The 72,089-nt window shown below is 35.5% G+C and overlaps 3 protein-coding genes and 1 long non-coding RNA gene across 4 annotated transcripts; 2 read left to right on the top strand and 2 right to left on the bottom strand.

The window, feature by feature from the left end:
* Window positions 1-31,772: 31,772 nt before the first annotated feature.
* LOC113329549 lies at window positions 31,773-36,636 on the top strand. The gene is made up of 7 exons (XM_026576413.1): window positions 31,773-32,113; window positions 34,351-34,422; window positions 34,518-34,585; window positions 35,179-35,323; window positions 35,418-35,501; window positions 36,134-36,223; window positions 36,331-36,636. Exons 1-7 carry the CDS (start codon window positions 31,850-31,852, stop codon window positions 36,334-36,336), a joined length of 729 nt encoding a protein of 242 aa, XP_026432198.1. The 5' UTR covers window positions 31,773-31,849; the 3' UTR covers window positions 36,337-36,636.
* Window positions 36,637-45,444: 8,808 nt separating this feature from the next.
* Window positions 45,445-48,040, top strand: LOC113329397 (transcription factor bHLH153-like). Its single transcript, XM_026576278.1, has 6 exons — window positions 45,445-45,776; window positions 46,468-46,630; window positions 46,723-46,788; window positions 46,936-47,001; window positions 47,296-47,343; window positions 47,449-48,040. The coding sequence occupies exons 2-6, from the start codon at window positions 46,514-46,516 to the stop codon at window positions 47,575-47,577; spliced, it is 426 nt and encodes a 141-aa protein (XP_026432063.1). The 5' UTR covers window positions 45,445-45,776; window positions 46,468-46,513; the 3' UTR covers window positions 47,578-48,040.
* Window positions 48,041-54,837: 6,797 nt separating this feature from the next.
* LOC113329875 lies at window positions 54,838-55,677 on the bottom strand. The gene has a single exon (XM_026576697.1). The coding sequence runs from the start codon at window positions 55,675-55,677 to the stop codon at window positions 54,838-54,840; it is 840 nt and encodes a 279-aa protein (XP_026432482.1).
* Window positions 55,678-58,943: 3,266 nt separating this feature from the next.
* Window positions 58,944-60,490, bottom strand: LOC113329935. Its single transcript, XR_003350004.1, has 3 exons — window positions 60,372-60,490; window positions 59,411-59,451; window positions 58,944-59,093 (listed from the first exon to the last, which is right to left on the bottom strand). It is a non-coding gene; the product is annotated as an uncharacterized LOC113329935 (long non-coding RNA).
* Between the last annotated feature and the right edge of the window lie 11,599 nt (window positions 60,491-72,089).

The following is a 72,089-nucleotide window of genomic DNA, read 5'->3' as shown; positions in this document are numbered from 1 at the left end:
TGTGAATACAGGATTAGATGGAACTTTGCTTTTTGCAGGGCTTTGAAGGATGAAGAGTTGGAAAATATAGATCATACTTTGAAACATGATTTCTACCTTCCACGTAGGGATTAGTGGTGATCAAAGAGTTCGGCAGAATGATACTAAGGCTTTTTCTGCTGCAGAATATTATAAGAATCTGGAAGATGATGGTTTGCTCTTGTTTCCTCATAAATGTGTCTGCAATCCAAAAATTCCACAGAAGGTGGTTTTCTTTATCTGGTCGTTATATTATAATGCTGCTCATACTATGTACTTTTATAGAAACACCACGATGGTAAATGGTTGTTTGTCATGCAATAAGGTTGTAAAGTCAAAGAGTCACATTTTTTTGCACTCTGAGGTAACAATAGAAGTTTGGATTTACTTTTTGAGTAGCCACAACTTGAAATGGATGTTTCAGGAGTTTGTTAGAGACAATATTTGGGAATATTTGAGGAGAAAAAAGAGCTTAACTTTTAGTATCAGAAGAACAATTTGGTTTGTAATCCCCTTTGATATTTGGTGGGTAAAGTGGATAGAGAGAAATGCTAGGATTTTTAATGGCAGGTACCAAACTATGAAGAATTTGTAAGAAGAGTGTCGAGATTTTAATGATTGGTGTATAAGAACTAGTATCCTTAAGGGGATTTATTTGAATTCTGTTTTGCACAATTGAGAAGTTATTATGCATTAGCTTCTAGTTTTTTTTTTTTTATGTTGCATTTCTACTACAACTGAGTTGCTTTTCTTTCTTTTTTGATCCTACTATGTTACTTTCTTGGTAATGGACTTGTTTTTTTATAAACTTTCCTTCTAGAATAAAAAAAAAAAAAAAACTTGAAAGTTTTGTCTCAAAATTAGATTTCAACCATATTCAATAACATTCAGACTCAATAGATTTTAACTATGTACCAAATTAACTGACTCAAAAAATTAAAATAAAATAAATCGGCTTGCAAGCATAATTTGAATGATTAAATATCAACTTTATCATCTTCTTCCTCATCAACCCCTCTGTTTCCATTAGCACTATTAGTCTTATTATCTTTCATACGCTTATCCTAATCCATTTGAAGTTGAAAACTTCAAAAAATGATAAGAACAAAAATATTTGACCTTTGATTTTGCGCCTCCACTTATTAAGTTTCTCATCCTTTATGCTTTTAGGGTGTTTTTCACATCCCCACCCCAAAATCGGATTTCACATTCCGACATTTACTATTTGCCAATTTATTTCAACTGGTTTCTGGTTTTGTCTTATCTTTTTTCATTATTTTATTTTTAAATTAAATTTAAAATATGAATAACTAAAGTTGCAGAATATACATTTTAGATCTCGATTATCGCTTTTATTTTTCCTTTTTCTTTCTCTTATCTTCCAAACTAATGTAGAAGTCTTAGGGATAAACCTAAAAGCTTTTCATCATAGCATCATATCAACCATGAGTTAACCATAGATATCATAGCTTAAGTCGGCATATAGTGTAAACCTATTACTCAAATTAAAAACTTGTTCTTCTGACGATTTTTTTTTTTTCAAAACAATCCCATTTTAGATAATGAAACATTGAAGATTTAAACTCATGTATCACCAGAGTATTTACTCTTGTTATAATCGCCAACTACCCTGTTGTATTTATTAGTGGCCAACCTTCCATTTTCTATCCATACACTAATTGTTCTACGTATACCTCTAATGCATGGATCCACTCCGCGCTCCATCATCGTGGTTATGGGACACATGAATACAATAATCATGGGGTATGTGAAAATTCTACCACGTTACCTTATTTCGAAAAAGCTTTATCTTCCCACACCGGAACAATTCTTCCTCTCGACTTGGGAAACCACGTCAGAAACATTTACCATAATCTACAAACACAAACTATGGATGAAAGAGCCATGTACCAACACTTATTCTTGCGCATCGGAGTTCGTTTTTCCATGATGTGCGAGCAAGACCAATTAACGGGAGATGATACAAAACAACACCAATATGCATGTGACAAGTGGGAACCTTAGATGAATCGGAAGACTGAGAAAGATCCAAGTTTCTATTGCAGAGAGGGGTGGGGAGATCTTCTCGGATGGTTAATATTAGTAGAAAAGAATAACAAGAAACCAATCTAACACAACCAATAAATAAATTTATACATTCAAAATACTTGATTAATTTTTATCAAGTAGAAAATCTCTAATAAATTTAAATAGATTAATATTTTTTTCATCGTACTTGCTTCAACGGTTTACTTCTACACAAGAATGATATGATTTAGTTATATTATACAATGATTATAACGTGACTTTTGGTTAATTAATTTTTTTCTTCTAGACATACGATTAAGATAATCAACACTAAACATTTTAATTAGTCTCCAACTTCAGATTTAAATTTAATTAATTAAAATCCGTGAAATATTCTTTTTTTTCCACATTACCAGATACCTCGGTGTTTGCTTGATAAAACTACAAACTGCAAAATCATTCAATACTAAAACAATAATTTGTTCATTTTTCACGAATGAAAAAAAACTCAAAACACAATTTGGATTTTAAAAATTTATAGAGTAAGGTAAAAAAAATATGAAAATATATATTGTCTACATCATCAAGATGAAATGAAGATCAACTTGATTTGAGTTCGTGAGAGATTAATAGAAGAGAGAGTAAAAATATTTTTATTATGAAGTAAAACATCAAAAACTGGTTATATGATAAGAGTAGTAAATATTACCCTCCAATAAATAGGGTCAGAGTGTGCACCCCGGTTTTGGAGGGATGAACAAATTTAAACTTAATAACATATTATGTAGATGTACCTTTTTTTAATAAATTACTCTGCATGCATATAGTAAATACAATTAATATTTATGCATATTGCATAGGTTGAAAGATTAAATTTTTTTTTGCAACGCACAAGACATGTTAATATTTATAATTCTATATTAATATTTATGCATGTTTAAAAATACATTATGATAATACACTGTCAAGTTTTCCTTCATATTTTTTGAACTTTTTTCTTGCAAGGTACTTATGTAGTTAGGTGTGTTGAATTAAATTATTTTTATTACCTAAAACTCAAGGGAAAATATTATACATATATATTATATTAAAATGTTTCATTAATTTTAACAACTTTCGGTATATCCGGGAACTGGGATAAATTTGAGGAAAAGATAAAGATTAATCAACAACTCATCGACTCAGATATTTTCAACAATGATCTTTAATTTCTGGATTCTGTATTTTATACGAAGATAACAAAAAAAGTTTAAGAACATATGAGGTTAAGGTTGGTGATAATGTTCGATGATAACTTGAAAAAAGTTCAACAACGACTCGGCAGAGTTAAGATCTGTGATCCGGCGATTGAATCGGCGAATTTATTTTTTCGAAACTGGTGTTGTGTTCATCATTTTCATTGAATTTCAGGTGGAAAATTATAGTTGTTTTGCATTTATTCTTTCAGGTGATTATATATTTTATCAATGATTGAGTTTGGTAGTTGAATCTGAAGTAATTATGTCGGATAATTCTAATTTTCAATCGGATTTTGAGATTTTACGCGCAATCTCAGATCAAAAATTTTTCTGGTAATAATAACGCTAGTACTTCAGTTTTTATTCCTGATGTTGTGATTGATTCAAGTCTATATGAATGGAGATATAGTTTAATTGGTAGATTGGATCTAGTGAAGCTTAAATTTCCTGTATTTGAGTCAAATTTGAGGAAACAATGGAAGTTAAAGGGTAATTGGAAATTCATTCCGATCGGTAAGGGTTACTTTATCATCAATCTTGAAAACGGAGAAGATATGAAGATGATCTATGAAGGTTACTGGGAGGTTGAATCACAGACTCTAAGACTTCGATTCTAGGAAAGGGATTTTAAACCAGAGTTACAAAAAACTTCTAGTGCTTTTGTTTGGGGTGGTATCTCCAGGTTTATGTATTGACTATTGAAAGGAAAATATCCTTATGGAAATGGGAAGTAAAATTGGAAGACCTATTCGTGTGGATGAAACAAAACTGAAGAAGGAAGTAGGGTTTTATGTTAGTATACTGGTTGAAATAGATTTAGTGACTGCAAGAGGGGAACATGATTTAGCTTCTCAAAAATATAATGAATTAATTAGGGAAAAATCAAGAACTCAATAGGTTAAGGAAGGTGGAGCTAACACTGCATTTTTTCATACAACCATGAGGATCAAGAAGGCTTACAATAATATTTCTGAACTGGAAGACACATAAGGTAATCTTATAATTGATCAGGACCAAATTTCTAATATTTTAGTATCTCATTTCATTATAAAAAGAAGTTTGAAAAGAAGAATGCGGCATTTGATGAAGAATTATTTGAAGTCATCCCTAGAGTATTAACTGATGAGAATAATGTATTTATTGATGTTATCCCTTCTCAAGATGAAATTAAAAGTGCAGTTTTTGGAATGAAAGAAAATAGTGCACCTAGACCAGATGGATTTCCTGAAAGTTTTTATAAATTTTCTTGGGAGGTGATTGGAATGGAATTGGTGGAGGCTATACAGTATTGCTGGAGTAACAAGTTTATACCCAGAGGTTTTAATTCTAATTTTTTGTTTCTACTTCCTAATGTTCAAGGGGCCAAGAAAGCTGAGCATTTTAGACCCATAGGTCTGGCAAACTTTAACTTTAAAATCATTACTAGAATTATAACAGATAGAATTGTGTTGTAATTGAGAGAATGGTTTCAGAGCAAAAATGGGCATTCATTAAAGGTAGAAATATACATGAGAAGATTGTATTAGCATCTGAATTAGTGAATGAACTAGATTTTAAAAGAAGGGGTTGGACTCAAAATAGATACTACTCAAGCATATGACTCTTTGAACTGGAATTTTCTGTTTGAACTGTTGAGAAGATTTGGTTTTTCTGATCTTTGAATTCAATGGTTAAAGAAGATATTTGAATCATCTAGGATATCAGTTCTTGTAAATGGAGGTCCTTGTGGTTTTTTTGATATGGGGAGAGGATTGAAACAAGGTGATCCTATCTCATCAATTCTTTTTGTGTTAGCAGAGGAGTTTTTGAGCATAAACATAACAAAATTAGTGCAGCAAGCAAAAATTCAAGCAATAGTTGCAGAGGAGGATGTCAGCCGACATATCTAATGTTTGCTGATCATATTTTCATATTTTGTAATGGCAATAAAAAGACTCTGGAGAATTTGATGATTGTACTACTTAAATATTAAAATAATTCTGGTCAAGAAGTAAATAAAGCAAAAATGGAACTATCTTTTTTCCCTGACAAGTATTTGGGAGTTATACTTATTTCAGGAAGAGTAAAAACACAACAAGTATGACGGATGATGGAAATGATGCAAAAGATGCTAGCTGGATGGATGGGTAAACTGTTAGCTTTCTCAGCAAGATTGACTCTTGTTAAGTTTGTTTTATGTAGCATGCCTATATAGACTATGGTTGTTTACAATTGTCCAAAGTTAGTTATCCAAACTTGTGAAAGAATTATCAGAAATTTCTCGTGGTCAGGAGATCCTGCAGTGAAGAAATTAATTACAGTGAAATGGGATGAAGTAAATGCTATGTATGAAGACAGTAGATGGATTGTGGGGGATGGACACAGAATATCAGTATGGAAGGATAAATGGATTAAATAATATGCTTTAATTGACAGGCATGCTGAGGATGATTATGTAATGCAACATGGTGACCTTAAGGTGAAGAATCTAATTCAAAATGGTGGCAAATTCCATCTCACATATTAAAATACTTTGGTGCCAGTGAGTTGCCAATTTTGATGAATGGGCAGGATAAAAAAGTTTGGACAAATGATATGACTGGGAAATTTACAGTGACTGGTGCAGCTCAAATGATAAGGAAAAAATATACAGTTTTGGCTTGTGCTAATCAGGTATGGAAACCTTGTGTTCATCCTTATACTTCTTGTAACTTATGGATAATCTTAAGAGGAGCTTGTGAAACTGAAGAAACAGTTAGGAAAAAAGGATTCTCCACTGTATCTAAGTGCTATCTCTGTGGAAATAGTCAAGACACAATGGGACATATTCTCTGGTCTTGTAGTTTAGTGAAAAAATATGATATTGGTTGAGTGGAATTTTTCATTGCTCAAGTACAAAATGTTTTGATGAAGTTGTGGTTGTGGCCAAAAGTAAAAGCTCTGCAATCAAGGAAGTATCATACAACAGTGCATTTAATACTATGGTGGAACTTTTGCTTACAAGAAACTCAGTAATTTATGAAGCTGTGACACCAAATGTGGAAAAATTCAAACAAAGAATAATAAGAGTTACAAGTGAATGCAGTGCAAGAATGAGAGGAGATGTGGGGGACTATGTTGATTTACATATACTCTTATTTTTTGGCATCTCAGAGGTTAAAGCTAAAACTGCAAGAGTGAAACAATGTTTTTTTAAGTTGCCTGTGCTAAACCAAATACTAATAAGTTGTGATGGAGCCTCTAAGGGTAATCCAGGGATGGCAGGATTACGATTTATTGCAAGAAACAGTTCAGGTGACTGTATTGGATCTGCTTCAGGTAGCTTTGGAATAGCAATTAATTACTTAGCAGAAGTAATGGCTCTGACTGTGGCAGGAGAATGGGTTGTTAGCAAACACTTTCTTGAGGTATGCTTTAATCTGGATTCAAAGGCAGAATTAGTTTCTTTTTCAAATAAAAGGGTTCCATGGATTGTAATGAATAGATGAGAAAGGATAAAAAAGAAAATCCCACCAATCAGTTTGAGACATTCATACAGAGAAACAAATTTCTCTGCTGACAAGATGGCAAAGCAGGGAGTCTTACTAAACATAGGTGTTGTTCAATACTATGATGAAAAACCACAATTCCTTGGAAGATTGGAGAATGAAGAAGATATGCATTTCAGATTTTCCTAAGTAATACTTAGTGTTTTTTGTAATTTTTACTTTTAAGTTTAATTGGTCTTAGAAATAACTTGGCTAATGTTGTATTTTGAATTTTTTTGAGTAACAAAATTCATTATTTAGAAAAAGAAAGAAAAAGCTTGGTGATAATGTTTCCATCAAAGTTATACTTATACTAAGGATTTAAGAGTCTTAGAGAACTGGTTGAAAATGGAAAAGATTTGAAAGAAAACGATATAAAAGTAAACTAGGAGGAACAAAAATATGAGAAAGAATTTACATTAACGAGGGACGAATCAAACATGAGGGACCAAGAGAGAGGTGGTTATTGGACAAGGGCACCCAAAATCCATTATACACAAGGTATTTGATTAGATTAGATTTTATTAATTTTTAACATGTTTAAAACTTTAAATATTCTATCTAGGTTAATATTTGACGAGCATTAAATAAGAAACCAGGATTGTTAACATTTGTTTTTGCTAATCTCAAGGATCCAAACCAAAAGATTACTTTAATTTAATATATCCATCTCCACCATGGATCATCTTTTATAATTTTCAAAGGTTTAGAACTTCTACCTTCTCTTCGAGAAGTCCTTGAAAATCTATTTGAAACCCTAGACATTTACTGCGGTTGTAATATGGTTAAGAAACGAATCGATCAAGTACAAGTTTGCACATCAATTTAGGGTTCAACTAAGATATGGTTTTAGCTTTTTGACTAAAAATGATTACAAGATCGACCAAAAATGCCTTAAAATTTAAACATTCACCGAGTTGGCCAACCACAAAAAAAAAAGAAAAAAAAATGTTGAAAAGGAGATCAAGGTACCAAGTACACCACCAACCTTTTCGTTCGGCAACATGTATGGACAAATCCTAATACAATTTAAGTTGATCTAACAAAAGATTGTTGAACAATATGTATGCAAAAGTTTTCAGTTTCTCTTCCATAATCAATATGTATAGACTGAAATGTCCTTGAACCTGATTGTGTAGAAGAGTTCTTGGATGATCTCACCAATCAATATCCAAGATAAATCTAGTCGTACCGAAATCAAGAGGATCTGAATTCTAACAAGTATCAAACTTGCAATCTATCTTTCAAGATGTGAATTCAACATGAACATGTCTTTTTTTTTATCTCAATTAATAAGGATTTAAACTATGTAGATTGATTATGTACTACTTATGCTATTCTTATTAGAAAGATGAAACAATATAATGAGGAAAAAGAAAAACACAAGACATCATAATTTATTGTTAACGAGAAAAACTGCACCTGCAGAAAACCCCGGGACCTCGACCAAATTTGAACACCAAACAATATTAAGCACCTATAGATACTAGCCTACTATCATACTTCGGACTAGAATGTAGCTGAGATTGAACTAACCCTCCAACCTATTCAGTTGTAGTCATTCTCATTACGTCTCTTGAACCTCGCAAGGTTCTATACAATTGATTCCTTAGCTGATATCCTTTACATCCCAAGAGTTTCTTTGAACCTAAGTGGAGACTTTTGATACCAATATCCCTCTAACATATAAGCCTATTTCATTTTTCTTTTGATTTTCAATCTAGGAAGGAAGTCTGTTTGCAATAGACAAAGTCTAGCAACTTCACGAATTCAGAACACTTAAACTGATCACTTAGCTGAGAAGCCTGGATTACTAACCATCTCTCAAGTTCAATCCAAACAAATCAGAGAAGAGTTTAGATATCTATCTTGAGGAGTCACAAATTCTGAGACGAATTTTTTTTTTGTGAGATTTATTTATCTCGTTCCTAATCTGAAATAATTAGAACCTCAAAGATCAATAAGAACAAAATTTGGATACAATAACTATTAGATAAAAGATAGTTTGACCGGGCTTCACAAATCTCTAACTGAAGTTCTGAAGTCGTAACATAAAATACAGTTCATGGAGAACCTAGGTTATAGAGGACGACTCCATCTTAACAACTAGGACATATAAGTGTCAGGGATTAAGAAATCATGTTGCAGGAGTCTCTTTGTTTATAGATTTTTAAGGTTCTACGTAGCTTTGAATTCAAGCTAAGATAACTTAATATTAAAGCAAACACTTTCTCAATTTAAATGAAATCCCCATTAGGAATTCATGTAAGCATGTAAGAAGTTCGCCTTAAAATTACACATAAGAATATACACTATGGTCCAGGATTTTGGAACCGTGTACAATGATAGTCCATGTTGACAATGTTGGGTGCAATAATCAAAAACAAAGAAAAATCAAATAAGCAAAAGTTATTGATACTTAGATCCTTTATAATGGAAGTGATTGCTTTGACGAAACGAACAAGCTCCCCGTATCTCCGCAACAGCAACAAGGCAAAACTTTGGAAAATAGAGTGAGTCACGTATTCAACACGCTGTCCTTAAGACATTAGCGCCCGGCTACACTCAAGAGTGATGCTATAGCCCTCACAGGACGGATATCTCCAGGATAAAACACCCTAATACACCTACTACTAGCATATGTAGTAGATGCTCAACTTGAGCTTGGCAACTCCGAAAAAACCGTTAAGGAAAATCACGAATGCTTAAAAACCGCTATAAAATATTTTCCCTTAGGGGTCCCTCTAAAATGTAGAGCAACCCCTTTCCCATAGATTTTACAAAAGTAGTGAATTTCTTTATATAATTGACAAATACAACTTAAGAAGAAAAACTCCCCGATATGGGACTAAAAGCTTTATATAGTTTCTTAAAACTACTAAAAATTGGAAACTCCACGATGTGGGACTAAAAAGTTTCATTCACAAAATAAAACAATAAATTATAATTTTTTATTAAAACTTTCAAAAATTATTTTTTTATTAATCGTTTTCCAATAATCCCCCACATGAATGAAAACTCAATAAAACATGAAAACACAGATATATCTTGGTAAATAAACATCCCAACCTCACGATCCAAACAGACTGATCGTGCAAGTGTTGAAATCATACTAGTCATTTCTACGTCCTCTCCCTCACACAAAAGTGTGTTGACCCCAGGGTCATACTATGGATTGCATAAATCATAATAGTATTGAGAGCTTTCATCTTTAATTCTCACATGGTGAGACTATAGGTATGTTTCACCAAAGTGAAAAAGCATGAACTAGTGAACCCTTAGTGACCTTTAGGTCCTAAGTTCCAGTAATACCAAAACCATCAAAATGAAAATCACATAAAAAACGCAGGAAATACCATTTTAGGCAGAGGTGTCCATGAGGTCTTGAACCTTTGCTTAGTGAGATATTACCGGAATTACTTGCTAGAGACAGTGAACTATGTCTTGAACTGCTAGCATTTGATGTAATTCGTGATAACAACCACGGGTGATATCTCCAAGATTGCTGCCAAGCTCGTGCCGTTTTGTCCGTTTTGGCCCTGGACGTATCCTGTTTCTCAGAATGCTCTAGAGAATCAGCTCATATTCTCACAGGAAGCGACCCACTTCCTCATTCAGATAGGTGAGTTTCCATAAAGAGTGTTACTGCTACACCCCACTTCAATCTTAAATTGAAACTATAAACTCATTAAGACTTATTAAAAAGTCATCCTCCACATGCAGTCACACTATCACGTCTACACCATAGGGAAGGGACAGAGAATGAAAATCTCTGATAGTGTTTACCTTTACCCACCCAAATTAGTTGTCTCATTCGAAACCTTGATCATGGGATCTCCAGTCAGCAAGGTTGAGTATCCTTCATGGCAAGTTTAATATATGAGCTTAAGCCCCAACCCCCTCGATGCATTTTTAACTATCTCTTTGTACAAACCTTTCGTCAAAGATTGCGCGATATTCTCCTTGGACTTTATCCAATCAATGGAAATAACGCCGATTGAGATTAGTTATTTCTTAGCTTTAACTATTATAGCTTGGCTAACACAATGTATAGATATAGCTGGCACAGGCCTATGCCAAAGAGGAATGTCTTCTAAAAATCATCTTAGGCACTCGGCCCCCTCTCATGCTTTATCTAACGCAATACTCTCAGATTCCATAATGAATTGAGCGATATGTTTGTTTGGAAATCTTCCAACAACAAACCCACATGTTAGAGTGAAACCATATCCACTCGTAGACTTAGACTCCTCTGAGTCAACTATCCAGTTTGCATCATAAAGTCCCAAGGACAACAAGATACCTTTCATAATCAAAAGAGTATTTTAGGTACATAATCCTACTCCGTGCATGCATCAATTCTCTTGCTCTGGACTACAATTATATCCACTTAACTTACTCATAATATAGGCAATGTCTGGACTCTTACAGTTCATTAAATTCATCAGACATCCTATAACTTTTGAGTATTCAAGTTAAGATACTCCACTACCCTTATTTTTCTTGAGACTACAAGAATAATCGTACGAAGTACAAGCAGGTTTACATCATGATTGTATCTCTTCTAAGCACAATAACATAATGAGAACGACTAAGACTTATAAATGTTTGATTATCTTCTAATCCTCATCCCTAAGATTACATCAAAAGGGCCCAAGTCTTTCAAGTCAATGTTCTCATTCAGTGCATGTTTTTAGTGGAATTGATCACATCTATGTTTGTATCAAGCATATCATCAACATACAAGCATACAATTACACAGACATCCTTAACAAGTTACTTGTAGACATACTTGTCAGATTCATTAATTTAAATCCACTATCCATTATCACATGATTAAATTTTCCATGTCACTGTTTACGTGCTTATTTGAAAACCATACAAAGATTTTTCAAATTACAAACTTTGTATTCACAACCTTTCACTACAAAGTCTTCAGGTTGATCTATGTAAATTTCTTTACCTAATTCACGGTTTTAGAAAAAGCTGTCTTAACATCCATCTGATGTATCTCTACGTTCTTTATGGCAGCAATAACAATTAGTATCTCAACGGAAGTAATTTCCGTCACAATTGAATTAGAATCAAGGAAATCTACACCTTCTTTTAGTTTATAGCCTTTAGCTACCAACTTAGCTTAATATTTTTCCACAGTTTCATCTACCTATCGTTTCCTCTTAAAGACTCATTTACATCCCATGGTCTTACAACCTGGAGGTAAACTAGCAAGCTCCCAAGTCTGGTTCCAACGGACTGAGTCCATTTCACTAAATGAAGCTTCTTACCAGAATGGGGTTTCAGTAGATATCAAGGCTTCTTTACAAGTCTGTGGCTCGACTAAGCTAGGCATGTTATGAAGTCGGTTTCATAAGAAGTCTCAAGTCTAATTATTTTACTTCTCTTAGGCTCAACATCAACTTCATCTTCCTTTAAAATAAGTTCTGACTATTTGAAATAAATCTAGGGGATCAACAACACATCTCTAATGAGGTACAGGTTTAGAATAACATTTCAAAGAACTCAGCATCCCTAGATTCCGTAATAATATTCACACCAATGTCAGAAAAAATCAGAACACACAACCAAAAATCTATTTGTAGAAGTATACTCAATATACCCTATACGAAAACACAATCAACATTTTTGGTTTCAATCTAGTTCTTTTAGGAAGAGGAATTACAATCTTAGTCAAACGCCCCCACACTTTGACACATTCATAAGAAGGTCATCTACCGTTCCATAAACCATATGGAGTTTCATCTGATTCTTAAAAGGGTACTTTATTCAGGATATACTAGTTAAGAGGACTGCCTCCCCCCACAAGGCCGCAGGTAATCCTGAACTAATCAACATGGAAATTATCATCTCCTTAAGGATACGGTTGTTATGTTCAAGGCTTCTAATTGGTTTCCAACTTCAAGTTTATACATCTTAAGGCTTCTAAGGCGTCATCCTTATCCTAAGCAAGTATACAAGATAGTACCTCGTACAATCATCTACGGAAGTTATAACCATCTTTTACCACAGTGGTTTTGGGTTGAACTCATGTCAACTAGGCCTAACTGAATTAATTTAAAGGCTTAGAATTACTCTGAACATTTGTGCTAAAAGATTTTATAGCATATTTTGATTCTTCACAGATTTCACTTTTGTGTTCAAAATCCAAACTAAATTTGGGTACGAAGCCTATGCTAGCCAGTTAAGCATTGACTTATAAGTTTACGGTTCCAAGTCTACCACGTAAAACAATCAATCACACAAAGATATCACAAGAATCAATACGTTCACATCATCAGTTTTTCCGTTAAGCTTATATAGACCCAAAGTCCTATAACTCTTGCTTAAAAAATCACTGCCTTAGTTACAACAAGTTTTCCAGATTCAATTAAGATCTTAAATATTTTTCCATCTACAACAGAACAAGATACAAGATTTTCGCATATGCTCGGAACATGAAAACTTCATTCAATGTGAGAATATTACAGATATGAGCTTCTGCTCGACCTTTTCCTTTTATGCAACCTCTATTGCATATGAGTTACTCAATAAGAGTTTCTCGACATCCCCTATCCTATGATAGGAGGTGAACAGGTCTCTGTTTCAACAAACATTCTTGGTGGCTCCAGAGTCCACCTACTGGTCTCTCACATTGGTTATTAAAATAACTTCCGACATCATGCCACCAAACTCGTTCTAGTTTGTTTCAACTAAATTAGCATTAACTTTCTACTTATTAAGGTTTTTATGTTGTCTACAATTTACTGCCGCGTGGCCAGGAATTTTACAAACATAACTCACCCTTAACTAAAGTAATTCCGGATTCAGGTTTACGAAATATACCTTTATCATGAAGACCATGCTTAGAGTTGCGTTCGATGTTCTCACCTTTGCCATCTTTGGAAGATTTGTTTCCAACCACATGCGGCTATTAGCCATGTCCCTCGGAGATGACACCTTTATTACAAATCACAATTCCAAATCAGAAAGTAAAATATGAGTTTTGAAGATAACATCTATATATACAAACTTCGTTTGAATCAGCGTTTCAAAAAACTCATGGTTACCCCACAAAAATTAATTTAGTTAACAACAATTTTCTGCTCGTCAGAATTTTTCAGAAACGTTTTTCTGTTTTGTAAAATATCAAACAAATACTTGTACAACTCCAAAAATTCTGAAATTTTACGCGGGTAACTATCAGGATGTCTACTACGTTGTGTCAAAAGGGTTCATCGAAATGCCTTCTATATTAAAAGATAAAATTGAAACTCTACAGCTGACCAGAAATTCGTTTTTGTTTTTCACTCCACAATTAACATCCATGATTCACAAACCAATCAATCGTTTTCGATTATTACAAATACTAATGTCTTAAGATTGTTGGGTGCAATAATCAAAAACAAAGAAAAATCAAATAAGCAAAAGTTATTGATACTTAGCTCCTTTATAATGGAAGTGATTGCTTTGACGAAACGAACAAGCTCCCCGTATCTCCGCAACAGCAACAAGGCAAAACTTTGGAAAATAGAGTGAGTCACGTGTTCAACACGCTGTCCTTAAGACATTAGCGCCCGGCTACACTCAAGAGTGATGCTATAGCCCTCACAGGACGGATATCTTCAGGATAAAACACCCTAATACACCTACTACTAGCATATGTAGTAGATGCTCAACTTGAGCTTGGCAACTCCGAAAAAACCGTTAAGGAAAATCGCGAATGCTTAAAAACCGGTATAAAATATTTTCCCTTAGGGGTCTCTCTAAAATGTAGAGCAACCCCTTTCCCATAGATTTTACAAAAGTAGTGAATTTCTTTATATAATTGACAAATACAACTTAAGAAGAAAAACTCCCCGATGTGGGACTAAAAGCTTTATATAGTTTCTTAAAACTACTAAAAATTGGAAACTCCACGATGTGGGACTAAAAAGGTTCATTCACAAAATAAAACAATAAATTATAATTTTTTATTAAAACTTTAAAAAATTATTTTTTTATTAATCGTTTTCCAATAGACAAGTATGCCTTTTGAACTTTGAAGCATATAAGTGGTGTTCAATAACACTTAATACTTCAACCATGATTCACAAACACATAGCGATTAAGTGAATAAAGTTGTCTTAAAAATGTTTATGAGAGTTATATCAATGCCAAAACATTTAGAAAAATATTTTATGAACATTTGCTTAATTCACAACTTCAATGTTGGCTTTAGCCAACGATTTCTTCACTTAAATCTGGAAGTTGAGCACCAAAAAAATTTAGCCTCACTGTTAGGTTCTATTGTTTCAATTTGGGAAGTGAGTGCATCCGACTCATTTTGTCAACTAGATTTTAAAGGTTAATTTTATATGTAAACATAGTATATGTATCTAAGCAAAACTCCCTAAATTAGGTCTTTTATTAGCCCTTTTTCTTTTTTAAAAATCCTAGTTATTGTTATTCTATTATTTATGTCAATCAGTATCATGGACACAACTTGGGGTTTCACTAGTAGAGGTTTTATTATTTTTTCTCATAAGGTGAAAGTAATTAACTATCTCATTACCTCATGTTGGTAATAAGCCATTGGGTGTCTTGTGAAAACCCCTCCAAACAAGCAGAATCCCACCTAATTCCGTTTTTAAATAATGAGTTATCATTTCCATACTCTGCAACCAACAACAGGCCAATTAAACACCTTATAACGTTTGTTTTTAGTCTAACCGAATGGAACTATTTAGGTCGACCTAATTTACTGATGTTTACCTAACTAGAACAAATACAAAACATTCATGCAGATGATCAAGAGTACCAACACCTGTCCTAAGAAACTTCTGCTGATTACTAAGCGTTACAGAATGAATAACTAAATCATTATCTTATTGCAAGATTTAGTGGCTTCATTATTCAGGAAAACTACACCACTGATGGACAAAGAAAATCCTAAAAAATGGAGAAAAACAAGGGAAATAATTGAACACAGCGGACGGAAAATTAGTTAGCCCAATCAAGAACCTGTAGATTTATTATGTCATGAACTAATTAAGATAATCGGAATTTCATGTATAATGGAAGATCGGCCGCACCTGGCCTTTCCCCAGGTAAACACAAAAGAATGAGAACGCAGGAAAAAACAATATATTCTGCACAAGTACGATATACAATATCCCATGCTCCTTTTGATGCGCATCACCATCATGATTAGGTAATATTGAGTGCGCCACCACTAGCTAGATGCTGCTCACCACCATAAACAAATAGGATGTCTTCAACATGGAAACATCATCAAACAACTATGTGCCTCTAGGCAGGCACGTAACTAGAAAAAGAGGAGAATCGAATATCACGTAAGGAAGCTGCATAATCTTCCCCCACCAATATTGACCACCTTAAATCTCTTTTCGACAATTTTTTTTTTTCAAATAAATTGACATCTAAAAATTATTATTCACTCGTGAAGTTCGAGCAATAATTATTTAAATTAGTGGATGGTTGGTTTCCCATATCTTACGTGTTCTCGGTTTTTTCCATTAGTTTTTGTCTGTTGTTCACGAATTCGATTTTATTTCGATGTTCTCGGATAGTATTCCCGTGGTCTCTGCCGGACCAGATATAACTTTCCTGTAAAATAAGTAGAAAACTGAGGTGACATGACAATTATTTAAGACTTGGGTTTGGACGTTCAGAGATTAATGACACTCACAGTTTATATATGTCGTCACAAATGATTTAGGATGTAAATAACAGATCAAATTGATATGAGGTTGCGTGTTTGTGCACTCTGATCCCTTTTATTTGCGGTAGATATTTATCTGCACGAATTGTGATCTCTTAGAGCAACTGCAGTGGTGCGATCAAAACCAAAGATCAAAGATCAAAAAAAAGACCAAATTTTGGGTTTAGTCCGTGTTGTGACGCAACAGTACATGATTAAAATTTCGTCAGGCGGACTTTAAAAGTCCGCCCCATTTTTTTTTTTCATCAGGCGGACCTTAAAAGTCCGCCCCATTTATATTCCATCAGGCGGACTTTAAAAGTCCGCCCGTTTTTTGCAAAATTCCATCAGGCGGACTTTAAAAGTCCGCCCATTTTTTGTAAAATCCCATCGGGCGTAATTTAAAAGTCCGTTCATTCTTTTTCTTTTTTATTTAATTTCAATTTTCATCGGGCGTAATTTAAATCTCCGCCCGTTAACAAGCGTACTTTAAATTTACGCCCAGCATCAAACGTACTTTAAATTTACGCCCGACTATATTAGAATTTGGGATTTGGTCGCGACCATATTTGGTCTGGAATTTGATCTTTGGTCCAAATTTGATCTTTACTCCGTCCCACTGTGTTAGGATCTCATCCCATAAATTTGGTTATACTCGCCCACTGTAGATGCTCTTAGGAAAGAAAATCAAAATCTGGAAAATTTGACATTCGTGAAAATCCGAATCATATACGTTCATGGAATAAAATAAAAATCATTCTCTCATTAATAATTAGGTTTAAACATAATAATAAATTTCCTGCATTAATTATGTCTTGTCTTCCGTCCGCGCCAGTTTTCATGTTTTCCTCTTCGTTATGCCAATTAGGTTATCCAGTGCAGCAGCCATTACTTAATTAAACTAATAGTACCAAATTACAGATATACATTGAAAAAGATGCAACTATCGAAATGATAATCCATTCGAATCTTTCTTCCAATAAATAAGCAAAATAAATAAATCAAAAATATGATATGAAAACAAACTTTGATCCAACAAAGTTTATGGTTGATCTACAAACAAAACAAAATGCAAAAACACCCTATAAAATCGTGGCTTATTGGGGTATATCGATTTTGTTCCCAACCATAATAGAGGATTAACGGGGTGTCTAATATGTATAAAGTTACATAATTACCCTTCTCCTAATAATAACCAAAACCACCTCGTTTGGATTTTAGATCAAAATCTTATTAATTTTTTTCCTTCTCCTTCATTATCAACCTAATGATCAATTTCTTTCTCCTACTCTATATTTCATCATTTTCTAATGAAAAAAATATTGTCGATTATGATTTTTTTATTGTCGATTAATCCTTTCAAATTCATTCTAGTACTTTATTTTGTTATTTGAATGACAAATTAGATCAGAAAATTTGAAATTGTTGAATTGTAGTTACACGGTCGCATGGTATTTGTTTGTCGAGCATGCCGATTTTTCATATTTATTTTTAGTCGGCAAGGTTATAGGATGAACAACATGCCGACTTTTCATATATTATTTTTAGTCGGCAAGGTTATAAGATGAATAGCATGCCGACTTTTCAAAGAGTTTTGTTTCTGAAAGTAATATTTACAGGGTCGGCACGGTATTCATCCTTATACCTTGACGACTATAGTTTAGTCGGCAAGGTTATGAAATTAAAACCTTGCCGATTAATTATGCATTTGTAACACCTTTCTTTGTATGTCAAAAATCCTATAGTCGGCAAGGTATTTTTTGTCGACCTTGCTGACTATAAGGTAGTCGGCAAGGTAACAAATCAATAAGATGCCGACTAGTGAAACATTCACAACAGTCTCTTGTGTGTCAAAAATAATAAAGTCGGCATATTCTTCATTCACCGACCTTGCCGGCCGGATATAGTCGGCATGTTACTCATCTGTAGACCTCGCCGGCCAGATATAGTCGGCATGTTCTTCATTCGTCGACCCTGCCAACTTTTCATAGTTTCAGAACTGAAAGTGTTGATTTCTTCTTTAATTTTGAGTATAATTTCACACATCAGCTTCGCAAACCCCTTTTTAGAATTGCTTGGGTAGTATGTTTTCATTTTCGTTGCAAAAAAAAATCTCAAAACAATTTTTTTTCATCAAAATTCTTCCCGCATGAGTTCAATCAAAAACAAAATTTGATAACTTAAATTTATAAGTTTTAATCTACTTAATTAATTCATCTAAACTCAATTAAATAACCTAATTAGAATTTTTAGTGTTAGTTAAACAAGGATATATTAGCCATTTAGAAAATATAAGGTTAAGGGATAGCCTGTTTTATTTCAAAATGACCTGAATTTTATCTCATTAGGGATACCCCAATTAATTTGGGTATACCCAACCAAGCTAGGTATAAAATGACACATCTAGAAACGATATCTTATCTTCAAGATTCAATGATGAAGTGAAACTATAACCGTTGACAAAATAATAAGCTAAGTATTAAATTCAAAACAGACACCCAACTCAACTTTTCTTTTTCTTTCCCAAGTCTCTATACTTCTTCTCACCTGCCCCAAGTCATTTGCCACTTTCTCATTCATTCACTGTCATTTCCATCGAATATTCAATTCGAACACATCATTTTCGAACCCTATCTATAGAATGTTATATTGTCCAATATGCTACCCTCAATAATGCTCTGAATTTACTAATTAGTCAATCCTCTTTAATTTGAATTGTTGAGGAGCGCTCATTGCTCAACAATCTTTTCTACTTTTTACTGCCAACAGTAGGCAAAAAACAAAACGGTTCTTTGAGTCTATGTTATCAGAAACGTTTGCTTGAGAAAACTGTTATGCTCGGGAGGCAGCTCAACAACGACCTGCTATTTAACCCCACCATCTTCCCCGCAGATTTTCCTTCATGATGTGTCTTAAATCTAAACCTTGTATCCGGGAATTTTGAACCTTTTAGGGCCCGCGGTGGGTCCTTGATTGAATAGGAAAGACCAATGGAGACGCGACACATCACAGTGGAAAATTTTTGGGAAGAAGTGGTGGGTATAAAACATTTTTGGCTTTACAAGGTAGGCAACTGTCTCCTTGTCATGGGATGGCTCTAGTTTTATCTTTGACAGTTTTGTTAGACTTCGAATTCATATCAAATTTGACTCAGGAATTAATCAAAGAATCTTAGGAACTTTGAAACATAAATAATAAAAATGCTTTTAACTGAAATCGCAAATTCTTTATTTATTCTGCTACTAAACAACTTGTATGTTTTTTCCTTCCGCAACTGCTTGAGATAATATAAGAAGATCGTACCATTCTGCCATATATTACTAAAGTAGTGTTTGATATCATGTAACTTGATAGGAAGTATGAGCATCCGAGGATGCAACTACCTTCTCTTATCTCGCACTCCGATCCTAGATGGTTAACATAGCGTTGGAATCACCTCACAGTTAAATGATATAATCGACAAGGTGTTGGACCACAAATATGGTGCATTGTGGTTGTCTACGTACCCGGCCCGTACCTTGAAGGGATAAAACACAAACAATATATAATTTATCAATGTCAGGTCTAGCATCCAAGACCAACTCGTATTCCAAGGCGAAAGCCCAAACAAAGTTTGGTATGTATATGCCAAGGGACTGTCGTAAGTGATGAACCAGAGTGTCCAACATTAAGGCCACTTAATTCGCAAGTGTGCGTTTTCAGCCCGTGTCATGCAAATTATTACGAAGTCCCCGTTTTCCTTGGTTTTGCGCATTCTCAGTTTAGAAACACAACAATAATGATGGCTATGCATCTTGAAGCTCTCTCGATAAGAAACAACCAATGATAATGCTTTTGCATCAATTATGCTTTACCGGCTAAGCTTTATAGCTTAAAGATATATGTCCCCTTGGTGCACCTTCAACCATCTATCATTTCTTATATATGTCATATTGACATTTCTACAAATAAGTTTTGGAGAGTAAAGGGTCGTATACTAAGTCCACCTATGTCCACCATAACTAGTTACGAAAAGGTGCATTATATTGATGCATTTCCAGTTCTCGACCAATACTCAACTTGCGAAATGCATCACGATAATATATTTAGCTCTATGCCAGCGTCCAATTTGCGTGATGTAGCATGATAGTGCAATTTTAGTCTTTGGCCAACATACCCTGAATATGCAAAACAAGCTTGAGATGAACCTTCATATCTTTTGGTGACGCATATTTAAGCATGTGTCATACGAAAAATGGAATGTTATAATATAACTGTTATATAACTTGTTTGATATATATTCAGAAGTTACTTTCAATTTCTGATAGTCGAAAAGCTAGAAGTTAGCATGGGGATACAATTTCATCATGATTTCTCGAAACCAAAAAAGTTAAATTTTGTAAGAAGAACTTCTGAGATTGACTAATTCTTCTGGTATCCAAGTCCTATAAAGCAAAAGTAGTTTTCAAGAATATATAAAAAAAAAAATTACATTGAGAAGACAAATTTAAATTTTATTCCGAAACCATAATTTGAATTTTCGAAAAACAACTACTTTTTGTTTGGTATCCAGGCATCCACTAGTGGAAAACGGACATTCTGCGACCTCTAGGACACGTCATATATACGAGTTAAACTACGTGTTCCAGAGTTCTTTGAATGGGTCGAGTATAAAGCGTTTTTTAATTGCACGACCTTATTGGGTGGGTCTCTAAATAGAGACCGTTCTTACAGTAACTAGATGCTGACCCGCGATACTGGTCGTAGATTTGAATTATAATATAAAAAAAATTCAGATTCAGATCAGCTGAAATGTCTGAATCTCAATTAATCTTACTGGTGTTTAAGTTAAACAGTCAAGTCAAGTCTAGTTAAGTCAAACTACAGTCAAGTCAAAATACAGTCAAGTCAAACTGAAATTCAAATGCAACCTCAAATTTAACTGGAATTCAAATGCAACCTCAAATTTAACTGAAATTCAAGTGCAACTTCAAATTTAACTGAAAACTGAGAATTTTAACATTCATTCATTTTATCCATTGGGTATAAAACTACACAAAAAGATGAAATATTGAGACAGTATTCAGGTGGAAACTAAAAACCAGCAAGTCATTTCGATCGACTAGCTTCTTGAACTCTAAGAATCCAAAAACCTGAAAAATATAAATCAAACATTTTGTATAATGAAATATTTTAAGTATAGGAAACAATCATGAGTAATACAAGTTGCAATAATTAACTTACTCTCAAAGAAGCACATGAAAGCTTACTCTGCAGTTAAGGAACAACCTCACAGCCCTTGGCACCACTTTCATTGCAGGCCCTAAGAATATAAACTTTAAGGATCCACAAATAAGACCTCTTCAATAATGATATAAATATAAAAGAATTATCATAGTCTTCGCATTGTTTGTCATATTATAAATTATCCCTCACATAACAGTTTTAGTGATCTAATCTGCCTATACCTAGGTTGAAGATCTTCTTCATATTGAATTGTAGATTCTATTAAACGCTCTAAGGGGAAATGGAATACAAGCCATACAGAACAGGGTTGAATCAAACAGACTTGATAGACTGCCATGGAGTTTTCCCTTACATACAAAGTGAAAAACATAATCTCCATGTGTGTTACAACTAAGTGAGGAAGAAAATGCATTAATTATTGCAGCAAGCAGTAAACCATAAGAATTGAATACTACCTAACGATTATCATTCATAGAATGGACAGTTCGTACTGCGAAGTTCTGAGTTGTTGGATACCTCATATCCTCAAGAGCACAAATACGAGTTTTCCAAGCTCTGTTCTTCAGCCTTTCTAATCGTAATTGCTCCCTAATTTTTTTTATCAAACTTCACCCACCAAAAGATAAAACAAAAGTCATTAGCTAGAAACAATGTGAGATCCACGACGATACCCCCACAGATGAGATTAATTTTGATAACCAAATGTTATCTTAACATTATTAATATCATACTTATTAGTTGTTACTCATGCAGTCCAGCATAAATCAACAAATCTAAACTATTACAGTTAAAACTAAGCAAGAAAATAAAAGAGAAGCTACCTGAAGTTGATAACTTTTGTTAAAGTAACCAGACCTTTCTCCTGGTACTCCACCTCTTAGACCTTTCTAAGAAGACAATATCATTTTCTTACCTTAGGTGCTCTACCAGTTGGAGCAGCTTTCTTCAAACTTAAATATCATCCATTATGTGGTTAAGGCTAACGCTAAACCTCATTATTCAATAGAGCATAAAAGAAACAATCTTCCACTTAAGGAAGACCCGCTCCTGCCGCGCCAACGCCAAATCCAGCGCCACCACCACCACCTGAGCCTGCAGCGCCATCTCCTGAAACACAAAATGAACTAAATAAACAATCATGGTTGACTAAAAAAATAGTAACGAATTCAGAATCACTCATGTTATGTCCAATTATTGTTAACATATAAAACTTACAGTACTGACTAATAGAATTCATGCAATATAATTATAATGAATAACATAATCATCCAAAATTCTGAAATTATGTAGCTCATAAAAATTACCATCAAATAAACTTGATTACCCAAGAACTATCTTTCAGAAACAATCAGAATATCACTTAACAAGAACGGGACCATGAGCCGAAAAGATAAAAAATGACTTTGTACGCGATCAGTGATTTGAAAGCAAAGTCAATAAAATAACAAAAACGGGAGGTCTCATCCAAACTCTCATGTAAATCAATGAGATTACCAGTTCACTAAAATGGGCAGCAAAGCTAACTCGACACATGCTTCTGTAGTTAGATCTCTTACAAATAATGAATTCGAAATTACAAAAAATATTGAAAGTCTCAACCAGTTAGCATCGCAGATAATGAACTAACTTCGCAACAGAGAAATCTAACAAAGTAATAAGGCATTTTTTCCTAAATTCTGTAAGCTACTGAATACAATGTGCAAATAAATGACATGATCCAACTCACAACATTACTAGATATATCACAGTTTTCTGCTCAACAAACATGTCTAACACATGAACTCGTAACACATACCAAAATCATATCAGGAATTACATATCAGTAACCAACAAGACAAGATGCATAAACAATTCAGGCATTACAAATCAGTAACAAACAAGAGAATATGATCAACAAAATTCATCTCTTCTCTTATTCTGCTAAAATAAAGCAATGAAGCCATTAACAATTCATTTATAACTAAGGGACTAGATTTGAACCTTAAATTATGGTTGATGCTCAGCTGGAGCACCAGCCTTATCTACTCCAAACTCCCCTGGTGCTCCCCCTCTTTGTCCACCACAACATCCATCTCAGTTGTCACTAAATCTTGGTCTGTCACCACCTTCGTAATTGCGCCTAATTACACCACAACAACAACAACAACAACAACAACAAATCGAACCCTAAAAACACAAACTACAATCAAAAATCAAATTCTACGACACATCAAATCCAAAACAAGAGGAGAAAAACATCATGATCACCCTATGCTGCTCTACCAGTTTGAGCATATTTCTTCAAAGTATTAGGCACAATCTCAGATGGTAAATTCCAATAAGTCCTCAAAAACTCAATTGACGGTAATCAAAAACCAATAATACTCCCTCTGCAAATCAAGAAAAAAATCAATCTGACAACAAAATCCTTATCCACAAAATCAAACCCTGTCTTAAATTGCAAAGCCAAATATTACCTGATACAGTTCCAAAAAAAAAAATTAAACCCTAATTAAACAAACGGTATACCCAACCAAGCTAGGTATAAAATGACACATCTAGAAACGATATCTTATCTTCAAGATTCAATGATGAAGTGAAACTATAACCGTTGACAAAATAATAAGCTAAGTATTAAATTCAAAACAGACACCCAACTCAACTTTTCTTTTTCTTTCCCAAGTCTCTATACTTCTTCTCACCTGCCCCAAGTCATTTGCCACTTTCTCATTCATTCACTGTCATTTCCATCGAATATTCAATTCGAACACATCATTTTCGAACCCTATCTATAGAATGTTATATTGTCCAATATGCTACCCTCAATAATGCTCTGAATTTACTAATTAGTCAATCCTCTTTAATTTGAATTGTTGAGGAGCGCTCATTGCTCAACAATCTTTTCTACTTTTTACTGCCAACAGTAGGCAAAAAACAAAACGGTTCTTTGAGTCTATGTTATCAGAAACGTTATGCTTGAGAAAACTGTTATGCTCGGGAGGCAGCTCAACAACGACCTGCTATTTAACCCCACCATCTTCCCCGCAGATTTTCCTTCATGATGTGTCTTAAATCTAAACCTTGTATCCGGGAATTTTGAACCTTTTAGGGCCCGCGGTGGGTCCTTGATTGAATAGGAAAGACCAATGGAGACGCGACACATCACAGTGGAAAATTTTTGGGAAGAAGTGGTGGGTATAAAACATTTTTGGCTTTACAAGGTAGGCAACTGTCTCCTTGTCATGGGATGGCTCTAGTTTTATCTTTGACAGTTTTGTTAGACTTCGAATTCATATCAAATTTGACTCAGGAATTAATCAAAGAATCTTAGGAACTTTGAAACATAAATAATAAAAATGCTTTTAACTGAAATCGCAAATTCTTTATTTATTCTGCTACTAAACAACTTGTATGTTTTTTCCTTCCGCAACTGCTTGAGATAATATAAGAAGATCGTACCATTCTGCCATATATTACTAAAGTAGTGTTTGATATCATGTAACTTGATAGGAAGTATGAGCATCCGAGGATGCAACTACCTTCTCTTATCTCGCACTCCGATCCTAGATGGTTAACATAGCGTTGGAATCACCTCACAGTTAAATGATATAATCGACAAGGTGTTGGACCACAAATATGGTGCATTGTGGTTGTCTACGTACCCGGCCCGTACCTTGAAGGGATAAAACACAAACAATATATAATTTATCAATGTCAGGTCTAGCATCCAAGACCAACTCGTATTCCAAGGCGAAAGCCCAAACAAAGTTTGGTATGTATATGCCAAGGGACTGTCGTAAGTGATGAACCAGAGTGTCCAACATTAAGGCCACTTAATTCGCAAGTGTGCGTTTTTCAGCCCGTGTCATGCAAATTATTACGAAGTCCCCGTTTTCCTTGGTTTTGCGCATTCTCAGTTTAGAAACACAACAATAATGATGGCTATGCATCTTGAAGCTCTCTCGATAAGAAACAACCAATGATAATGCTTTTGCATCAATTATGCTTTACCGGCTAAGCTTTATAGCTTAAAGATATATGTCCCCTTGGTGCACCTTCAACCATCTATCATTTCTTATATATGTCATATTGACATTTCTACAAATAAGTTTTGGAGAGTAAAGGGTCGTATACTAAGTCCACCTATGTCCACCATAACTAGTTACGAAAAGGTGCATTATATTGATGCATTTCCAGTTCTCGACCAATACTCAACTTGCGAAATGCATCACGATAATATATTTAGCTCTATGCCAGCGTCCAATTTGCGTGATGTAGCATGATAGTGCAATTTTAGTCTTTGGCCAACATACCCTGAATATGCAAAACAAGCTTGAGATGAACCTTCATATCTTTTGGTGACGCATATTTAAGCATGTGTCATACGAAAAATGGAATGTTATAATATAACTGTTATATAACTTGTTTGGATATATATTCAGAAGTTACTTTCAATTTCTGATAGTCGAAAAGCTAGAAGTTAGCATGGGGATACAATTTCATCATGATTTCTCGAAACCAAAAAAGTTAAATTTTGTAAGAAGAACTTCTGAGATTGACTAATTCTTCTGGTATCCAAAGTCCTATAAAGCAAAAGTAGTTTTCAAGAATCATAAAAAAAAAAATTACATTGAGAAGACAAATTTAAATTTTATTCCGAAACCATAATTTGAATTTTCGAAAAACAACTACTTTTTGTTTGGTATCCAGGCATCCACTAGTGGAAAACGGACATTCTGCGACCTCTAGGACACGTCATATATACGAGTTAAACTACGTGTTCCAGAGTTCTTTGAATGGGTCGAGTATAAAGCGTTTTTTAATTGCACGACCCTTATTGGGTGGGTCTCTAAATAGAGACCGTTTCTTACAGTAACTAGATGCTGACCCGCGATACTGGTCGTAGATTTGAATTATAATATAAAAAAAATTCAGATTCAGATCAGCTGAAATGTCTGAATCTCAATTAATCTTACTGGTGTTTAAGTTAAACAGTCAAGTCAAGTCTAGTTAAGTCAAACTACAGTCAAGTCAAAATACAGTCAAGTCAAACTGAAATTCAAATGCAACCTCAAATTTAACTGGAATTCAAATGCAACCTCAAATTTAACTGAAATTCAAGTGCAACTTCAAATTTAACTGAAAACTGAGAATTTTAACATTCATTCATTTTATCCATTGGGTATAAAACTACACAAAAAGATGAAATATTGAGACAGTATTCAGGTGGAAACTAAAAACCAGCAAGTCATTTCCGATCGACTAGCTTCTTGAACTCTAAGAATCCAAAAACCTGAAAAATATAAATCAAACATTTTGTATAATGAAATATTTTAAGTATAGGAAACAATCATGAGTAATACAAGTTGCAATAATTAACTTACTCTCAAAGAAGCACATGAAAGCTTACTCTGCAGTTAAGGAAACAACCTCACAGCCCTTGGCACCACTTTCATTGCAGGCCCTAAGAATATAAACTTTAAGGATCCACAAATAAGACCTCTTCAATAATGATATAAATATAAAAAGAATTATCATAGTCTTCGCATTGTTTGTCATATTATAAATTATCCCTCACATAACAGTTTTAGTGATCTAATCTGCCTATACCTAGGTTGAAGATCTTCTTCATATTGAATTGTAGATTCTATTAAACGCTCTAAGGGGAAATGGAATACAAGCCATACAGAACAGGTTGAATCAAAACAGACTTGATAGACTGCCATGGAGTTTTCCCTTACATACAAAGTGAAAAACATAATCTCCATGGTGTGTTACAACTAAGTGAGGAAGAAAATGCATTAATTATTGCAGCAAGCAGTAAACCATAAGAATTGAATACTACCTAACGATTATCATTCATAGAATGGACAGTTCGTACTGCGAGAGTTCTGAGTTGTTGGATACCTCATATCCTCAAGAGCACAAATACGAGTTTTCCAAGCTCTGTTCTTCAGCCTTTCTAATCGTAATTGCTCCCTAATTTTTTTTATCAAACTTCACCCAAAAGATAAAACAAAAGTCATTAGCTAGAAACAATGTGAGATCCACGACGATACCCCACAGATGAGATTAATTTTGATAACCAAATGTTATCTTAACATTATTAATATCATACTTATTAGTTGTTACTCATGCAGTCCAGCATAAATCAACAAATCTAAACTATTACAGTTAAAACTAAGCAAGAAAATAAAAGAGAAGCTACCTGAAGTTGATAACTTTTGTTAAAGTAACCAGACCTTTCTCCTGGTACTCCACCTCTTAGACCTTTCTAAGAAGACAATATCATTTTCTTACCTTAGGTGCTCTACCAGTTGGAGCAGCTTTCTTCAAACTTAAATATCATCCATTATGTGGTTAAGGCTAACGCTAAACCTCATTATTCAATAGAGCATAAAAGAAACAATCTTCCACTTAAGGAAGACCCGCTCCTGCCGCGCCAACGCCAAATCCAGCGCCACCACCACCACCTGAGCCTGCAGCGCCATCTCCTGAAACACAAAATGAACTAAATAAACAATCATGGTTGACTAAAAAAATAGTAACGAATTCAGAATCACTCATGTTATGTCCAATTATTGTTAACATATAAAACTTACAGTACTGACTAATAGAATTCATGCAATATAATTATAATGAATAACATAATCATCCAAAATTCTGAAATTATGTAGCTCAATAAAAATTACCATCAAATAAACTTGATTACCCAAGAACTATCTTTCAGAAACAATCAGAATATCACTTAACAAGAACGGGACCATGAGCCGAAAAGATAAAAAATGACTTTGTACGCGATCAGTGATTTGAAAGCAAAGTCAATAAAATAACAAAAAACGGGAGGTCTCATCCAAACTCTCATGTAAATCAATGAGATTACCAGTTCACTAAAATGGGCAGCAAAGCTAACTCGACACATGCTTCTGTAGTTAGATCTCTTACAAATAATGAATTCGAAATTACAAAAAATATTGAAAGTCTCAACCAGTTAGCATCGCAGATAATGAACTAACTTCGCAACAGAGAAATCTAACAAAGTAATAAGGCATTTTTTTCCTAAATTCTGTAAGCTACTGAATACAATGTGCAAATAAATGACATGATCCAACTCACAACATTACTAGATATATCACAGTTTTCTGCTCAACAAACATGTCTAACACATGAACTCGTAACACATACCAAAATCATATCAGGAATTACATATCAGTAACCAACAAGACAAGATGCATAAACAATTCAGGCATTACAAATCAGTAACAAACAAGAGAATATGATCAACAAAATTCATCTCTTCTCTTATTCTGCTAAAATAAAGCAATGAAGCCATTAACAATTCATTTATAACTAAGGGACTAGATTTGAACCTTAAATTATGGTTGATGCTCAGCTGGAGCACCAGCCTTATCTACTCCAAACTCCCCTGGTGCTCCCCCTCTTTGTCCACCACAACATCCATCTCAGTTGTCACTAAATCTTGGTCTGTCACCACCTTCGTAATTGCGCCTAATTACACCACAACAACAACAACAACAACAAATCGAACCCTAAAAACACAAACTACAATCAAAAATCAAATTCTACGACACATCAAATCCAAAACAAGAGGAGAAAAACATCATGATCACCCTATGCTGCTCTACCAGTTTGAGCATATTTCTTCAAAGTATTAGGCACAATCTCAGATGGTAAATTCAAATAAGTCCTCAAAAACTCAATTGACGGTAATCAAAAACCAATAATACTCCCTCTGCAAATCAAGAAAAAAATCAATCTGACAACAAAATCCTTATCCACAAAATCAAACCCTGTCTTAAATTGCAAAGCCAAATATTACCTGATACAGTTCCAAAAAAAAAAATTAAACCCTAATTAAACAAACGGTTTTGTCTGCAGAAACTCAAACCCAATCCAAGAATTTCTACCAATTCGGAAAAAAAATTATAAAAATTCTACAACCACAATTTAATGAAACCCTAACAAACCCCCCAAATCGAATCCCTAATTTTATTCCAAATATAAACATAATTTGAAATCTACAGGTTTCCTTTATGAAATTAGGGTTTGATTTATGAAAGAAGAACAAGATTGACACTACCCTGATGATTTCAAGAGCAATTGATATTAGCCTGATGATTTCAAGAACAAAACAACTATAAATTTAGGGTTAGAAAGCTTCCTCTTGATTTCTTATGATACATGGGTTTTAGTTCAGATACGGGTTCAGATAAAGCTTTGATTTCTAACAGTGAGTTTCAATTTGTGAAGTGAGAATCTATACGGATTTGTTTTTAAGGGTTTTTGTGTGTTTCGTTGATTTTGAGCATACAAAAATCAATCGAGAAGATGAATCAGTAGGTATGGTTGTGGTGGTGATGGAAGTGGAGGATGCTGATCTATTGCCTGTGGTGGTGATGGAAGCGGTGAGCTGAAGGCGAAGAAACTAGAGAAAAATAGTGAAGGGATGCGAGGAGAGAAGAGAAAGTAATGGATAACCTTTTTATGGTTTTAATAAAGAGATATGTATCTTAATCCCAGACGTTAGATCAATTAGTTTCGATCCCAGATTATGATCAAAGGTCGCGGAATCAGTAGTTCCCTGAGGGATAAGATGGTAAATAATTTTTTTTATCCAGAGACTTTTTATTAAGCTCCCGGATTTTTTGCATTTTTTAATTATACCAGAGACAATTATGTTTGGTCAACGGGATGACTACGGTCAATGAGGGTCTCTGAAGTGGGTTGCTAAATACCCATTTTCCACTAGTGATCCTTCAATCAATTTTCATTTAAATACATCTAATTTCATGATATTTCGAGGATCGTTGTGCATGGCCAGGAACAGAAGTGAACCGAGATTACAAGTTATGGGAGATTGCAATAAATCACAAGAACAATTCACAACAAGAATGACACGAGTCCGAGTTATGCATTCTTGACACGAGCAAGATCTATGTATCTATCAAGCTAATTAACGAATCAAAGAAGTAAGGATGCTAAAATATGATTGCAATGGCCTATGCGCAAGTCCAACGCATTGTATGCCTGGACAACACTTGCGAGATTTTGTTACATGCAAAATACATCACCATTGGCGTTTATAGCCTTACATCCTTAACATAACAAGGTTAAGTTGGAACGATGTGAAATTACATATAGAAATTACGTTTCGAATATTATGCGGTTCCAAAGCATGCTTAAAATGGCAAATCGATGTGTATTTTCCTAGAAAGTTTTGAAGTTTTATGGGCCTGACCACTTCGAGTATCGACCATTCCGACATGATACCGGAAGCAAAATTTTCCCGGTTTGTTACATTACCATAGCCTCTAAAATAATTTCTCAAAAATAATTCTAGCATAAACATTTTTACTTCTGAATTTCGAATAACCTATATTAATCTTGTATAGTTGAACTACACCGGCCTACCAGGCGACCAATACCTCATGATAGCAATAAACCAAGTATTGATACAGTGGTAAACACCAAGACGCTTTCCAATTCCCAGATTCGAAGATACCATAAATTGTTTTCTAGCTGCTATACTAAACCGTTAAAAGAGCATCAAATTGTTGGCCAACCCAACCACCCCCTAGAAAACAAATTCGAGTCCCATTAACATAACAGACTTAAAAGTAAATTTTTTGAAAACTGATCAAGGGGCATTTCAGGTAAATAGGCAGTTAGTGTAGGATAATCAAAAACCTTATTTTGGAATTTGAAGCAAAACTACGATTAATCCAAAAAAAAGGCCAACTCCTCTCCACCCCTTTCACTATAATTTGACCAAAATACCCTCAATCACTTCATTCAACTCTACATAATCCACGTTATTCAATGCAAAACTTAAGGGTAATTTGATAAACTGTTCTGATTTTCCCGGGGTAGTTATTAAATATCTCTGGAATTTGGTATTTCTGTCGTTACCCAGGTTTATCCAGAAAGTAAATTAAGTAACCAGTTAAGGGCAATTTCGTCCGGATTGCACAAATAAGGGTAATTTGGGAATTTCGACCGTAAACATGGAGAGGTGTAGTTGTTGGTCTCCACTTCTTTTAAGCATTTCTCCATGTCTTTTCTTCTCTGCAGAAAAACAGAGAAAACAGTTTCTTGAACAGAGAGAGAGAGAGAGTCTGTGAGAGAGAGAAAGAAAAATGGTGGATGATTTCATGGTGGTTTGTGTTGATAGAATCATAGCTTCAGCTTGTTTTCAGTCTGTAAATGATGGTGCTGGTGTAGTTGTAGAAAGAATTAGTAAAGATGATCAAGTTGTAAAAATTGATAATAAAAATTATGGGGAGGGTTGTTCAAAGAGTAATAAAAGTGGAGAAATGATGATGATTGAGTGTAGAATATGTCAAGAAGAAGATGAGGAACATCAAATGGAAGCTCCCTGTGCTTGTAATGGAACTCTAAAGGTACTGTCTTTACCTTCTTCTTCTTCTTCTTCTTCATTTTCAATTTTTTGTCAAAATTTCTACTTTTTTGGGTGATTTTCTTTGATTTTTTTGAATTGTTTAGTAAAAACCCTTTTTTTCCTTTTGATTTTTAATTGAAAAATAACTTAATTTGATGGATATTTTGAGAAATTGTTCTTCCCCCAAACCTTTTCCTCGTAATTATAGGTTTTGGGGGTTTATTGTAATCCAACATTGATCAATTTGTGAGGTCTTTTCATTCAATTTCCAATCTGGGTTTATTGTAATTTCAACAAAGGTGTTGCCTTTTCCATTGAAATTTAATTTAATTTTCCCTTATCCTGTTTTTTAAGTCTGCATTTTGGGTTTTATTTGTTTTTGATTATAATGAAATTGATGGGTCATTGTTGCATGTGTGTTGAGTTTTGTGGGGTTTGATAACAATAATGGCAGAGAGTGATTCATCCATTAGATATTTTAATTGCATTTGTTCTGTTGCTTCAAGTCTAGAATCATTCATGAAAATGACTTTTTTTTTTTTTTTAGAACTTATCCTGAAAATATCCATTTAAAGGATAATGTTTCAGCATTGGATTTTAGTGACTGATATGTTTCTGATTTAACACTTCACTGATGGATTGATTTATCATCCACTTTTTTTTTACTTTTTAGTTATTGTACTCAATTGATTGACAACCCAACTTTAACATTCTTTCAAGTTTTCAATCATTTGTTTATACTTTTTCCTGTTTCAGTTGCATTAATTTTTACCGGCATTGATCTATAAATTAGTGTGTATGGTTATTAGGCATTTATGGTAATGCATAATTAGGTTACAGAATGGTTACGGTCATAATTTCATCTGTTTCATTGGTTATTTGGACAGAATTTTGGTAATGGAGATGAGAGCTAATAGCCTCTTTCACCCTCTTTCTTTTTCAGTGAATGGATAAAGAGAGTGAGACCAGATATTAACCCTCATCTCCATTAACACATTCTGTAAATCACCACTGTCAATCACCCAAATAACCGACATGTTCTTACTGCCTTTTCGCTGCATTGCCTTTACAAGTGTGCTAGGATAAGTCAGCTAGTTATTAGTGACTTGTTTGCTGCATGGATGTTTTAATACCGAAATGATAGAAAAGTAGTAGCGAAATGCTTGCTATATCTGACATCGCATCAGCAGGACCCTCGGATCATGGCATTTACCCCAACGGGTTAACCATTGTTAGGATCTAAGGATTATGGATGGTGGGCACATCACCACCCACCTAAGCTTGGGAGTAAGTAGCTAGCAAACACCCTAATAAGGTTGATGGTGATATGGCATCCATCTGTAAGCCATAGTCCTCCACGTGGTGAATCTTTTGAGGTGAATGTCATGATTCGAGGGTGCTACATTGCCATTTGTGGATAACTAGCAAGCAAAGCCTTACTTTCTATCATCTTTGTTGGATTTAGTCAGTGTTAATGTACTTAATTGATTGACAACCCATCTCTGCCATATTACCAAGTTTCCAAGCATTTGTTTATGATTTTTTCCTTTTGGGTTGAGTTACTTTGTAGCTACATTGTTGTATAGTCCAGTGATTCATTATATATGATAAGTAGGAAGTTTATGAATTTTTATGGCTATGAGTCTTTGCTATTTTAGGTTCTAGAATGGCTACATTCTGCATTTCGTATGTCCTTTCTCTCCTTTGCGCTGAATTGCTTACAACTGTGCTAGGCAAAGTCAGCTAGTTATTAGTAGCTTGCTCGCTGTCTGGCATGGATGGTGATGCAAAATATGATAGAGATGAGTTACGTTATAACTATGTTGTAGACTTGTAGTGCCATAATAACCTTTGGATCATGGCATTCACTCCAACGGATTATCCATCATGAGGATTTGGAGCCTATGGAATATCGATGGTGGGTGTGTCACCATTCACTTAAGCTCGGGATGAAGTAGTTAGTAACTATCAAGCACCCTAGCAATGTTTATGGTGATATGACACCCACCCGTAAGCCCTAATCCGCGAGATGGTGAATCCTTTGGGGTGAATGTTATGATCCGAAGGTTATTAGGGCGTTACATCACCATTTGCGTGTAACTAGCAATCAAAGAGTTGGTTTTCTATAGTTTCGTTGAATTTGCTTGTTCTTAAGTTTTCTTTACTGTGTGACAATGTTCTTTTATGGATTTAATTTTCTGCATTTGATGTTTCGACTGACAACAATTTTATTTGCAGTTTGCACATAGGAAGTGCATTCAGAGATGGTGCAACAAAAAAGGCGATATCACTTGTGAAATTTGCAATCAGGTTGGTTTTGACTTCTAAGGCTACATTCTGTTTTCCTTTAAGTCGTACAGTACTCGAGGAGTCATGTTTGTCTTTTTTTGTTGTTGTTGTGCTAGGTATACTCTCCTAATTACACTCTTCCGCCACCCATAACAAATCCTGATGGTTTGGCAATTGATATAAGGTAACGACTAAAGTCCTCATTATTTGCTTATTTCTGTACTTTTCTTGTTGCAGTAAAATGTCCCCAAATCCTATAATTTCAACCAGTTGCCAAAGATTCCTGTATTACTTGAGTAGCCAGGTTTAAGCACTAGATTTGGTCTACATGCTTTACTCATTTAAGATTGTTTTGTATGCCAAATCGTTGTTTGGTATTGTCACGCAATCCAACCCAAGAGCATTGACTGTTCTGTGTATGACCAAGAGCAAGATATTGGTTCATTACACAATTACGTTTTAGCTTTATTAGAAGGTTATCACAAACATACCTTAGGAGTTAAGAGGATTTTAATTCCTTGGTTACTGATGGGCCCCGCTTGCATTTTGATGGTAGACCTGCATAGTTAAGACAGATACGCTGTATAAGCCCAATATATTCTTCAGGGAAACTTTAGTTGTAAACGGATAGAACTTCGAATTGGTTTATTTTGCATTGGGTTATTGCTGTTGTGTTTATCCCGTAAAAGCAAGTTCCTTTTTTTTTTGTTTTTTTTTTTTGTAAGTGGAATTGAGTGCATATCATGCGTGCTCATTCACTCTCTTCTTTATTGCCAGGCAAGCATGGGGACAACGAATAGATCTCCGTGATCCTCATTTTTTGGCTCTAGCAGCAGAGCATCAGCTATTGCATCCAGATTATGATGATTATGGCATGGCAAACACCAGTGGGGTGACATGTTTCCGTTCAATTGCATTCTTTGTAAGCACTGGTTCCTACAACTATTTTTCTTAGAAAAAGAAGTGTTTTAATGTTAAAGGAGATCTAAATTTATTGGTTTTTTGAAAATGTGCAGTTAATGCTAGTTCTACTCGTACGCCATGGTCTGATAATTGCGACAGATTCTGGGTTGATGCAAGAGTCATCAGCTCTCTTCCATGTAAGTCCACCGTCATACTTGATTGTCATTTTTGTTCATTAGGAAGATATGTGTGATTTGAGTTTGAACCTAAACTTTTGACAAGAGGAATACGATGTAGATTGAAAAACAACATGCAATGTCTCTCTAATTTTTCAGTATTCTTTATCATTGTCCCACATGAATCCAGTTGGAGGGTTAGGATTGACTAGCCTGAACCATTACATTAATAGATTATCACCTTCCTATATTTGCATTCACGCATTATGGAAGCAGTTGCCAAGTACTCTGGTGAAGGTTAAGTAACTGAGCATGAGAGTCAAGTGGATGAAAATATTGCCTTCTGGTTCGAGGAATGGGGGGAATTTCTTTGGTTCAGTTGGTTGAGTATAAAATAACATTTCCGAGGTCTGGGAACATGGTGTCCTCTTTTTATATAGGACGGAAGATATTGCTTCTGCTTAAAACGCAGTAACATCTCGAAGGCGCATTTAAAAAGGGTGAAAAATCACTTGTAACCAATTAGAAAATGAAAAATAAGCATGAGGTTAGGCTTCTGTGTATGATAGTAATAAAGATGGCGCAATATGCAGTTAGCATTATGTAAATTACTCATTGATGAAATTGAGTTTGATAAAGTTTTTCGTTTCCAGGTTTCACTTCTTCAGTTTGCTGGCTTTCTTTTACCATGTTACGTAATGGCAAGGTCATGGTATACTATGCAGTGCCGAAGGAGGCGGCAGGTATATATATACACCTCAAACCCTTTGCTTACTCTGAACAAATTTTTTCACAATTTCCATCCAATTGAAGGTGATCGATGACATGATTTTGTTGACTTGTTTTGCAGGGTTAAGTAGGCATTAACCGAGGTTAATCGACTCCACTCTTCCACTGAGAAAAAGCTGAGCTTGTTGTTTAATATATCCGCAGGCAAGCTTTTTATGTATATTTTCATTTTCTCAATGATGTATTTAAATCAAATTCGGCCGAAAAACATGTGCTGAAACTCTTACAATGGGCTTTTTTTCCCTTGAAAGCCAGTCGGGAAAATCAAAAGGAAAGAAAAAAAAAAATGTTCATTCCTATAGCATACCGTTTGTGTTGCATGTTAGCCACTACTGTTTTATGAATCTTTATCAACAAAACTTGGTCACATAAGTTTTGAGATTACAAGTGAAAGTAAGGCCCGGAGAAATTTGATATTTTGTCAGCCCAAGCATAGGCATGTACAGTTGAATAGAATCTTGGTCTTTACCTACCTGAGACAAAGTCATGAACATCTTGCGGCAGTAAGCATGGCCGTGTTCCAGTTACCTGAAACTTGAACCTGAGTTTGTTCTTGTTCCCAAAAATGGTAATCCATTTTGTTCAGTGCCTTGAAGAAATAGAAGCGATAAGCATGTGTTGGGCTTGAGCTTTAGTTGTAAGGGAATGTAGTGCAATGATGCATTGATATCCTTCTCATGATTTATAAAAGAGATACCAGTTCTATCAGATACCGTTTCATATAGGACAAAAAGATCCCACCGATCCTGACCGTTGGATACCGTTTCATATAGGACAAAAAGATTGATCCCACCGACCCTAAATCGTGATTCTTCTAATCTCTATAATTAAATTATATTATCTACTTCTAGTCAAGCTTGAATAATTCTATGAACCTTAATATTCAGATACATTTTGTCATCATTAGTTCTAAAATCGTATTTATGGTTAGACATCGCTTGATGCAAACTACAGCGAACTATCTAGGCAATGACTAGCAAAACAAGGGTGGGAATAAAATTATACAAAAAAATGTTAAGAGTAATACTCCAAATAACGCGTGGTAGGCTTGGTGATGTTGAACGAGTTAGATAGAATAGCAAGATTTTGAAAATTTATTGTAAAAATATCCCGACAAGATCAAATAAAATCTTGTCGATGATGGGCGACCGATGGAAGTGTGCTGAGTAGGTTTATATCTTCTCATAATGCAATTGATTACTTAATTAAGCTTTAACTCAGTGTATTACACATCTTTTTTGTATCATTAGTAATAGAAATTTTTTGTCTTATCAATTTCTTTATTTTACTAAAACAAAATTCTTCTTCTTCTTTTTTTCTTGAAAGAGATTTTTGCACTTTCATATTTTCCAAAAAGCCTTTCAGAATCCTGAAAAGTCTCTGTGAATCATCAATTAATTCACCATCGGTCCTCTAAAGAGTCTCGATAGGATGTATACTTTAGTAGCGTATGTTTTTCTTATCATTTTTGTCTTTTAAGACTCACCTGTGATGGAGAAACTAAAAATCGGTCCAGTTGTTATCGTCTAGCTCTTAACTCAACTTTTGTAATGTTAGTAGATGATGTGTATGTCATTAACGAATGTTAAATATCGCTTTCGGGATATAGATCAAATCCAAACCGTAGTTTATGTGGTTTCAGTGACAATCTCGACAAGGACGCTACGGCATCATCGACTTTGGCTTGTATTAGGATTTTCCAATCCAAAGCTTGAGAAATCTTCAAAATATCATGTCTTGTTCAAGAAAATGACATCTTAGATGGAGTATTTATTTAAAACATATAACCCCATTTTCATGCCTTAATCTGCGGTGGTTTTTTTATTGAATGCAATTGTTTAGCTTAGATCATGTATTTGGAATCAAAACAAAAATGGATAGCAACGTCTATGTATGCTTCAGCACATTGTTTTTAACTTTTGACAAGGACTGTAATATCTCCCTTCACTTGGTTTGATTTTTGTAATGGCCTTATGCCTATTCCTAAGCACATGGCAAAAAAAAAAAAAAAAAGTCTGTTCGACACACCGGATATCATGACAGACGAGTTGGGTCATTGCGGAAAAACCACTGAGCGACGAAGTTTCTAGGTATCGATATATATAATGTCGTCAGCGATAAAGACTCGATCTCCAACGTTGCCGTGAATTTTGCTCGATGTAAAGTCTAACGACAACTGCTAGTTCTTTGTTGCCTATAAATAGGTAATTTTCAAACAAAAAATTGCACCACATTTTTTTTACACAAAAATTTTCTGTATTTCTCTCTTTCTCAATCTAATTTATTTTTTCAAATTTTCCCAAATGACACAATTTCAAACTCAACTTGATTCGACAACATAACTTGGTTTTTCAGAAATCAGGAGTAGTGCTTGAAGGTGCCGTTATAAGAAGATATGTGTTAGTTATAAAAAAATAGGTAAAAAGCAAAGAAGTCTTCAAGTGTTGGATATTAACCAAGTCAAAACCGCAACTAAGAAAAGGCAAAGAAAAGTTCAAGACAAGGAAAATCAAGGCAAAACAAATTTGAAGACAAAGAAGAAGATACACAAAGGAAATCCCGTTCATGAGTGCATTGATCGGAAGTTTTGTGAAAAGAAGAAGATTAACAAGATGAAGAACATTGTCCCAATTTTTTATTTTTAAAGTCTATATTTTAAATTATTAATATCTAGTTTTATGTCTTGTAAAATGACTATTGAATTTGACTCGTATTGTTGAAAATTAAGCTTAATTCTATTCTTAATTCAATCTTACATTTTAATTAGAGTTACATTTTAGTTTAAACTAAAGTATTAGACCAATATTAAAACTTAATAAGTGTACAATTAAGAAATTGAAACATAAATATTGGATTATATTTGGGCAACCCTCTTAAAAACTCGAAACAACTTCCAAATTGGAAGTCTTTTTCGTAGATGCGACGATATTCCGCACGACACCTTTGTTGAAGTTCCATCATGGTTTCACCATTCCTTATGTTTGGACCTATTGATGAAGTAAAACAACATACCTAATAACTTCCTTATTGATTGCAGTGAAGCGATGACTCAACCCTAAAACATCACGATTGTTGGGGTTCATTGTCCGTTCTTGAAATTTCCCAAAAATCCTTTCTCAAAATGGTTGGAGACTGAATTCATCTGCGAATAAAGTCTCAGCAAAATAAACAAAATTCCTGCAAATACATTCATATTCTTCAGTAGTAAATTTTGGTAATCACCTCCTAATCGGACTCCGCATATTGGCACGATTAACAACTCTTTGATTTCGGAAGCATATGTTGGTTTGTTACGAACTCAACCTTGTTCATATTATCAGCCATGCTCTTTGAGGAATTAGAAGAGTGATGAAAAGAATTGGAGATTGAGAAATTCTAGAGAGATTTAGAAATTCTGGTGTGAGTTGAAATGAGTTTGAAATTTGGTATTCATGGATGGGGGAAATTGTAGCCGTTGGATGGGGAAATTTGGTATTCTGGCGCTGGAATGACCAACGAACGGTGGACACTCTATCGCTCGTTAGAGACTCCATCATCTATGCCTAACTGTTGTTCCTGGAACATAGGTAGATATGTTTGACACTTTCGCATACCCATAATGGGTGCTAAAGTGGCAAAATCAGTTGCATGGCATGTGCATAGGAATAGGCCTTATGTCGCGAATTGTTTCAGGTACAAAATATATACATGAAAATCAAAACTAATAACTAGGTACTTTGATGTGACTGTATTATAGTGGTAAAATTAAACTGTTAAGATTTTGCTCCACTCTTTATATCTTTTTTTCTGATGAAAATCTTTGTTTAACCTAAATTACAGATACTGTTTATTTTGGGATCATTTATTTTTTTGACCGGTAAAAAGAATTCTTTTTTGATAAGTATTGCTTAAGAGATCATATCAGTTGTATCTGTTAAAATATATCGTATCTTGCATGTTACGATATCCCATATCTTGCATATATTGTATAGTTATCCTGTAGTTATTGTGATGTATTCTGCTTCCTTTTTTGTCGTCTGTAATCCTGTATAAGTTGTCTAGTCTGTATTCCTTCATTATCTTGCAATATACAAAAACCCTTTCATTAGATCTCTATGCCATGAAAAATACTGTCATGGTATCAGAGCTGGGTAAGATTCAATAATCCATTTTCATTGTTAATCAAGAAAAATCAAACCCTCAATATCGTGATTAAGAAACCAGAAATCTATCTCATCTTTATCTCTCGTTTATAACCTAAACCCTGTTATCATGTCGCGTGAAGAATCTCAACCCATCACTGTGAAGTTCGATGGATCCAATTATAACCATTGGTCTTTTCTCATGAGAAGTTTTTTAAAGGAAAAAAACATGTGGAAATATATTGATGGTAAAGAAAAACGGCCTGTAACTAGCACTAATGGTAAAGACAAAGATGCTGCAGAAACAGATCCTTCTGAAAATTGGGAAATCAACAACCACAAGATCATCACTTGGATGAGCAACACTGTTATTGCATCCATAAGTATGCAACTTGCTGGTTTTGAAGAAGCCAAAGAAGCATGAGATTTTCTAGCTAAGAGATACAACAAGTCAACTTTGCACAGAGATACAAGCTTGAACAAGATATTCGTGCCTTGAAACAACAACCAGAGCAAACAATATCTGATTTTCACTCTGAAATGTCAATTGTATGGAATCAACTAGAACTTATGGAGCCTAAATGGAAAGTTTATGTAGAATTGTGGCAGAAATACATAGAAGAATCACGACTTGTTCAACTCTTAATGGCTTTAAGAGATGAGTTTGAATCTGTGAGAGCTTCTATCCTTCATAGAAATCGAAATCCAATGCCAACTGTAGAAAGTGCCTTGTCTGAACTTATTACTGAAGAGACGTGCAAAAGAATCAAACCAGAGAAATTCTTGCAGTTCCTTCTCGTCCAAGCTCTAATCCAAGCTTTAGTTCACATAGAAACTTTTCAGCTCCAATTTATCGTGATCTTTCTCAAGTACAGTGTCATAACTGTAAGAATTATGGACATCTAGTAAACAATGGTCCATCACCTGTGAACACCAGTAACTCTCAAGGCAACTCTCAAAGATTAACTATGCAAAGTTCAACACCTTCACCAGGCACACCACAATGCAACTACTACAAGGAATTTGGACACATTGTAGGAAATTGCACTTCTCCATCTTCAAGAAACATGAGAAACGAGAGAAGATTTGGCACTGCTGCTGCATCATATTACTCTACAGGTCATGTTACTGCTGCACCCGTTCTACAGCAAGAACATGATTCATCAAACCCCACATCAAACAACTTTGCAACTACAATGGTAGACGTTCAAGAGATGATGAAACAAGCTCCTGCAGTTGGTAACAATCCTACATCAACAACTTCTTTTTCAGTTCCTTCAGGTAACTTTTTAACTGAATGGTTTCTTGATTCAGGAGCATCAAACCATATGACACATAACTCAAATTTATTTGAGACAATGAAACCTATTGTTACTCCTAAGATTCATACAGCAGATGGGACAAGAATCATTGCTAAATTTCAAAAAAGATACACAGAGCAGATGTCCTTCTTGTTCCCAAAATTAATATGAATCTTATTTCAATTGGTCAATTATGTAAGTAGGGTTTTAATATCTTCTTTTCATCTCATGGTTATGTTATACGGGATCCCAAAACATAGAGGCTTATTGGGATATGCCATAGAGTTGGTCATTTTTACCTCCTGGAGTCTCTATCTATTTCTCAATTCAACAACAAACTTGTTGTTGCTCTAGCTTCTACTTTACCGTCCATAGTTTCTCCTTTTATGTCTTGGCACTCTAAGCTAGGTCATGTCTCTTTTTCTCGTCTCTCCAATATGATTAGTAAAGGGCTGCTAGGTTTTGTTCCTTTAGACAAAGAGCCTCACTGTATTGCTTGTAAGATGGGTAAACAACCAACTCTTCCATTTAATAACAATACTACCTTTTCTTCTGCACCTTTTGATCTCATTCATTCTGATGTTTGGGGAAAGTATCCTATTGCTTCAAAAGGGGGAGTTTTGTATTATGTTACTTTCATTGATGATTACACTCTTTATACATGGGTGTATCTTTTTAAATCCAGATCAGAGTTCTTAAGAATTTACACCGAGTTTTCAAACATGATCAAAACCCAATTCGAAAAATCCATCAAAATATTTCGAGCAGATCAGGGAGGTGAATACATATCTAATCCTTTCAAAGAGTTTATAAAATCTGAGGGTACTCTACTTCAATTATCTTGCACTGAGACACCATGACAGAATGGTGTTGCAGAACGTAAACATCGTCATATCATAGAAAAATCTAGGACACAACTTCTCTCTTCCTTTGTTCCCTCTAATTTTTGGGGTGAATCTATTTTCACTGCGGTATACACTATTAATCGAGTTCTTACTGCTGTTATAGGTGGTATATCTCCATATGAACGATTATATAGTAAGAAACCATATTACTCAGAGCTGCGTGTGTTTGGTTCCACTTTTTTTGTCCCAGTTTCTAAAAGAGAACGCAACAAAATTGGTAAAAAGAACACTATCCGTGTATTTCTCAGTTATGGCATAGAACAAAAAGATATAGATGTTACGATCCAGAAAGTAGGAAATTAAGAATTTCTCGTCATGTTACCTTCTGGAAAAAGATACCTTTTTGGTCTCTTCCTAGTAGTAAAACATCTTCTCTGAAAACCTTTTCATACTTAGATCCATTCGATGATGAATCTCTATATGTCTCGACTTCTCCTAGTATCCCCGATAACAATGTTTTTCAACCTCCATCCGTTGAATCCACAGAAGCAGCTATTGACCACTCTATGGAAGATTCCAATACAACAACTCAACATGGGGATCCTGCTCATGAAACTGCTCATCTACCTCCTCGAACACGGCGACCTCCATCTAAGTACTCTGACTATCAATGTTCATTAACAACTATCTTAGCTGAACATGAGCATAAAAAATACATGGAATCTGCAGTACTTCCAGACTGGCAAGACTCGATGTGAGAAGAACTAACAGCTCATCAAAGGGACGACACATGGGATATAGTTGATCTGCCTCCTGGTAAATCTGTTGTGGGAAGTAGATGGGTTTACAAGGTCAAGACTAAATCAGATGGCACATTAGATCGTCGAAAATCTCGTATAGTTGCACAGGGTTATACACAAGAGTATGGTATTGATTATGAAGAAACTTTTGCTCCGGTTGCAAGAATGACTACAATTCGTACATTGCTCGTTGTTTCTACTACTCGCAAATGGAATTCACACCAAATGGATGTCAAAGGTATATTGTATCAAGGGTTATATTTTTCATCTGCTTCCGATCTTCGTCTTCGTGTGTACTCTGACTCAGATTGGGAAGGAGATGTAACTGACAGACGATCAACTACGTACCGGGTATTGTATATTTATTGTTAATTCTCTCATTTCCTGGCGTAGCAAGAAACAACCTGTTGTGTCACGCTCTAATGCAAAAGCCGAATATAGAGCATTAGCTCATACTACCTCTGAGATTGTGTGGATAAGATGGCTTTTGGGAGACATGGGAGTTCATATGACAGATCCTACTCCTCTCTATTGTGACAACAAGGTTTCTATTCATATAGCTCATAATGATGTCTTTTATGAACGCACGAAACATATTGAAATAGATTGCCATTTCATTCGTCATTATTACAAGCATTAGACTATTGCACTACCTCATGTGTCTTCTGAGTTGCAGCTTGCATACCTCTTCACCAAGTCTCCACCTTCTCCTCGTATTCGTTTTATGGTTAACAAACTCAAGATGTGTTGTGCACCGTCTTGAGTTTGAGGGGGGAGGGGGGGGGGGACGTTAAAATATATCGTATCTTGCATGTTACGATATCCATGCATATATTGTATAGTTATCAAGTAGTTACAGTGATTATTTTGTTTCTTTTTTTTGTCGTCTGTAATCCTGTATAAGTTGTCGAGTCTGTATTCCTTCATTATCTTGCAATATACAGAAACCCTTTCATTAGATCTCTATGCCATGACAAATTCTGTCAGTATCATCTCTAATAACCATACCATTAAGCTACAATAACACCGACAATGTCAATCTTTCACTAGAGATGTTTTGGAAAATTATGATTAATAACCATTCTAACCAGAGGTCAAAAAAGAACTAACGAAAGAATCTATTTCAAATTTCTCTCACTGTTTTCCGGTGGGTCGTGGCGCGCTCCGACTCCTCAACCTATAAAATTAGCAGGAGATTATTTTCGTCTGTGTCGGTTTATACTCATTGTCCAACATTTTTCCCATATTAGTTATCCCAGATGCAGCATTCTCAGTTTTCTTGTATGGTTAAATCATGTATTGTGTGTACCAAATTTTCAACATGAAAAAATCTTGTTGCTAACAGAGAATTCTTTCCTGCTTAAAATTTTCAGCGCGTTCCCGTGCTCATTATATACCGTTGGTAAGCTGGTAACTACTTTGATGAAATAATGATGAGGTGACAAAAGAAGGTGAAAGAAAAAGGTGTGGATACAGCCCTTCGAATCAACGGACTTTTTTTAAGGACTAGTGGGCCAGACATGGACCCGCAAGTACTTAAAAACCCATCAACTGATTTAGAGAGAGAAAAATATGGGACCCACCGGTGACACGGCATGGCCCCGCCTACAATGCCTATCTTAAGTTATCAACGGCGATTTCCCGCCAAACAATATAAAAAAGATTATGAAGGAAACAAAAATTCAAATTAGGAAACACGCAAGAAAGAAGACAAGAATGCTAAAGCTTACCTGATGCAGCTTCTAACTGTTATTCAGCTCACGTAGAATGTAGAGTAGTTATGTCGTCTTTGGGTGAGTACCTGTGTAGCTTCTCATGTGTTTGAAATCTCAGCTATCCGATGAAAATAGGAGAGTAACGGAAATTAAACACCAGAAAGCGTATTTCCTGACCTTCACGGCCCCTAAATTAGAGAGGTATAGACATTTTCATTTTTTTGATTTATATTTTTGGAGCCGTCGAGAGTCCTAACAAGCTAGAGAAAACATTTGGCATAATGATATGAGTATGACTCACTATGACAAAGAGTGTTATGACTATCTGGTACTATAAACCAACTAACACCACAGCTCCTCCCTCCATTTGTAGCTTTTTCCTTTTATATGGTTGGTAATGAGCTGTCTCTCTATCAATCAATCTAATCCCCTTTTTCTATAAAACCCATCCAGAACCCTCTCCCTCTCTCTTGATTTACACTCATCATTCAATTTCTTCTTTTGAAATTTTCATTTTCATCACTTCAGTCACTGTGTTCACACTCTGTTACTCTGTTTCTCTCCTCAATAAAATCTCACAGCATATACTTTTGCAATTCGAAGATCACATCTTTCACCTCAAATTTGCACTCAAATTTCATGTTTTGCTGGTGATCAGTTAATTTTGTTGGAGTTATCAAATCAGGTTTCTGACAGTATTTTGAGTATCTCTCGGTTAAAGAAGAGTAAGTTCTCTTTTACACTCTTTAATGGATGATTGAAGTGAACTTGTTTAATCAGTTGCATTATAACGTATTTTGATCATTACCCCTTGTTTTTCACTAAGTTAGCTAGTTCCTTGACCGTTGACTTGACTACTCATTTTCGTTTGGTGTTAAATTTTCAAACATTTATGTAGGTGCGTAGGAATTAGAGTGTCTCTGAATCTCTGATTATGAATCAACAAGTCTTAACATCCTATAAATTAATAAGTGAAAACCCAAGTTCAATGAATCAGGGCCATTGGAGTAGATGGAGTGTCTTTGTTTTGCCACCAACAGAAAATCAATATATATTCGATTAGGTGGTGATCATTGAGAATTTAAATTCTTATTAACCACTAATTAATTGATTTGTTTCGTCTGTTAATGACCTAACAGAACAATTGTACATATTTATATGTTAATAATTTTGGCTTTAAGATAACGGTCTACGTTTCCTTTTTGCATTTCATAATTATGTCAATCTCATTCTGACCAAGAGATAGTGTTTTGCTCTTTTGGATACGTAATAAGTTTCAGGTCGGTTAATAAGGGAGGCATCTAATCCCATTTACCATTACTTGGCTCCGTCCATCCATTCTGTTTAAGAAAACAGATATTAAGAAATGCCATATAAAATTATATAAAACCCCTTATTTGATCTTTTTGTTGACAGAAAACTCAGTGGGTGAAGATACATAGAAAGGAAAAGAGAGTTTGAGATGATGACAACAGAACATAAAAGGAGACCTGAATCATCATCACTGCTTGATCATGGAACACTTATTAGTAACACAGCAACAAAGCGTCACAAATCTGAGAGCTCTATCTCAGCTAAGGTTTATACTTAAAATCTTTACTCGAATTATCCTTAGCTTAACTACAAAATTTTGGTGCTCTTAACTAATTCTAATACTGTGATCGTCTATAGGAAAGGAAAGAAAAGATTGGTGAGAGAATTGTAGCTTTGCAACAACTAGTTTCTCCTTTCGGAAAGGTACAAACTTACCGTAGAAAAAGTTCAATCTTCTTTTTTTAGTTGTTAATCCATGTTTGTTCTTCGAAAAAGCTAAAGAAATTGGTACTTTGAATTCTTGTAATATGTGTGTATCTAATTTTTTTTTCGCGTTATAATTGAACGTAGACGGATACAGCATCTGTTCTTACGGAGGCAATGGAATACATCAGTTTTCTCCAAGATCAAGTCAAGGTTAGTCATTTCCTGCATGACTATTTTTTGCATTTCCCAATATATAATTAAAAAATCTAAAGGAACCAATCTTGTAAAAGTTGAAACCTGGTCTAGGGAAGTGAATAAATGGGAATCTAAGGTCCTAAACACTTCTGCCAGGGTAAGTTCCAGGAGGTCTCAGTCTAGCAAATTTCATTACAGACTAACAGAGACACTGAGAAGGTGACCTTGACTGGTAAAGCAAACATTATGTATCATTAATACATTTCGCATTCTCCATTTTCCTTAACACTTCAATTTGGGTTGAATCAGGTCTTGAGTGCTCCGTACCTCCAAAATAATACAACAGCAAAGAATCAGGTCAACAGGCCAGAAACTAGCTTTTCCAATTGATGTGTATAATATCTGTCCAAATCTTAGCAACAATATTCTGAAACAAAATGTGCGATTGATGTGTTATTCCAGGAATCACAACTTTATAGCCTAAGAAACCGCGGACTTTGTCTAATGCCAATATCTTGCACTCTGAGTGTTGCTCGTAGTAATGGTGCAGATCTCTGGGCACCCATTAAAGGTAGTTTCCCAAAGTTGTAGTTCGACATCCCTGTGGTTGACGTTGTGACCTCTTATTGTCTTTGGTTTCGCCACATTTCTGGGGAATACCATAACTGAACGTAACAACAATAATATGTTGGTGGCTCAAGCTCGATCAGACGGAATTTTCCAACAAATGTTTCGGGCAAAACAAGCTGAATCAGAACTGCAAATTTAGGTCGTCAGGCTGACTCATGCAGGATACGCCAAAGGCAGTATGTTACCTAGATTAAGTGATCTTAAGCGACATCTTTATATCTCAGGAAGTAGTGTATTATTATATGTAGGTATTATAAACTTATAGATGGAAGTAGTGTATAGGTTGTGAGAATTACTGGCTCTAGGACTTGATCACTGAATGTCTGATCAATCATCAACAAATCTTTCACTAATTACAATATGCTGTGACGGTTTATAATAATTTCTGAAACGGTTTATAATAATTTCTACTTACAATGCAGTGCAAATTCCTTCTTTATGTAAAATATCTGCTAAAGAAAACACTCTTTTTACACTAGCCTTACAGATCTAGTATCGTAATTCCATATTCGAGGTTATAACCTGAAGACTTCGAGAAGCAAATTCAGTACCTTTCAGTTTTAAACTAATTCTACAATTTGTAATTGTTGCCGGCGATGACAACTCCGACAAGCAAATATCTGTTAAAAAAATCCTAACCATGTGGCATGTACTAACAAAACCAAGAAATTCAACTGGCATATAGAATTATCATGTGTACCCATCACATACTGAAATCAATCACTGTCATCAAAAGTATCCTAACATGCAAAAGAAAAACACACACAAATTTTATCAAATAAGATGGCATGCAGAAACATATTTCAGTGGAGTCGGCTATTGCCAATCAAATACTGGCAGGTCAGGCATTAGCACTCTCAATGAAACATCGTTCTTCATATACGGAATTGCTTGAAATTCTTCGAATCTCTTAGCATTATCATCCACAAATTCTTCTAAAGTTGCAGTTTGAGGGTCATAATGACAAAGGGTGTTTTCGTTAAACCCTCCCCACAACAAAACCTTACTTTCTTCTGTAAGAGCAAATGGATGATACCATCGAGAGCGGAAGCCTAAGCTTAAAGTGAGTTCTTTACTCCAATGTTTGCAACCACTTCTGTTTTCAGTATCCGCCTTCAATGACCATATATCAGTACGTTCATGTGAATACCAAATAACAATAGATAAATACCCTCCTAACAGCAGTAACCCGTTTTTTGTATTCTTCCAATAACTTCTACGGGTGCTGTCACCCAAATTTATGTAGTTTCTGTCTATTTTGTTTCTCCACCCATTCTTGTCACCAAGAGTGTATATGTTGGAAGTTAAATCAAGATATGGTAATTGAGTTCTAGAGAGTTCTAGAAGGGTTCTATTTAGAGTTTGTTTTATGTTAGGAAAGTGTCTTTGTTTAGAGTTTTATCTTTGTTAGGAAAGTACTTTGAGTGATTGTCAAGTTTGTGAGACTATAAATAGGCTGTTAAGCCATGAGAGAATGTACACCGAATTGTTGGGTTATCTAAGATCCTACAGTTTATAATCTCTTAGGGATTCTCCACTCATTGCCAATTGGTTTTGAGTTGGATGTCCGTATTCTAACATGGTATCAGAGCAGACTATTAGTTGCGACGAGTCATTGGCCGCGCGCCTTTACTCCGCGTCACCCGATTTATTGTCCATGTGTTAGACCCAACGAGGCTACACGTGAGGGGGCGTTGAGATTATTAGTCCCACATTGTTGGGTTATCTAAGATCCTGCGGTTTATAATCTCTTATGGCTTCTCCACTCATTGTCAATTGGTTTTGAGTTGGATACCCGTATTCTAACATCTTCTCTCTAGATTTGCTAAGAAAGTGTATAAAACAGAGGAAATACACAAAAGAGAAACCCTAGAAGATGAACTTGAGTGAATGCTAAAACCAATACAATTTTAAATACTTATAAAGATTAGCAAACAAGTATGGAAGTCCAATTACTTGTTTCTCACTCAAACTTAAATCTACACAGTTTCTGAAAGCTCTTTCCTAAATGCCCGTCGTAAACTATCCACTGCAACTTCTAAATGTTTTGTATTCTGTTTTTTTGGTCTTTCCTTTTTTTTCCTCTTCACTGGCACAAACCAAGAAATAATGTGGTGAATCTAAGAAACTTGACTTGCAAGCTATACCATCTGATGCTGCAGGCCGGCCTGCAGGTTTCCCCCGCCTGTCTCTATAACCAGAAGACTAGGTTGTGAAAATTTGTAATTTTTTCTGGAGGGGTGGCACTATCCAGAGAAAAATTGCGAATTATAATCAAAGTAGAAGCCCAGGACTGAAGAAGCGTACACTAACTTATTTTAGTCAAAAGATTGAACTTTCACAACTCAGGATTAGCTAGCTAGGCCATACAGTTCATTACTATATATGATGATAGCTAGTCGAAAGGCGGTATTAAAATTTCACTATAAATAAATCAAAACACTAAAAGACTCGTAAAAAAGAACAAAGATAAATCCATGCCATATTTAATCGAAACATTTACTTTCAGAGGGTGACAGTTTCGCCTTTCACGTAACAGCAAAAAGGCTTTCCGTGAAAGTTGCAAATACGGACCTACTGTAGTGAAGAGGAAACAAGGAGATCCCGTCTATCTCTATCTTCTTAAGAGTCTTCTTCTTGCGATCGTAGGAATACAAATAGACTGATTTTAGGTTCCTCTGGACATCGTCGTAGCACTCGAACACTATCTGGTCAGTTCCCTCAACTGCATGAAAATCGACCAATGACGGATTACAACAAAAAGGTAGTCTAATAGTCTCTGCACTCCAATTCCTTTCATTCCCGTGACAGTTCTCTATTCTTTTGTCGGCTCCGTCATCTAGTATCCATAACTTGAGAAGGTAAGGACTCACTCTATATGATAGAGCTACACGTCCATTCAACTCTAACATAGAAATAGGCGAGAAGAAGTTATCTTCACGAGGCTCATCAAGGATGAAATTTGGGATTGGGATAACTCTATATTTCTCACTTCCTTAGATTATCACAGAGTACCCAAATCATAGGCCTAATGAAATTAAAAAAACAGAACGAATCCTAATCAAAGAAATTAGGATAATGCCCGATTTTTTTTTCCCTAAACCCATTCTCAACATCGATGCTTTCTCACTAATCAAATAAAAAACTTCCCAGAGAAACCACAAAACAATTGGTACTCAAAGTAACTCAAATAAAAAGGTGGTTGACATTTTTACAAACAATTGAAGTTCACAAACTCTTTGTGAGCAACACAGTCTTAAAACTACATACTTAATCTGATTAGGGAATCAAATATTGAACTGATAATAAGTTAAGGCTTATTTAGAGGTTAAAATTTTGAATTTTAAACTTTGTATTTAGAGGTTATATTAGTAATTAGAAAAAAGCTTCACCATTGTTGAAGGCTTCACCAAAAATACCTCTTTCTTTGTATTAGTATTAGTATAGCACGCATGCGCGACGTGTCTACCTTTTCGTTCATTCTGTAATTGTGTTTCTTCGTGTATTAGTCAGCGGCTAAAGTCAACAGCATGTCAATGATCAAAGTCAAATCACACGCGCGGTGCGCCTGCCGTTTGAACTAACTCCGTATTCCAAAAGTGATGCACGCAAACGTATATTCACCCTATAACGCACGTGCAATATAACACCCCGAGTTCCGGACCTGGGTCAAACCGATATGGAGATCCGAACTCGAAGCGTTACGGGTCGGAAAGAGACTTATGCATATATTTATTCTTGCTAATTCACTTTTATACCAAACATAATTGAAACTTTTATACATGAATTGAAGCATATGACTACATTAAACATCGTTCAAAACATTGTCAACTAACATTTATTAAATTCAATTTACACCTCAAGCAATGCAAGAAAACAATGTAATCACTAAGCAACTCATTTTTATCTTCCACTTCCAACTTCCACAAATCTGCAAGGAATGTCAATTGGGGGTGAGATGACAGCTCAATAGAATGCATTCCCTTTCTCAAAATGTATGAAAACATGGAAATCAATCACAGGGAATATGTACGACAAAAGCATAAAGTGCAACTTCAAGGGTTTAATTATAACTATATTCATCAACCAACTCACGATCTATCAAATCCCCTTAAATGCACGAGTATCCTCGGTTCGTGCCCCGCCTATCCGTGTATCCTCGATACGGAAACCGCCAACAACCCTCGCACGAGTATCCTTGGATCGTGCCCCACCTATCCATATATCCTCGGTACGGGCACCGCCATTCAAACAAACATATTCATTCATTTATAAATTCACACTACCATTGCAAGAGTATCCTTGGGTCGTGCGCCACCAATCCGTATATCCTTTACACAAGTATCCTTGGGTCGTGTCCCACTTATCCGTATATCCTAGGTACGGGCACCGCCATCCGAACAAGTACATCCAATTATTTATAAAATGATATTGCAAACCACATCATCAAAAAGATACATTTTCACAACCCAACTAACGATGTAATCTTTTAAGCATTTAAGCAAACACACTAACTGTAGAAATGTATATTACAGTTTTCACAATGATTCCTCGATCCGATCGTCTTCAAATCTTAGGTGAATATTTACAATATTTATACATGACATATCCAAATTTTACAGAAAACCAACGGTTCAAATGAAAGATAATGGTTTTATACGATCCTTCAGAAAAATGGGAAGATTACATCATTTTAACGAAATATTCACAGTAAATTCATAACAATTTGAAATTTAGCAAACTCAGCGCACAATTAAAGATAAGACATAAATCCACAACTTTTATTAAGACATAAAATCATTTTGATATCATCAATATTGCCGAAACACATCCAAGAACAGACTGAAATTTCAGAAGTCAATATCCAAGTTCAAACAAACATTCAACGGTGAATATTTGGTGAAATACCAGCCGGAAGAGTATAAATGATGCTTAGGCCTTATTTATAGATGTGTATCCTTACCAATGGAGCGTGTTAAGCATAGGGAACACTATGCCATGCCGCAGAGCAAGTGTTCATCACTTGGATGCATTTTGACGGAACGGTTTATACGGACTAGGCCATTACCATTATTGCTTGGCCACGGCCATGCAAACAAGTTGGCTTAAGCTTCCGTCCCTTCGATGATGAACTACGGTATGTGCTTGATCCATTTAGAGTGGGGAAGGGTACGTAGGAAGCCGTAACGAGTTGCAGCATTGTCGGTCCAGCACTTTGTCGCTCATATAATCTAATTGGGAGATGATTGCGACATTATGGCCTCTCATATCATCTGGATTGGTAACTCGATGCAAGAGATGATTGTGTCCAAACTTGATGAGGCTAGTTGCATTCCATTCCTTGGATGCTCATACTTTCTATCAAGGCGTTCGACATAGGCTAAAAACCTGAGTGTCGTAATTTAGCTCAAGAGGAGTCCATTTTGATGGGAAACAACCCAAAGATCAAGACATGTGATCTACAGATCCACATGGTCACCAGAATTTAGCCAAATTCCATCGTTTAGGGCCTCAAAAAGCCGTTTTTGCCGTTTTAGGAAGGTTTTTGTTTTCTTAATAAAATATTCGCGGAACAAGGGTAAGTTGGAACGAGTGGAAGCTAAGTTAGCTGCATCATGTTCCACGAGCATGCTTGCAACGGCAAATGGACGTGCATTTGCCTAGCTTTGAGGCCTGGATCGTAGCTTCATCACGGCGCATCGGGGAAGTTACGGCCTGCAGGGCAACGCGCCAAAGGCGTAATTTTCCGGTCCGTCACACTTTCATTAACCTACAAAGACCAATTTTAAATTCAGTAATGACAACAATCAGATTACACATTAAACAGAAAGGTAAGTTTTGGTAATTACCTCTCGAAAGGATACATCCACCTAAATCTGATCGGACCACATATTAAAGCTTCATCCGCTAGATGTACCATCAAGTGAATGCTGATAACGAAAAATGAAGGAGGAAAATGTTTTTCCAAGACACACATTGCTTCCACTAGGCTAACTTTAGCTTTTAAGAGTTGATCTCTGCTGATAACCTTCGCGCATAATATCTTGAAAAACAGACTTATCCTATGAAGAGAAAGATGTATATCTTTAGGTAGTGAAGGGGCCGCATGAACCAGTAATGGAAACAAGTGTTACATGATTACATGGTAATCATGAGACTTGAAATTCTTCAACTCTGGAGGATCTATTCTGACACTGTTGTGAAGATTGGAAGAAAAACCGGAAGGAACCTTTAAGTTTTTCAAAATAGTACAAAAAGCAACTTTCTCTTTCGTTGTTATGGAAAAAGGAGCATCAACCATTGTTGTTTTACCAGTCACTTCATCCCTTTTCAACCACAGCTTCTTATTAATCCCCATTGCTTGCATATATTTACGTGCACTAGGACCATCCTTTGACTTGTTATTTCCCATAATAGTGTGAAGAAAATGCTTAGTTATATTTTTTTTTGTGTGCATCGCATCTATAACATGTTGGACCGGGTTTGAACCCCAATTTGGAAGATCATGAAGAATCGACCTTCGTGAAAACAGGGAGTGGTCATGAACTTGATCTTTTACATTGGCTTCATCTTCATCTTCCAGTTCAGGTCTTCTTTTGCGCTTCCCTCGACTTGCTGCTGCTGGTTGTTTCCCCTTCCCCTGCTTGGTTCTAATATTATCAACAATCTGTTGAAATTGTGTTACTGTTAGTGGCCATGGAGCTAAACCGTGCTCAACGTGGAAATTGTTTTTATCATCTCGATACTTATGTCTCACCGGCAGCCATCTCCGGTGTCCCATGTAACAAATCTTCTTGCTAAATGACATATACTCAAAAAATATTCCTTCTCCACAGGTTGGACAAGCATTGTAACCATGAGTTACACATACAGCTAAAGTCCCTAATTCCGGGAAATCATGAATAACCCATAATAATCTAGCTTTCATCAAAAATTCAGTTTTGGTGAAAGAATCGTATGTGATGACACCTTCGTTCCATAACTGAATCAACTCCTTTATCAATGGTTTCAAGTAAACATCTATGTCTTTTCCTGGTGCTTTTGAACCCGATATCAACAAACATAACATTGAAAACTCCCGCTTCATGCACATCGAAGGAGGTAAGTTGTAAAGCTGGATAATTACTGACCAACAACTGTGACTTTGACCAAAACATCCATTCGGGTTGAAGCCGTCAGTTGTTATCCCGAGAGTAATGTTCCTTGGTTCCTTGGAAAACTCTAGTGAAAAATATTCGCACATCGCCAAGATAAATAATCAACTGGATGACGCATAACATTTATATCGGATTGTGCTTTAGAATGCCAGTACATTGCCTCAGCTATCCACGGTATACTATAAAACCTTTGCAGTCTTTTTATCAGCGGAAAATGTCTTAAAGTCTTTCGAGCTACTTGTGTAAGTTTCCTTTCATCATTAAAGGATTTCTCATACCTAGGTTCTTGACAAACTGGACACCTAACTAGTGATGCATGATCCTTCCAGTATAAAATACAATCATTTATGCATGTATCATAGGTAATGAAATCCATTCCCATTTCTTGGATCAACTTTTTTACTTCATAGAACTTAGATGGAAGTGTTTTTCCATCAGGAAGCAACTCCTTAAACAATTCTAAGAGTGCAGTGACACCATTGTATGAAAATCCATATTGTGTTTTTATGTTATTCAGTTTTATAGCCGCGTACAATGGTATCTTTCCTTTGTCACATGAAGGGTATAATGGTTCTCTTGCACGCTCATATAAATATCTTTTCTTTTTGCTGATGCTGGTTCCAGCATGATTGGGAACCCTACTGTGTAACCCATCATTCTCACCTACACAATAACTATGATCGTCGTTCTCAGCAGCAACTCCAATATCCTCAGTTAAATTTCCTACATTGTCAACTGCAATTCCTACATTGTCACTAGTACTATTATCCTTCTGTCCTTTACCTACTAACTTTTCCCCGTGAAAACGCCATATTGTATACGTTGAGTGAATACCATGTCTGAGCAAATAATAATCAATTTCACTTAGCGACTTCAATCCTTTACCATTCTTACACAAGGACATGAGAACGATGTATTCCCACTACCATTTTCACGGGCAAACTCTATGAATGAATTTATACCATCTATGTATTCTCTAGAATTACGGGCACAACTCATCCATCTCTTATCAACCATAGATGACATTTCATTACCATACAATGTGATAACTAAGAAAACAATACCTAAGTTAATATTAGAACATACAGATATCAATAGTAATATCTAGCAGTACACAAAATTAAATGTTTTACATCCATATATCTATTTCAGTTATGACCACAACAAAGTATATATATAAATATCACAACAGACAAGAGTTAAAAAAAACTTAGCTTGACCTCTCAAAGCTATTGATTTTGGTTGTCTATATTCTCTATTAAGTTAAAAAAAATCACAACAAAGTAAATAAGAAACCCTAATTTCTCTATCAGGTTAACAAAACAGAACTCAAGTGTATATTGATTTCTCAGTTCCATACGAAATCCATTCAAAATCGAAAATAATTGAAAACCCCTATCTCTATTACACCTAAATGACCTAAAATTAAAACCGTAAGATAAATCTAGAGAAAAAAGATGACCATACCTGAATGGGATTAACAGTAGCAGCTTCAGTAGTATCCAAGAACGAAAACCTAAAATCCCAGATGAGTTCTTCTATCTATAGTAATATCAATGAAAGACATTAACAAACATGTAATGAAAACCTAACTATATATCAATCTTATACAGAAATGATAAAATCGATCTTTACCTGTTTGAGTTTGAGTTTTAATAGCGAGAAAGGCAAAGAACCTAACTCTCAGTTTCTGGATCTAAGTTACAAAGAGAGTAAAAACTAAGTAAAGTGAGAGTGAAAAAGAGTATACGGAAGATAATGAAAAAGAGAAGAGGAAGATAAGATGTATGTGGATAAGATTGGATGTGTACGGTTTGGACTCAGAAACTCCCGCCCGAGTTAGGGTGGAAATAGTAGCAAGGTTTATTAGCAGTTACGAACCTGGGCGTAAAAACATTAACTGTTGTTACATGTCACACACGACTTGCACGCATAACCGATCTCGGACCGTTTCAATATTAGTAACGGCGACCGGCTGTTACTAAATATTAGTAACGGGATTTTTCGGTTACTAATTAGTAACGGCCACATGTCCGTTACTAATTTGGGTTGCTAATCCTCAAATTTGGTGTAGTGGTGGTGCGGCTGGCATAGTTGGCATGGTTTGGAGCGGAGATGTGGCTGGCATGGCTTTCCTTTGGCACAGTGGTGCGGCTGGCATGGTAGGCATGCTTTGGCGCGGGGATGTGGCTGGGAGGGCATGCTTTTGGCATAGTGGTGCGGCTGGCATGCTTTGGCGCGGAGATGTGGCTGGCACGGCATGCCTTTGGCACAGTGATGCGGCTGGCATGGTTGGCATGCTTTGGCGCGGAGATGTGGCTGGCATGGCATGGCTTTGGAACAGTGGTGCGTCTGGCATGGTTGGCATGCTTTGGCGCGGAGATGTGGCTGGCATGGTAGGCATGCTTTGGCGCGGAGATGTGGCTGGCATGGCATGCCTTTGGCACAGTGGTGTGGCTGGCATGGTTGGCATGTTTTGGCGCGGAGATGTGGCTGGCATGGCATGACTTTGGCACAGCGATGCGGCTGGCATGGTTGGCATGCTTTGGCGAGGAGATGTGGCTGTCATGGCATGCCTTTGGCACAGTGGTGCGACTGGCATGATTGGCATGCTTTGGCGCGGAGATGTGGTTGGAACGACATGCCTTTGGTACAGTGACGTGGGAATTAGGGTTTGGCATGTCGAAACCCCAATTAGCATTAAAAAAAGGTACCCTGGTAAATTTCTCACAGACGTATTGAAGGGCTCAATAAATGCGCTTAGTGGAGATATTATTACTCAATTTCTGTTTCTTTTCAGAGTGACGTCACTGTTTGACTAAGGTTTTACGATTTTAACCCTAAGCTAAAAACCACCATCAACAGCTTCAAAAGAAAAGAAAAAAAATCTCATTTCATGCTTCAAAAAAAAAATCTTATTAATTTCCATGAAAAAGGATTTTTATAAAGAAAATTAAGGATGAAATACAACTTGATTTGAACTTCAGAGAAAAACAAACCAACATTAAATCATATTTTAAGAAAATTTAATGTGTTTGGAAACTATTTTTTATTTTCTAAAGGAATTATTATTTTAAATAATATTTGGGACCTATTAATGTTTAAAGGGAACTTTTGAAATGTATTATATTATAATTTTATCGAATTTATTATTTTACCATTAAGGGACTGAGTGAAAATTTTATTATTTTAGCGAAATTAATATATTACCGAGTATTATTTTAAATCTTTTTTACTATATATGGAATAGATTTATGTTAATTTCTTTTCAACATATGAAATAATACTCAAAAATCCCTCATTAGTCGGTTTCCATGATCGTGCTTTCACAATGTCATAGACATACACCCTTTAGAATTATATGGCAGGTTATTATGATCAACCACTTGTCCTGGTACTGAAACGTCGCTCTTCATATACGGAATTGATTAAATTTCTGAAATCTTCTGGTAGCATCGTTATCCAGAAATTTTTCTGAAGTTGCAGTTTTGGGGTCATAAAGACAAACGGTGTTCCAGCTTAGCCACAACCACTACACCATATCTAAATTTTCCTTATCCAAAAAAAGTGTTACTAAAAAATACAAGCTAATTTCTCTAACTAAAAAAAATAGTTACTGAACGTGTTAGTAATTTACCTAACCCTTTTAGTCCATTAGGGAAATTAAATAAGCTAACACTTCAATTTCATTACAATATTTATCCTAATTATTGGCATTTTATACTTCATATTTACTTTGTAATGTAAATATTATGTTATAAACATTGCTAACTCTTTCTATTACTATTAAAATGACCACTGATAAAATGACATGTGTTCCTTTTCCGATCGTCGTATCTACTTTTCCGATCAGCATCTGACGGTTTCTGGTTCCCGGAACAGACAGTTTCTGTTCGCCAGGATTGACAGCTACCGGAAACCGGAAATGATATTTTCCGGTCACCGTGCCTGATAGTTACCGGCAACCATAAAATTTCTATTTAATCTGCAATTCATGCAGGATTGAACACAGGAAATATATAGTATATTGTGAAATCAGAATCATTATATATTCAAGGAGCACAATCTTTACATAAATATAGTTGTGCAAAATTCCACAAATTACAGACTTCACATGAGAAAGTAGTAACTCAAGAAGTTTTCACAGCACAAAAAAGTGTCACATGCCCATTCATTTGCAATATATTCTCTCAAACACCAACAAGACCTGGGTTTTTGCTACAATTAGGACTTTCAACATCCGTGAATAAATTGCTTGTGGCAGGTTGTTTATATTGCTGCTGTTATCCACATCGTGGCATTAACCCCTTCAAAAATTTTCTGCACACAAATAAAAGAAAAGGAACAATAAGAATACTACTTAAAACAAGTTGAACTGAGCTAATTTTGGTGTAGGAGATAAGGCAAACAGATGAAGCAATTAAGCATCTATAGATGCATTACTAATGCACATAAGGTATGAATGTCTTAGATTAAATTTGAGGTATAAATGAGCTATATTATGTGCATTAATATATCAACCAAAGCAGAGCTTCAGAGTTCAGATATGGCCAGAAAATGACCATCTGAAAGTCTAAATCTATGAGCCACCTGTAATTTATTAAGATTATACATATCATGAATGATAAAACATTTACCTATTTAGGATCTTGAACTGCTAGAGCAGCTCCATGTTTGCCTGCAAAAATCAAATAATGACTGTGCTAGTGAAGAAACAAAATACATAATGAACTTTAAAACAATCAAGAGAGTATAATATGTTTCACTGGATTACACTTGACTAGCGTTCCATCAACATATGTCGTTCCATCAAAATTGGTTACTAAAGCATCAACAAAACTTAAAAAACACAGATTTTATGAGTTTAAAATTTAAATAGATACCACAGACCTATATTTAATCAAATCTAGGAGGCCACCTATCAATGGATTCATCTACATGAATTGATTAATCCAAAAAAATACTCATCTCATCACCTTTTTATGTTTCAAGTCTGGTTTTAGAGAGGGAGTGAGAGAGGTTAAGTAGCAGAAAGACTACTTAATCATACTACAAGTAATATACCCTCAGTCACAAGAAATTTTCCCCCAACTGTTTCATCAAAAGACTTGGGCAACATCTGCATCATACAACAAACTAAATCACTACCAGAAACCCTATTCTGCATCATGATAGAGTCTGCAAACCCAAACTAACAATGGAAGTTTACAAACCCAAACTAACAATGACCAAAATTTTGAATTCTTGTACAAACCTATTAAACCTAACTCTCTCTGAAAAAACTACTCACAAGAAAAAGGTTGTTGGTATTCGATATGCTTCACAAATCCACATTACCTAGCCAATATGGACTACTCTAATTCAATGGAATTTCATCAAATTAGCAAACAAATACAAACCAAAATGTTGCGAATTCATCAAAACCTAAGTTTTCTTCATCGAATTAGATACCAAGAACAATTTACAACAAAAATTAATGAATACCCACGAACTCTCAATTAAACCCAATTTTTTTAAAACCCTCATTGTTTAAACCGTAAGTTCACAATTGAAGAACTGTAATATGTAATCGAATAAGAAAAAGAAGGGAAATCATACCAGAAACGATAACCAACGAATTTCAATCACCTTCATCGTTATTATATCTCTTCAAATTCCCTGAAATTGATGAGTATATAGAGAAATTATAAGAATGAGATTGGGTTTTCTTTGATTGGAGTTTGATTCAAAAAAGGATCATTTGAGTTTTCTCTTCCAATTGGTTTCGATCTGAGTTATAGAAGGAGATGGAAAATTTGTCCGAGTTTATGTTGAGCTCGAGTTTGGTTTGGTTACTTTGGTTGCGTCGACAGCCTAGTTAGCAATTCGGGATTCGACAAACGTACGGAACGGCAAACGTACGAGTATTATACGGTTTTGTAAAATTCAGATTCGGTCCAAAATTCGATCAGCGGGACGTAATTCGTCAGAAATTCGGAACGGCATATGTACGTGTATAATTCGATTTATAAATGTGAGTTCGGCTCTGAAAATTCGGTATCTATATATAACAAATAATTTGTATTTATAAGGTCATAGACCAATTTTATGCATATGTGTGAGTTATTTAAAGAAAAAATAAACTTAATATGAACATATTAATTATATATACAACATTAGTCATCCAAGAGGACGTCATATGGTGGTTTAGATGCTTGGTTAGTGAGTTTGAGATATCTCTCACCTTCACCTTCAAATCTCTTCAGTCATTTTTGTTTCATAAAAATTACAACACGTCTAATATTGGGTCGTGTATGCTCGGGAGGCAGTAAAGCCCAAAAAGTAGGATCTTTGAAAACATAAAAGCTAAAGAATTTATGGAGAATTAAGCGGACGTATCATTCGGGATACGTAAAATTCGTGAACGATTCGCGAATAATCCGGGAATGCCACATAATACGCGACTTGGGTTCGGAGTTGCAAACGTTCGCGAATAAGACGGTAAAATTCGTGATACGTAAAAATTCGCGAATGATTCGCGAACTTACTAACTAGGGTCGACAATGGTAAGAAATATATGGACTGAAATTTTTGGTTCCCATGATATTTGTTCCGGGTTTAAGTTATTCCATGGTTCTAGCCATTAGTTGGTTCCAAATGAAAGACTTATAAAATCTTAAAATTGTATATTGCATTTTCTGATTTCAAAATAAACCATTGTGTTAGCCATGTACAAGTGTGTTAGTAATAAAAATGATAAATAGTTATAAAGATAGGGTTGATTTTAGTAGACATCTAATTTTGGATAGGAATAGTTATAATAATGATTTCACCCTTTGAATAGTTATTTAGTTTTTATAAATTAATTTCTAATTATGGTAATTATTATTTGATTTGCTAACTCCTTACAAGAGTTACTGGATTTATAATGAACGATTTGAGTTACCAAAATAAATTTAGTTAGGATTCCTATTGTTAGGAAAACCTAGATTTGGTGTAGTGAACAGAACTTGATTTCACAAATCAGATTCAATTCATTTTTATTTAAAATTATCAGCTACTAGTACTGTTCGTATTTATTCGAGCAATCGGACAACCACACTTCTCTGAAACATAACCATGTAACAATCAAAAATATGAATTAAATTATTACACTGAATAGAGATAATCACTGCAGTAAGAATAATCACAAGTTCTTTGAATCTCTATGCATCATTATACACCTGATTCTTAGCTGGCCTTTGCAAACTATTAAGTCTCTAATTGGCTAGAAAGCCGTTACGAATTTCTATTACTAATCCCGGAATTTAGTGTAGTGCTAGTTGGGTATTAATGTGAGGCCTTCGATTATACGCACAGCCTTCGTAGTATTTGCACAAACTAATTATGCAACTACAGAAGTTCTGAACATTTCCATGTCAGCCTTCAATGGGTACTAGACCCGAAACAAACACCCAATTAACCTTCCCTTGCAGCACTGACGGACCTACAGCTGGGCTAACCCGGGCTTTAGCCCAGGTAATCGTCACAGGCCAACAACCTAAAAATTGAAATGCTATGCCTATACTGGACCAAGGATATTAGCCCAGGCTGAGAAAAAATTAAAACTTTTTGGGTCCGTCCCTGCCTTGCAGCCATCCTACCAATTTAGAATGAAGTGCAGGTTTAATTTCAATCCTTTATCAGCCACTGCTGCTCTAAAGAACTGGTCCATCGTTTCTCTTGAACGCGAATCTGGAACTCCAAATCCAAAATTTCAGAGTATTTGTAACTGCCAAGAAAAAGGAAACTAATGCACAGCAGGATCTACGCACCGGATTTGCACCTTAATTAGTGATTTTTGAATCACCTAATTAATGAATGATACCTTCCGATATTACACACTGTGTGTATATAAATACTATGACGGACAGATTTCTTGAAGCAGAAACTATCCCCAATTTTTAGAAGAGAATTGGACAGAGGGATGCGTCTCTTGAAGAGACTTTGTTGTGTCGTTATGCCAAACCTCAAAACAAAAGAACGGTTAGATAATATCAACGAACAGAGAGGTGGTCAACCGTTTTCATTCAAGTCTCTTAATTCACCCAATAGTTTCAAAACAGTGAGTGATCTTAATTTAATGTACGTGATCTTGTGAATTCTCTTTCTATTTTCCAAGTCATGTATCGCAAGGAATCCAGCATGAAGACGACTAGTCTTACTCAATTTACATATTGTGATCTAAAAATCCGGTCGCATGCATCACATATATGTAAAATCCTAATAATACAGGGATGCTAATGAATAGCACACAACCAGAATAGAACATGGATGTGTCACGCATCGAACAGTGACATACATGCTATTATACAATGAACAGTGACGAAAAATCTTATCTCACTAACCCAAACAGCAAGCATGTATTATATCTAAAGAAACCGAAAAATAGAGTTTCTTACTGAAAAATGCATGCTTTAAGATTATCACATGAACACCAAAACTATAAAGTGGGGTTTCTTATCAAGTGCATGTTATGTTTAAAGCAATGAACGAACATAAGTGACTATCCTTCATAGTATTTTTCACCAAAACACACCTCGTCATGAATAGGATTACCTCGCCTCGATCAACCAATTCGATAAGTCTTTTTAACTCTCTTATTACTATTATTGTGTTTGTCGTAGAGAAACCGAAACCGCATATTATTTCCAACAATCTTAAAAACAATTCATCCCCGCATACGGTGCTCACGGTTCTACGAATGTTGCCTTCCAAGATACAACGATCACTCATAGTAAGTAGCACTACAATACTATTAGGCCAGCGAATGTTGACAATTACCGTGCTCTTAAATGATTCTGACTCATGACTTGGAAACTTGTTTTTCTTCTTCTCAAAAACTTGTAAAACCCATACAAAACAAAGCTAATAGATGGGTTTATATAAAGTCAATTGTGACTCTACAAGGTGTCTTTTCACCCATAGGTGACCCACCATGGCCAATGGTGACTCTCCATAACACCTATTCATGACTAGGTGTCTTTTGGTGAAAAGGCATAACCCAAACGCATCTCTTGGAGTTAAAAACTTGAAAACTAATTTCACTCACATTATAATTTTAACTTAAAATTCCAACAATGTCCTGTTAGAATTGTTGACGAAATATCCTTTCGCCCAACTTTCTTCTTTCACGAAATACGTCTTCGTTCTTCATCCACTGTGTAAGCTTTATGTAGAGTCTCCTCTCTTTGCCTCTTTCACTATCTTCTCTTTCATGTCTACTACGAAGTAATTTTGGTGATGTTGCGACAACATTGACGAGATGTTTGCATGGTTGACGAGATATCCTCTTTTACGAAGTAACTCGTGCCAAATACTTCGCTGATGTTCGTTGAGGAACTGACTGTATCTTGGAATTGCTTCGTCATTCTCCTTCTACGAAGTGAACTTGACTTCTGCCTCCTTTTACTTCGTCTGTTTAGAAAGGTACTGGTTCTTCGCGATTATTGACATGCATTGGCCAATTGTACTAAATTGACGACATAAGCTTATGTTGTTGACGATCAATTCCATCAAGATAGTGGTCAGTTGCATAACCTTGTGTTGTTTAACTCCGTCCCTGCTATCATGTTCAACCCCTGCTTCGTTGGCTTTGTACTCCTTGTCTGGTGACCTCTGGCCTCATCACCTCGCGACTTTCGGTCCCTTCCCAGTGACCCCCCTTGCTTTCGGTCAACCCGTCCCAGCTCTTCTTCTGGTGTTGTTTCCAACCCTACACGAGTCCGGGTGGTTGGCGCGCTTTCGTGCCTCCGTGAGCTTCCCATCTGTACTCTTAATCGTCGTAGCTCATGTAAGATTTCCTGATCCACAGTCCCTCTTCTTGCTTCGCCAATATCTCTTTCTCGCTCATTGCGTTTGCTTTTATCCTCGTGCCTTATTTCTTCTTCGTATCTTAGCTTATGGTTTTCATATCTCGCCTCCACTAGCAGTCTCATTAAGTCTCTTTCCTGGTCATATCCTTCTAACAGCCTTCTCCTTTGCATTCCTCGTTCATCTTCTTCCTCGTAATCTTCGTAAGGGCCTTCTTCTCGACATAAGATCCGTTTTCGGGACGAAGTTGTTATCGTTTCTGAGTTTGCAGCTCCTTCTTGCGAGATTCCAATCACCACTTCGTTGTTGCGTTCATGCTCTTGTTGTGCCATCCGGTCGCCTCGTTTTGCCGTTCCAACTTGTTTTTCCACCAGATCAGGCGCCTTACTTGGTCCCTTCAACGACATGTCCTTGTTACCAACATCCTTCCTCATCTCTTCCCCCTTCGCTTCTTTCATGTGAGAGTCCCGGCTTTCATGATTCGGACAGTTTCCTTCATGGATTCAGCTTCCACACTCGGTTTGTTTATTCGTCGTCTTATAATTTCTTGCCCTTCATCTACGACGGATGCCTTTTCTTTCGCTCCCTCTCTCCAAGCCTCCAACCGTTTTCTCCTCCTTCCTGTTTCTATCGCCAAAATGTAACTACGGATAATCCATAGCTACACCAAAACTTGTGTTATCTTGTTCTTGACTTACTTCACCTTCATACCCATACAACAATTTCTAGATTTAACTTCTTTGAACACTAAATTGATGATATGGAGTACTAAAGATGTAAAGAACACACACAACTTTTACATGGTGCGTTCCATAAAGGGATCTACATCCATGGTTTTCACTATAATATTTTATATTTACATGAGACCATAAGACTCCATTAATGAGTTTTGGAGCTCTAAATCTAGTCTTTGGGGAATAAGAAGAAGTCAGAGAAAATAAAATCTGATCCCTTTCTCTCTCTTGCTTTTTTCTTTAAGTACTAGAGAGTAGAAGTGAATTTACAAGTATATCCTTTGCTTACTAATTAAGCTAACTAAGGTAAGATACTATGAAGACTATTCTAGGGATGTTATACTACACCGGCTTTCATTGGGCGTCATATGTCGAATATGGTTTTTGGTATCTACAACAAAGTTGCACAACACCAGAATAGTGTTTACCCGAAATAAGAAGACTTACCTTCTGGTCGCGCTTAACATGATGCAAGATATTTTTCCAGGTTTTGCATATATACTTCCTTGGACTGTATTACATATTCAAAAGGTAAGCGAGTAAGTATTTCCAGAATGATATCACGAGGAAGATGTTGCAGCAGCATCATTGTTCTGCTCGATCTTACCGAGCTACAAACCGTAGTTTGCGAACTCTTTTAACCTTTCTATCAATCGTAATTAGGAAGTTCGTAATTTAGACAAGCTCTAGTTATAGAAGTATCTTGGAAATAAATTAATGGCAATTCTATATGCAGAACAGGGAAAAAGACAGCAAAAGAGGTGGGAAATCGAACAACATCATCACACTTCTGTCAAAAGAAAAAAAAACAAAACAAGTCCTTCAGTAAACAAACCCGTCACACTGAAGAATTGGCCTTAGCCTACACTCAGGAAGCCCAGGCCAAGACCCAACGTTTGTAAAGCCACGTAAGTCCAGTTCATATGAATCGAAAACATTTGTAAATGCCGTGCAACACTGTGCCATAGTGCACCACCTGTCACAACTCTCAATTTCCAACGCGCTCTTTTTTTTTTTTTTTTTTTTATCATTAAGGAGAAAATTTAATGAAAAGAGAGGTACTTAATCTAAGGATGAAGATTCTGTTCGAATCTTGCAACAATTGAAGAAACGTCAGATGTATCAAACAATAATATAAAGAACAGTATCAAACAACTCTACCACGAACAAATTGATGAGGGCAGAATCACAGGTTCAACAAGCTGTCCTTAACACATTAGTTCGCGGGTATACTCTGAAGTAATGCTAAACCCCAACGTGCGAAGATGTGTCCAGGATAAGACTGCCCGATATAACTTGAGTTAGCACAACGCAAGTTACCCACTCTTGAACTCAGCAACAGGGATGGAAGCAAAACGCCGCACAAAATATAAGAAGAAGAAGAAAAATAGACCTAGAGATAGTCGCTGCTTGTGTGTATTATAAAAACAGAATTTCGAGTCATATTTATAGGATGAGATACTTGCAAATCAAGTTAGGTTTTTTTTGTTTTCTTCAAAAACAAGTAAAACTCGTAAAAGGAATTTCCCACAAATAAAACTCTTAAAAAATAATTTTGGAATTAAATTCCTAAAGAAAAAATTCTCCAAAAAGTAAATCCGAATAGGAAAGGGACTTGGTGCATGGTATACGCGTATATCGCATGGGTCAAAATATGTCAAAATACCCGCTCCACCCACGTTTTACAATTCATACATAAGTGTATGATTATATAGTGGAGCTCCTCTTTAGTTTTCCACAATGTGGGACTAAAGGTTCCACTTCATTCACCCAAAAATGAGTGAGTATCCTTAGACCCTTAGGTCATTAGATCAAACCATACCAAGACCATAAAATCTTTTTAATTAAAACTCATTTTCTCCAACAGATTCCGTCGTCGTCCTAGATAAAAATGATGAAAATCTCCTCACTGGAATGCATCTCAATTGATCTTAAACTCCATAGTAACCAAGAACGATCATTAAAGCCGAGATAAGCCTCTTTAGCAGAGGAGATAAAACCACAATAAAGGTACAAAAATCTTATCAAATGATAAGAAATAAACATAAAAAACCTAGCTATAGCAAAGATCTGGATAAAAACAAAGAAAAAAAATAAAAATCCCATTCAGAACCGACCCAAAACATACCAGATCTGAGCAGATGATGTTCCGGTGAAGGTGCCTTCTTTCTCCCGGTGGAGGTAGGAGAGAGTGGAAAGAAGGCGTAAAGGTAATACAATCTTCAACAGTAATTACAATTGTTCTAAAAGAGCAGTTCTCCACTGTTAAGAAATGGAAGCCAAAGTTCGCAGTACTCGCAATAAATTGGCTCAATTAAACTTCATATTCTCGGGTAGAATATTAGCAGATTGAGGGAAATTGATGAGCTAAATTTTCATTATATTTCATGGGTTGCTAATAATGTCTTTGTCCATCACTAACCTGGAAACACAGTGAGAGCTGCTGCGCATATCAGCTTGAAAAAATTGTCAAAAAAAAATGAACATTATATATGATTTTGCTATTAGGACTTCCCATGCTCTTTTCGTTTTGCACCACAATTTATTTTATTTTTCAAAAAAAAAGTGTATGCATTTATTTTCTAAACCCACGGACTTTGATCCTAGTTCCGCCAGCGCACAAATGTATCAAAACACATCAACGCTGAACTGATAGCTTCAAGCAAACTAATCTTTGCCTCCATTAACAGTCATTAACAATTATGTCAACATTTTCATTTTCTTAGATTTATGATTACGCCCATTATGCCATAAGCACATAGGATTCTCGGTGACTCGAGACGCGTGTACATCCAGAACATGACACGATGCATCATTATTACCATTCCCATCACATCATGTTTTCTTCTCGTGCGTGTGTGCTATTCACACGCTTGTAAAGTCAGTTTGTACCCTCTCACCATTTTAGGGTTTCACTTTCACAATACCCTATAAATACTACTTATGTACAAGATTCTCCTTCGTCCACAGAAATTCAGTTTTTTCATTCCGCTTATGTCTGCCGCCTAGCGCCTACTTCTTACATCGTATCGATATAAATCCGTCTCGGTAGATTTTGAACAAACGTAGCTTAATCTTTCCAGACTTACACTCATCTTTTGCGGTATCTATTGGGTTTTCGCTAAATCTGATGGTTAATAGTAAGGTTGGATGTAAGTCTGGGAGGTATTAGCAACGTTTAACGGTTTAAGAAGATTTTCATATTTCTTGGTACAATACTATTTTATTTTAATTAGTATTGGGCTGATTTTTTATTTGATTGATTGTTATTTTTAACATCTGATTTGATTGTTGTTTAGAACAAAGTCTGTTTTTTGTTTATATGAGATTTGTAGCACTGTATGTGCTTTAGCCTGGTGGTGTTCCTTTATTTTTTCTTTCTTTCTGTAGGTGTCTTTGTTCTAAAATTATTGATTGATTATAGATCTGAGGGAATTTAGATTTTTGATTGGTGAACTTGATTTGTTAATTAGTATGAATCTGATTATTGATTTACTCTGGCAGACAAAGATATTATTGCAACAATAAACTCTTGAGAATGGGTATTATTCTGCTGCATCTGGAATCTCATTATTTGCTTAATGGTGCTATGCTTAGTCAAGTGTTAAAACTTAATCCAGTGTTTGACACGGTTACAAGCCTAGTATATCAATGTGTACTCACGTTGGAGGGTGAAGTTCATTTCCACTGCTATCACCTGTATATATGTACCCTACACTTTTTTTATTCTGTTTCCCCATTCATGATTTACATAACAAGAATTCTAGATATTTTAAGCAATGTTTTGAGTGAATGTTTTGAAATTGCTGTGCTTATTGACGGTCTGGTGCTGTTTAGATGTCTCCCCCATCAGCACCTAACTTTTTCATAAGCTAGAGTTTATGTAGCCTCCTTGTCTTTCAAACTTCCCTTGGACTTTATAGGGAAGAAACACAACTTGGCTTACATTCCGTCTACCTTATAGTACCCTTGCAGTGAAGCTTTTATAATTGACCGGATTGTACAATCTTGCTCATGCCGCCGGAGGTCCAGGAGAAGAATTAATCTGAGTTGTTGGGTGTTAGGAATGTTTATTATGTGACCTAAGGTGTTTCACGTTAGGTCTCTTATTATCTCTCGAAGGCTGCTGCCTTTTGAAGCGTATTTAAGTCTTCTAAGGTTTTTTTTGTCAATATATGTATCCTAATACAAGGGTACTTTGAACAAATAAGGATACTATCCTCAGAAGATCAAAATATGCTTTGAGAGCCAGCGCCAAAAGAATTATTTGTATGTGGCCTATGCTGGCTCTACCACTAGTTCATTAGTATCAGCTGTGTTTAAATGCAATTAAACAAGAACTAGGAGAGGAATTAAACAGAGTTGTTGGGTGTCGGGAAGGTTTATTAGGTCTGTTATTGCCCCTTGAAGGATGCTGCCTTTTGAAGCGTATTTAATTCTTTTGAGGTTTGTTTTTTTGGTCAATATATGTATCCTAATATCAAGGGTTACTTATGAACAAAGAAGGGTACTGTCCTCAAAAGATCAAAATACGCTTTGAGAGCCAGCGCCAAAATAATTAGTTGTATGTGGCCTATGATGATGGCTCTACCACTAGTTCATTTGGTTTTGAGTTTAGTAGTATAAGCTGTGTTTGAATCTTGTGAATTTTTAGTTTTGGACTTGGGTTCAGGCAATTAAACAAGAACTAGGAGAGGAACTAAACAGAGTTGTTGGGTGTCGGGAAGGTTTATCAGGTCTGTTATTATCTTTCCAAGGCTGTTGCCGCCTCTTGAAGCGTATTTAATTCTTCTAAAGTTTGTTTTTTTTTTTTGGGTCAATATATGTATCCTAATATCAAGGGTACTTGTGAACAAAGAAGCGTGTTATCAGCGGCAAAAGAAATAGTAGTATCAGTCGTTTAAATCTTGTGAATTTTTATTAATTCTAGATGTCCTGAGGGAGCAACCCCGACTTTTCCCCGCGAATTCAGCGGCTTCATAAGATCCGTCATCCATAAGTGGCATTGTTAGTCTCATCGAGGTGCAGGGTTTTCAGTGTTTGCATAATTTGAGTTTTACTTCCTCGCCTCTTCTACGCAGATAAATAATATCCCTGTAAAGTGGGTTCTAGTTTTAGACGCTATCGTGGTGTCTGTTGATTGTGGAGTTCGACAGAGGTGATTTGTTCACCATGAATCCAATTTCACACTACAACACATGGCTCAATTTGGGAAGATCATTTTTATCATTTGGACCTTTTTTTTTATTTTGATAAAATTTATCCTTGACCTGGGAGTATATCAACTAGTGCTGTTTTGGAGGTTGGATTTGTTGCTAACCTAAAGTTGTTGCTAGACTGGTATGGCTGTTCGAGTGTATGAGAGTTGGGTATCAATCCCAAGCATAATTTTCTAGTGGATTTTATAAATCAACTTTTGTTTTCGAACGATTGTTTATGATAGACCGGAATTGTATCACAACTGCTTTTGTTTCTGGTCTCTAATCCACATCTTTAAATGGATTTGCTAGAATCCGATGAAGATCAAGGATTTTTTACGCCCATTAAGAGGAAATTTCATGATATTTTTAGGGACGTGGCTTTAAGTTGGCTGTGAAAGTTATGTCGTATATAACATATGCGTTTCACAGCCAACTTAACACCACGTCTCAAAGAATTATATGAGATTTTTCTCGGTTGGTGTAAAAATGCATTACCGTTCTGTTCCACTGCCATCACATACATTCATGACTTGCATTATTTTAGTTTTTGAATTATTCTGCCTTGGAGATAAAATGAAAACCCATGTGTTCTCTAATTTTAGACATTTTTTTGAGTAATGTGGTGCCCGTAGTGGGTGGAGTCTGTCTGGTAGATGAGATTCATCCACCATTATACCATGATTCCAGTTTAATAGGTCCGTGACAATCCATGTGGAGTTTGATTTAGAACCAGTATAGCTCAACTTGAGAAGAAACAAACAACGAAGAGGAAATCTCTCCAAATCTGGGATCAAACCTGTAATCATGTTCCTCAAATGACGCCTAACGATCATAATTGATCATAAAATGAGTTTTATCCAGCTGTTTTGCAAGAGGTTGAAGTACATGGATTTGCTAAAATCCAAGTTTTTCTACGTTCACCAAAAACAAATTTTTCTGATACTTTTTGGAACGTGGTTTTAAGTTGCTTCTGAAAGTCATGTCCTTATTGATTATGTTTACACGAGAGAGAGTCTTTTCTTATTTAACTTAACTTAGTTTAACGTCCCAAAAGAGTTACCGTTGGTTAAATCTCATTGAGTTTTTTCTTAACCAGAGTTTTAATCATTGTGGAAGATTAGTTCCGCAATGAGATGAACATACTCGCAGAGAATGTAACCTTGAGTCATCGAATCTGGGAGCAAGTGATGAACAACATAATACCAATTCTACTCGGGAAAAATATGGCTTAGTCCAAAATCCAATCTAAATATTAGTCGTGACTTTCACAACCAACTAATTAGTCTTTTTCTGTAAAGTACACAAATAACCTTCCTGATTTACAATATAATCCAAATATTTACTGTTTAGTCCAAAGTGACTCATGATGTCAACAATTTTAAATAATATAAAAATAAATTAAGAAACAGATTATCTTTCAAATCGCATATCCAAAATTCACAAACTTTATATATTTGGAAAGCTTTTTTCCGAGATCTACAAAAAGAGTACCCATATGACTATATAATTTTCATTTTTTTTTTAATTTACATTGGTGTACACATCTGGAA

This window comes from Papaver somniferum, unplaced genomic scaffold, assembly GCF_003573695.1.
Source record: "Papaver somniferum cultivar HN1 unplaced genomic scaffold, ASM357369v1 unplaced-scaffold_117, whole genome shotgun sequence".
Taxonomy (NCBI): domain Eukaryota; kingdom Viridiplantae; phylum Streptophyta; class Magnoliopsida; order Ranunculales; family Papaveraceae; genus Papaver; species Papaver somniferum.
Note: the sequence above shows the minus strand (reverse complement) of the source record. Positions and strands in the feature narration are given on the sequence as shown.

Bases quoted from the DNA above. Each gene is read 5' to 3' on its own strand.
- LOC113329549 (XM_026576413.1), top strand. From the start codon at position 31,850: ATGGTGGATGATTTCATGGTGGTTTGTGTTGATAGAATCATAGCTTCA. The intron at 32,114-34,350 runs GTACTGTCTTTA...TTTTATTTGCAG, and splicing joins CTTGTAATGGAACTCTAAAG to TTTGCACATAGGAAGTGCAT. The intron at 34,423-34,517 runs GTTGGTTTTGAC...TTGTTGTGCTAG, and splicing joins CTTGTGAAATTTGCAATCAG to GTATACTCTCCTAATTACAC.
- LOC113329397 (XM_026576278.1), top strand. From the start codon at position 46,514: ATGATGACAACAGAACATAAAAGGAGACCTGAATCATCATCACTGCTT. The intron at 46,631-46,722 runs GTTTATACTTAA...GATCGTCTATAG, and splicing joins AGAGCTCTATCTCAGCTAAG to GAAAGGAAAGAAAAGATTGG. The intron at 46,789-46,935 runs GTACAAACTTAC...AATTGAACGTAG, and splicing joins TAGTTTCTCCTTTCGGAAAG to ACGGATACAGCATCTGTTCT.
- LOC113329875 (XM_026576697.1), bottom strand. From the start codon at position 55,677: ATGTCCTTGTGTAAGAATGGTAAAGGATTGAAGTCGCTAAGTGAAATT.